Here is a 72,089-nt window from a genome sequence, read left to right as displayed (position 1 = left end):
ATTTTCTGAATAATTACAAAATTATTTTATAAAGCCGGGAATCGTCCAACCTCAACCGTTTTTATGTTTTTACAACCCGAAACTCCTCCGAAAACTCCTTTATAACCTAATCTGGTAATTCCGGACATTTTCCATGTTCTGACTTTTTCGATCTGGATTACGGTTGACCCGTGCGCGTCCCGGCGCATAATTTTCGATACGATAATTATTTCGATATATCAACAAAACCCGTATTCTCGAAAGATGGGATATTATTATATTATTTTCCTATAAAGTATTTTATAAGAAGCCCGGTTTGGATAATTATCCAATACGGGTATTAAATCAGATCGTTTTTGCAGTTACTTAACGGCTAAGTAACTAATTTATCGATCCAAAACGATCCAAAATGATTCAATATTCCATAAATATATATAGCCCTTTTATTATTTCATTTTAATCGTATAATCACAATCTGTCAGTTACAACCAGTAAAATACAGAGCAAAACCCTAAAAACGTTACATTCTTGAGAATCAACCGCACGAATGAAGAAGTTATCGAACTCCGATTCGGGCATGCAATATATCAAATCGATGCTCTCGAAAATACCTTTCTGAATCAACCATCCATTTTTGTGCAGGAATCAAGGTATTCTTCTTATTTCATTATTTTATTTCGTATTAATTATAGATTAAATTATGAAAATTGTTTCTTAATGTTGTTGATATTATTTGATGATTCCATCGTGCAGATATTCTTTTTCTGATCATTTTGGTATATTATATGTCAAAAACCGAGTTCAATAACATATAGAAAAGGGTGTTTGATTCTTGAAAATAAAAATTAGGGTTCTTGATATGAATGTTCTAAATTGAAAATTGGGTATTTTTGTGTTTAGGGTTATTGTTTGAAATTGATTGCACAGAATTATAGATCTTTCAAAGACGAATCAATCGGTATAAACAAATTAAACGGACAATAACATGAAGGCTTTGATCGGAGTTTGGGAAGGTTCGCCGTCGACGGATTTTCCCGTGAATATTCCGTCTAAATGACGAGGCTTTTGGTGATTTGGTTGGCATAATCGAGTTCGTCTTGATGTATTCTTCTGATCTGCACGTCTCCGTCGAGTTCTGGACAGTGGATGGCGGCCGGCGGCGGCGACGCCGTCGTTTAGCCGGAGAAGACGGCGAAGTTGTAGATTGGTCCTCCTGCTTTTGTAGAATTTATGTTTTAGTCCCTGAAATTTTAAAAACCTACAAAAACTGGATTGCTGTTTAGTTTTATTTTAAAAATGATATTTTTATTATTTTAAAAATCAGAAAAACATTTATTTAATTGTTTTAAATTCAGAAAATTATTTTAATTATTTATTTATTCAAAAATAAATCAAAATTATTTTATTAATTTTAATTAGTTTTAATTATTTTAATTAATCGATTAATTTATTATTAATTGATTAATTAATTTAATTAATTAATAATTAATTTTAACTGATTTAATAATTAGATTTAATTATTTATTTTTGATTTAAAAATTCTGAAAAATAGTTTTGAGCTTTAAAATATTATTTTAAATTATTTTTAAGGCTCAATAATTATTATAAAATTATTTTAAAGTCACATTCGGGTGTTCGAACCCTATTATTTAATTATAAAATGATTCAAAGTCCCGTTTAAATTCCGAAAAATGTTTAAAAATTTGTATTAAATACCTGGAAAATCATTTTAACCCCAAACCTTTTTTGAATAATCATTTTAATTGAATATCTTGCGTGCTATGTGTCATATGTGATTTGATTGATGTATAAAATGTCTGTACGTGCATTGTTTGGCTGTTTTATTCACAACTTTCAATCCGTACGTCGGATTTAGGAGAAACGAAGGGTAGTTAGAAGCTTGTAACGAATAGAACGAGATGAGAAGTAGTATTGATAAATACATATGATGTTTAATAGAGGAAGCGAGACGTAGAAAGGGAAAGTAAGTGATTGACGAGTGGGAACCAACTGACAAGTGTTTGTAAAGTAAAAGCGGATCGATAAGGCAAGTGTTCCTATCCTTCTTGATTACATTACAAGTATTTTGAACTCTCTTCATTATGTTGCAACTATTCCAAATAGTTCTTATTCTATATTGCAAGTACTTTGAAGTATTGAACCCAAACCCTGATTCTTATTGATCTTGAGCCATAAGCCTGATTCTTCATAAACCATTGATTGTTAAATTCTCAGATACAAACCACACCTATACGATACTACTCCACAAATACATATCTACCACACACTGATTCTTGATACGAGATTGCTTAACATACCAACCCTTATATCTTGTGTAACAGAAGACCAATTCTTGTAACTCTTGAACCCTTGGATCTTCTACATTCTGATTCTTTCCTTGATTGAAACCCAACCTTTATGATTTCCTTATTATTTTATGGAATTACATATCTTTATATGCTTCAAGATAAATGTTGTTTATGATTCAACTATTGATTTACGTTGCTTATCATATTGTGATTTTGGAATTGGATTATTTTTAAATATGGACCAGATTCGTGGTCGGACCAGATTCGTGGTCATAATAGGCCAATGTGTGCCTTGGATCCAGTATATAGAGCAAAGCTGGGAGCCTTGCTCGGGGTTAGTGCGTGACTGATCAACAACCTAACCTTGATTTTTAAAATAAAAGTGAATATCCAATTCTAATCATTGTTTATCAGTAAACTTGATTCCTTATATCATCTCCACTGATCATTGTTAATCTCAATGACGGTCATTGTGACTTGCTGAGTTAGTTAGCTCACTCTTGAAAATCTGTTTATATTATTTTCTAGTGAAAAAGGAGACTGGTGGTAGCGAGGATCCCTAGACAAGTGTGCAAGCTAGGTATCCAGGTTGAGATGGAATAAGCTAGCAGATGATGTGTGGCTGAGTTTGTGTTGATAGTTTGTAATAAAGTTTACTTCCGTTGTAAGATAAATAAACTGGGATTTGGAACGTGTGTAATATGAATAAGGTGATGGCTTGTGGGCATACTTTAAACTATTTCGATTCGTGGATAATGGTAAGTAGGGTCATTGTTACATATTATTATATTCATAAACAGGTTTAAATATGGTGTGTGTGTGTGTGTTGTGGTCCCCAAACTTCTGACCCGGGTTTGGAGGGCGTTACAAGAATGAAATATGAAAACTAATCTAATAAACTTACAAGCCGTATTTGAAAAACCAAAACCATTAACCTAAGGTTATAAGCCATAACCATCCACCATGCTCAATTAACATAAAAGAACATGTTAAAACACATAATCTGATCTTAACATATCATACCCATCATGATCTAATCATAAAAACCAAATATTGAAAAAATCAGAAAATTCGAAATTAAATCCAATAACATTAAATCGCAGATTTCAGGGCATAAATGACGTCAAATGCCTTACAGATCAGCAAAAATCGAACACCTGACACAGATTTCAGCAAATCCGCTGCATCCGATTCAGAATCGTATCAAATATGATTCTTATAATAAGAACAAACATAAAACATGTATATATCAGTATATATACAGATTATATAAACATCATATGATTATACGACTCTCATGAATATCATATATTCAATATATATATATATATGCATACACATATATAAACATAACAACATGTAAAACATACAAAATCGCATACATAACAGTCATGGAATATTGTATTCATGTTATCATCATAAAACCAGTAAACACTTTTCACAAGTAGCTTTGATGCCATTATTGGGTTTCGAGCACATAAACGCAACGGAAACAGTAATTAAAAATGTGAAAAATTAGAATTTTCGAAACCCACCGCAGGATCCATGCGAAAAATACATATTTAATTCATAGATCAGACTGTTTACCTTAAGAAGCTTTACAAATTGGTTGACTAATAGAGATCCAAAGCTTTTTCAATCACCACGCATCCCGCTTTCGCGATCTACGCTCTATCGGCATCCACACGAATTCTTGAACGCAAGGATTGAATGTGTACTAGCACAAACTCGTTTCTTCTTGCTCTCTTCATCTTCTCCCTTGGTGGCTAGGGTTTTAGTAGAAGTCTTGCTTTCAAAATCAACCACACAAGAGATATTTTATAGAGAGTATAATAAGAATTATAACTCTTAACTAATTAGGAGTTATTATTAATTCGAAATTCGTATATGTATAATAATTAAGTCACACTTAATTATTTAACAAATGAATTTCATAATTTATATTAGTAAATTCAAATATCAATATTTATCTAATCAATTAAGTCATACTTAATTAATATTATAAATAATTTGAATTACTTTAATATAATTTAAATCCAAATTAAATTAAATAATCCTTCGAGCATTCTTTGTGTGTGACCCTATAGGTTATTATTCTGCTGGCAACGAATTTAAATCTAATTTAAAATCATAAAAAATGAGCGGCATCTAGTAATACATCATTGCTATCCAAGTAATAATAATTCAATCAGTGATCGACTTAACCTTTCATGAATAATGTACAATGTAATTTAATCCCTTTAACCAAATATTATAGATTAAACTAGAGGCATGTAATGTGTCATCCTCATCAATGTTTAATCCAGGTTTCCTTTATCAATGAGTAGAATATCATATCAAACCAACATTTGAGTGTGGACACACATTTCATAGTCTAGCTCACACAAGAGGACAATAATATCATTCCTAAAATAGGAGGGTTAAATCCCATCTGGATCATTCATATTTCTCATACGATTCATAATATACCCAATGTCCACTTTTATCATTACCCGGTCAAGGATAACTTTTAATGGAATCAATATATATTAATTCTCGTATAGAATTTAATGACTTCAGGTCTAAGGATCATTATATCATTATCATTGTGAGAATTACTTATGACACAACAGACATGTAGAATCTCACATTGGGTTTGTCCAGCACCATGTACATTTACATATGCCTGTGTTTTTTACTTTAGTATCACTATACCTATGATCAATGAGATGTGATCATCAATCAACAAACACACCAGTCTTAATGCATTATTATTGTCCCTTAATAACAATACTCGACCAGGGACCTTTAGGAATATTGATACGATTCTCATAATCTCATTTCTAAGTCACGTACTTAGACATATAGAATTACCTATCATATTCCAAGGACATTTATTAATATAACATTTATATCACAGTAAATTAAGAATTAATAAATTATAACGGGAATAATCGAAAGAACATAAACATTAATAATCCAAATGTCTTAAACTAAAATATCATAGTATTGTCTCTAGGGCACAAACACTAACAATTTCTTCTCATAGCTGATCATCCCAAGTTCATGTATGAGCTTATCAAATGTTGCTTCTGGTAATGGATTGGTGAAGATATCAGCTACTTGTTGATCAGTGGGAATAAAAAGAAGTTCAATTGTTCCTTCCATTATATATTCTCTGATAAAATGATATATCCGATACTGATGTGTTTTGTGAGAGAGTGTTGAACTGGATTTTCTGTCATAGCTATAGCACTTTGATTATCAAAGTAAATAGGAATTTTTAAATAAGACAATCCATAGTCCAAAAGCTGATTTCTTATCTAAAGAATCTGAGCACAGCAGCTGCCTGCAGCAATATACCCAGCTTCAGCTGTAGAAGTAGAAATAAATTTTTGTCTCTTGTTTTTCCATGTAACAAGCCTTCCACCTAAATACTGACAACCACATGAAGTATTTTTTCTGTCAATTTTGCATCTTGCAAAATCAACATCTGAAAAACCTATCAGATTAAAATGTGATTCTCTTGTATGCCACAAACCAAGAGATTGAGTCCCTTTCAAATATCTCTGAATTCTTTTGACAACAACCAAATGAGGTTCTCTAGGCTTTTCATGAAATATTACACAGAAACAGGTTGCATACATAATATCTGGCCTACTTATAGTTAGATACAGTAATGAACCAATCATACCTCTATAAGCAGTGATGTCAATCTCATTACCTTAATCATGATATAACTTAGTAGCTATGGCCATAAGAGTTATAGTTGTGGTACTTTCTCGCATGTTGAACCTAGTTAGTAGATTCTTTGTATACTTAGACTGATTTAAAAATGACCCTCATCAGTCTGTGTAAATTGTAATCTCAGAAAGTAGCTTAATTCTCCCATCATGCTCATTTGATACATTGACTTCATAGGTCAGAAAATTTCTTGCACAATTTATTGTTAGTAGACCCAAATATTATATCAACATAAATTTGTACCAAAAGCATATCTTTACCTTTATTAATATAAATAATGTTTTATCAATTGTACCTCTCTTGAAACCACTTTCAATCAGAAATTTTCCAAGTGTTTCATACCAGGCTCTTGGTGCTTGTTTGAGTCCATATAATACTTTATCAAGTCTGTAAACATGATTAGAAAATTTTAGATCAATGAATCCAGGTGGTTGCTCAATATATACTTTCTCTTCCAATTCTTCATTCAGAAAAGCACTTTTGACATCCATCTGAAAGACTTTGAATTTCTTATGAGCATCATAAGCTAAGATGTCTGATAGCTTCCAGTCTTGACATATGAGCAAATGTTTCATCATAGCGAATGCCCTCTTATTGTGAATATCCCTTTGTAACAAGTCTAGCTTTGTTCTTGATTATGGTGCCATCTGAATTTGTCTTATTCCTGAAAACCCATTTTGTACCAACTATTGACTTGTTCTTTAGTCTTGCTACAAGCTTCCATACTTCATTTCCCTCAAATTAATTCAACTCTTCTTGCATCAGGATCTCCAATTATAAGATCATGTTATTATCTTTTGTCGTTTTAATTACTTTTGGAAGTTCAGTCCTGCTTCCTGATGTTCCTCCTGAATTGGATGCATTATTGAAATCATTATCATATGAAACTCCCCCTGTGTCGTTGCTCTATTCTTGACTGTGTAGAGATTCTATTTGAGGACTGTTCACCAAATTAATCTTGATGTTCAGTTGAATGATCTACTCCTGATGAACTATCATTTTTTGAATTTGTATGACTTCAAAAATTTTCATTTGATGCAGTATTTCTTGATCCATCATGTTCTCCTGATGTATCATCAGGATCCGATTCACTAGAGATGTGACTTGCTGAGTGTAGATGTTGCTCCCCCTCAACATTTGCATTTTCAATAACTAATTCTAGATCAGGATCATTATTATTAGGATTTGACATTTCATCAGGATTTGACCCATCATCAGGATTTGAAGAACTCAGGATTGGAGTCAATTCCTGATTTGACCTTTTGATTTACAAACACCAGTTCTTCATGTGAGTCTTCTTCAAGGTCAGTAATATCCTTGATAATATTTTGGACAATGTTATGTCAAACAGCGGCCAAAACTATATGGGATGCACACGAAACTCAATGTCAAGGAATCTTAACAATCAAGAAGAATATAAGGGTTGTTCTAGTTCAAGATTATGAACATTTTAAAGCAAAGTCTGATGAAACCATTACTGACACTTATGACAGATTCCTAAAACTGTTGAATGATTTGTCATTAGTTAGAAAAGAATATGACAAGGAAGACTCTATTAATACGTTTCTAAGGGCTCTTCCCGAGGAATGGAAAATACAGACATCTATTATCAGGCACCGGTATGATCTAGATCAATATTCACTGGATGAAATCTATGAGATGCCTGAAAACCCATGACTTGGAAATTCAACAGATGAAGAATATGAAATGACACAGGATGAAGTCTGTTGCACTGAATGCTGAAACTCATAAGTTTAAGGAAAAGACTAGTAAGAACTCAAGGAGAAGGAATACTGTTGAGATGTCAGATACTAATAAGTCATCAGATCCTGACACTGATACCGATGAAGATTCCGAGATAGAGCTGGATGATCCTTAAATAATTTATATGACTGCAATATTGGTGAAATGATTCTAGAGGATGAGATTTAGAAAACTACAGAGAAAATGTGGTTTCAACAAGAAGTATTCTGGAGATGACAAAGAAAAGTTCATGAACAATGAAATTCAGTAATCTAAGGGAAGAAAGCTTGACAAGACCAAAGTGACATGCCACAACTGTAATGAAAAGGGACACCTTGCTACTGAATGTCCAAAGCAATTGTGAAGGCACTTATTACCTTACTCTGATACCACTTGTTAACCAATAAAGATATAATTGTTTAAGAGGGTTGGATATAATTATATCAACAAATCGAAATTAGGATGTAAGATCAATGAAATCAATAACAGTTTATTAATTCTGATATAAACTGTTACAAAATTCCCTCAAGAAATTCTGATGTTCTTGAGAGAGCGGTTACAATGATACTCGTGTAAAACTTATCAACAATGATAATCTATTCTGTGTTTATATAACACACAACCGCTCTATCAATTTCAAGATATGTTAAAAAAGATATTTATCATATTTCTATGCATATCTCAATTAACAGCTATGTTCCTATAAATCAATATCCGACACTAAACTACTTCTCAATTACTGGGACTGTATAAATTAGTAGATCCTGATTTATTCTGTGATCCTGACGCCTAGTCATATCCTGATGACTTTTTCCATCCTGATGCAAATCCCGACGTCATGCAAATCCTGACTGATGACAAATCCTAATTCCCAACAAATCCCGATTCTGACTTAAAGCATTTTTGCCTAAAAATGAGTTACAAACGTGAATTCATAAATATTGACCAAAAATATAATGACGTCGATTTACAAACAATTTACACAATCTCGTACACTAACGTGCAACATAAAAGTTAAATACAAAAAGAATGAATAAATCTAACACGCCCCAAATATTAAGTATCAATATTACTCATTACCTAACTCAAAATACCTCAATTATGTATAATGTTTATCGTTAATAAAGTGACTACATAGCTAAAGTACAATGTTTATAATTTGTGATGGTAGTATTGTACTTTAGCTATGTAGTTACTTTATTATCGATGAAAATCAATTTGGTCTGTGTAACCTCGTTACGTTGTTAATATGCACAACTGAGGGATTAAACAATTTGGGATTATTATAGAGACACTATATGATACATAATATATTACAATATGAATCAATACGTATACAAATTGGATCAACATTACAATATGTTAATAGAAACACAATAAATAAAGTACTAAATATTTCCTTATTCACACGATATGTACACACTTATAATTTGTATGATATAAAACACAAATAAGTGATTTTCAATTGGTAAGAAAATATCTAAATTAGTTTATAATCATTTCAGACTCCCTAAATAATTATAATTTTTTTTAAAGTAAGCACAATGATAATTTGCATGATTTAAAACATATATGATTGTTTGGCCTAGTGGTAAGGAGATGTGCAATCTAGTGTATAAACTCAAGTTCATATCCTTTTATCTACAATTAATTTAAAAAAATCATATGTCGAATGGTAATTTAGACATTTCAAACTGAATAAATTGCCTCAATATTTAGATGAAATAAAATATCTCATGAATTAATAGCCCCGTGTTGGCTATCACGGGTCATTATCTAGTAATATTTCAAGATACAGAGCGTATAATTTTTGAAAATTTAGTTTGTACGAATTTTGTTAGAATTTTGTTACAATTAATCTAAAATACATTTCAGGTTGATAAAGCTCTGACACAATTTGTGAAGAACGGTCAAATTTTGAGTATTTTTTAAAAATTAAGTGACATTCTGATGCTGAGTTCAGAATAAGTTTAAATATATTAGTCCAAATAAAAATTTGAAATAGTTATACTTGTAAGTACCCTTAATAGTTATCCGCTTATCTCATAATTACTGACTCATTTCACCTTTACAGTCAAGTTGACTAAATGACTAAAATAAAATATTTTATTTTCTTAGAATTAAATTTATTATAATTTTCTCTTAAATAAAACAATTTTATTAAATAATTATAAATATGTATTAATATATTAGAATTATCTATATATAACAAACATGTATTATTAATTCCAGTTCACTAATTAGAAAGATTTGAAAATATGTAAATTGACTATATATCATATATTACTAATTTATACTATATAAAAATATAATACAAAGTAGCAAATGTAAAGAAAAACGATTAAAAATTATTCGTTAGTCACAATATATATAATATCAAATATTAACTTTTTCAACACACACAAACATATCTAATATGTGTATGATTAACAATACATATGATTGAGTTCTTTAATGGTATGATATTGTGTAGAGTGTTTGAAAGATCAAGATTCGATTCCTACTAAAAGTATTTTTTTATAAACGGTAATATAAGGGCAATTTAGACATTTCAAGTTGAATAAAATGTTTTATCATTTAAACTGAATAAGGTCTCACCAAATGTCTATGTTGGGCTATTATATATATAACTAGCATAATAATCCGTGTGAGGCATAGGCCATTTTCTAGCGATGTTTTGTAACGTATAATGTATAATTTTTGTTCAGTTTGCGCAGATTTTATTTAAAAATAAAATGTATGGTACTTTATAATATATCTGAAGTGTACGAAAAATATCACTCAAAGTAATTTATACTCAATGACTGTTTTGACCTTTGAGTGATAAATATTGTACAGTGTTACAGTTTTTCTTTTTAGGCTTTGATAATTATGGTGATAAATATTTTGGGTATGTGTGATATTTGAGTTAAAGATAAGTCGATATTAATTGTAATTTGTATAGGTCCGATATTTTATGGGTGTAAGATAATTGAAACTTGTTGTATTTGGAATCGACAATGTCTTCATCCAACTTCAGTGACCTCGTAATAAAGTGTCAGTACAAGGTTGTTGTATTCACGACGGCGAAGTGTAGTTAACAATTATCAAATGATACATATTGGTTATTCAATTGATCTTACAAATAATATCAAATATATTTTATTGATATAAGACATTAACAGCCTTCCGCCATATTGGTAAGATGTCCCCGTTGAACTCGTAATTTAATTGGACTAAACATACACAATGAATCGGTTCACATAACCAAATGACGAATATTTTTTAAAAAATGGGCCATATTTCAAATTCGAATTTAGCTGAAGTATTACCAGTATTTTGAAAAACAATAGGTCAAACTATGATTTCGAATTCAACTAGAGTACACCGACTCCTTGTAGTCATGATATATATATATGATTCAATTTTTAGTAATTTTTAAAAAAATATAGGAATTTGTAGAATTTAAATTATATAAAAAGGTTTAAAACATATTTTTAAACTTTAGAATGATTAATAAATAAGGTAATAATTTGTTAATATATTATGTTTGAACTTATATTTATATTTAATTTATAAAACTTAACTCTACAAATAATTAAATATTTTGTTTAAAATTAAATAAAATGTCTCAGTATTAAACGACACTCACATATTATATGTATGATGAAAAACACAAGTTATAATTTGGCACATATTATATGTATGATGTTAATCATAAGTTATAATTTGATGTAATAGTTTAATGGTATATTGTTGAATGAGTATACTCAGGTTCGATTCTCATTAAAATTATTTTTTTTAATATTAGAGTAAACACACGGACAAATCTATCATTTCACGAGAATAAAATGTTTTCATTAATTTTATAACCATGTCTAATTATATATATAAAAGAGACTTAATTTTTTTGAAATATATAGGTAACTAAATCAACAAAAAAAATATGATTAAAAAATGTTATTTTATAACTCTAACACGACAAATACATATTAAGTGTATGATTATAAACACAAAAGACATATTGTCATAGTGGTATTAAAGTGTGAATGATATTGGCTAGACTCGTGTTCAATTCTCATTAATAATATTTTGTAAAATATATTAAACAAACGGGCAAATCTATCATTTCACTATGAATAAAATATCTCACTAATTATATCTATATTCTCCTGTTATATATAGAAGAGAGATAGATAAAAATAATAATCCTTATTTAAATGAGTTGGATACGGGATCGACTTAAAAAACTGATCCAACTCAACCCGATAAATATATATATATATATATATATATATATATACGCCCGCAAGGGTTGGCTCAGTTGGTTAAAGAGGGGATAACTATCCTCTTGGTCACAGGTTCGAATCCCATGGGAGAAAAATTTATGATTATGCCTCCTGAGTCAGAGTCTGTCGCTTAAATGTGGTTTACCTTGGTTCACGTGGTTTCACTTGGTTTGCAGCTATTACGTGAGCCCGTAGGGTTTACCCAGTGCGCACCTGCAGGGTAGCGGCTGCGGGTTAGCTACGAAAATATATATACACTATTTTACAGAACCCATTTATTTAAGAGTAGTCATCAATCCATTACATTACAGAACCCATTTAGGTCTTAAGTTTTAGGTCTAACTTAGTGTATCCTCGTGATTTAGGAGTCTATATCTTTAACCCTGAATTCTTTTTAATCTACCCTCTATGTCAAAAACTATTTTATGAAAAAAAGAAAAAAAGTCGAATATTGAATTTCTTCAACTTATTCCTAAAAAAAGTTTTAAGGAAAAAAGTAAACAATTTCCATAAAATTGGATGAAAAGTTTTCATATATTTATCTTAAAAATTTTCTTCTAATTTTTGAAAAAATTCTTTTCCTTTCTTTTACTGATTCGAAAACACACTAAGGAGTCGTTTGGTTCAAGATATGGTTTCGGGTTGAAATCAGGAATCAGATTAGAGTGTTTCGAGGATCAGGTATCATATTTGATATCATGTTTGATATCATGTGTTTGGTTGAGTGCTGTAATAAATATTTTTAGTTTAGAATATGTTCAGTCAATAATTTTAATTTAATTAAATATATTAATTTTAGTATTATTTTAATATTTTTTAGGTTCATAACATTCTTTTAGTACTAAATATTTATATTTAATTATTTAAATAAAAATTAAAATAGTGAAATAAAAGTTGATACATATATTCCTCCCTCAAACTCACCTCCCTACTTGGTTATGAAAAACCCATAACTTGGAGGTTTGAGCAATGGTATGAAATTTTATTTTTCTGAACTAAACATCAGGCATGAGGTTATAATGGCTGAAACTCATACCTAATTTCAGAATATGGTGAATCAAACGACCCCTAAGATTATATCACTGGACGTTATTTGTCACTCTATCCAAATGATGGCATCCATGTCATTATTTTCAAATCAAATAGTCAAACTAACAGGCTACCATACTCATTATTAAGTGTCAAAGTTGTGCGAATGATTCCTCGTTAACCGTGATAAAACTATTACCATATTAACCCCATTTTAGTGATTAATTTGATAATTATTCCATATTTTTTAATAGGTTTATCTAGTGTGTGCTCATGGGCATATGCTAAGCACTAAAACTTATAAAGTTTGGAATGTTTTGATTAATGGAGTTGTTGTAAATACAAGGGGCTCCATCATTATTAAGAAGTGTTGGCCAATCAAAATAAGCCAAAATTGTAGAAGTTTGTGCTTTTATGTGCCCGTGAGCATACAACAGAAAAACAGTTTTTTAATTTTCCAGAAAAGTTCAAGTTTCCCTTCAACCACAACCATCACGTGGGGAATAGTGTTCAGTAACTTTTCGCGCTCATAAGATGTTAGTAGATGATATTTTTTTAAAAAAATTGATCATTGTATAAAGGTAACACAATGCTAATACTTTTGTAGAAACAATTGAAATATAAGTTTCGTAAAAGTTACATCAAATTCTAAGAAAGTCTTATAAACTTATGCAAGGCACGGACATAATGAAGGATTCAAGTGGCAAAAACAATATGAAATTTTCACTATAAGATTTAAGTCTTAGCAAAAACTATTAATACCAATACTTAATTAGATTCTGATTTTACTAAGGGACAAGAAAAAGGCCAAGAGAAGGGCTATTATTGGTGATTGATCATCTGCTTCCGGAAGAAATCACAATTAATATAATATGAACTCCTTATGTAACCTAGGGCCTGTTTGTGTACTAATTTATATAAGTTACTTATATCTTATAAGTCCGTAATGACTTATCTCGGAGTGTTTGCTGACCCAACTTATATGTTGAATTTACAATTTATAAGCTGATAAGTTGAATGTTAGTAACAACAAACTTTTTCTCAACTTATTTTGATTTTTTGGTTTTTTATTAACTTTAATTTTAAAAAATTGTTCTAAAATATTTTTCTAATTTAATATTCACAAGTTAAGATAATTGTATTTAAAATTTATTTAATTTTTTTCAAATAAGTAAAAAAAATCTGAATTTTATCCAAACACTTAGGGCCCATTTGTTTACAGCTGAAGACAGCTGAATGGGCTTTATCTGACCGATTCAGATTTATTCATATCGTTTGGGCTCCTTTTCCTCAGCTGACCGAATCTTTTTTCTCCCTGAATCATTCATAACTAAAATCCCATCTGAAGCCATTCATATATATATATATATATATATACGTATTACATACATAAACCCAATTCTAGTTAGGTATTATTCCGCAAAAGCAACGGCCGAGGAAGAAGAACATCTCTGCAACACCGAACAAGGTTAAATCAATATATTAGCTATACAAATATGCTTGATTTTCTAGTTTTTATCATCTGCTTGATTAATTTTCTGGGTTCTTTATCATTATTTAATTGTTGGGTATCTTTCTAGTTTTGAATGCTTTGTTTGTGTGGGTTGTTTAATTACTTGATCATGTATTAATTCTTGTACTTTTCATATTCTCGTTCTTGTGGTTTGGGGAAAAACTATGGTAGTTGGTTCCATAATGGGGATTTTGTTGGTTCCAGAATGGGGATATTATTGAGGTTTCTTTGTTAGGCTGATATTCGAGTTTGTTCGAATAGCTCTTTATCGATTATTTGTGTTTGAATGGAGCTACTGTGAATATGAGGTTAGAGAAAAAGGAATTAGAAAATATGGTTTTTAAACTCATATCACTTGGGGGGGGCAAAGTATTTAACTGAATGTTTGATTATGTATTTTTTGTTGTAGATAGTTTATGTGTATCAAGACTGTTGTTTTAGCTGCATTTTTCATGAGAGAAACGTTAACTTGATACTTTAAATTTAGTAAAGAAAAAAGCCATTGCATTTAAAATTTAGGTAGATTCTTCAGGCTAATTATTATCTCAACAAGCATTTTGTATTGCTAGATGTGGGCTTTTGATACTTTTAAAGGTAGACCTTTATGATTGAAAGGGTTCGGAGGAATAGAAATCTGCCTATTTATGTATATTTCAACCAGATTATGAAGGTGTTTGTAACATTACAGATATGATTAATAGATTTGGGGGAGAGATATCAAATAATATGAATATTTTAGCTAGATGCTGGAGCTGTTTACGATATTCCAGTTTTTGTTATTATATTTAACTGACTTTTGTTCATTTGCTTGTATATGAGTGCTTGCTTGTTAGACAAATACCCTGTCTGTCCTTTGATCTTCCTTATTATATGTAAAATCGATTTGCCTTATCTTCTCCACCTTGCAAAATCAACTTCAATAGCTAAAAACAGCTTTTGGTAGAAACCACACTGAAAGAGATATGTCCTAAGTCCAATCGTGTATGAGGATTTAGGAATAACTTCTATATAATCTGTTTTGATTTCATTGATATTAATAAAAGACTTGTTTTGTTTTTATTGCGGGCTCTATCTATTTAAATGTTTAAATAAGATATACCACAGTTTAGAGTAAAGCTTTTTATGGATTGTGATGAGATCATAATATTGAGGCCTAAAAGATGATAACTCTAAACTTAAATAGTTCCTGGTCGTAGGATTACTAACTGGTAATTAATAATCCGCAAAGATCGGTACATACTATGTTTGCTTCATTATGAAGGATGTCTGTTCTCATAGACATTTATGTGGTGACACTATAGCTAGTATGTAGGTGCTTATTATAGAATAAGTTCACTGAACATGACTCACACAGCTGAACAACTGATGGAGTTTACTTACGTGTCAGCAGTTGTTCATATAGTGATAGTTGTACAAGTATTCTTAGACTTGAAGTCATCATAGTCATCTTGTGTACACTGAACTATGATTTGGTTTAGTTCTTAGTCTCAAGGGACAATTATAAGGGCTCTACTGGGTATAGGAATTTGTACACGAAGATAGTGTATGATCAATAAAGGATCTACCCCTTCCAGTGTAGGAAGAGAATGTTCAATGCTGATCCACTTATGTTAGTTCAGGAATATCTGGCCAGAGTGAATAAAATTAGAAAGGAGTTTCTAATTTACATTAAATAGAACTAAGCATAGTGAATGGGAAAACAAGTGATTAAATAAGATAGGCTTGACACAAGTTCCATGCCTTATATTTAATCGTGACATTGCAGGGTAGAAGGAATTAATTGTACGGTAACTACTCACTGAATAGGTTCTTGGTATTCTAAGTAGTGAATTCGTATTATCCGGATAGTCGCGATATGCTGAGAAGTATCCCTCACGATATTGAATAAATATGATTAATTAATTAACCATATTTAATGAATTAGAGAATTTATATAAATAATGATAAAATAGTTTTATTATTATTTATTTCTACGACCGGCTTAATATTGAAGCTACAGGGTCACACCATAAAAGAGAATGATTTAATGGTGGAGGAATTAATTAATAATGGCTGATAATTATTTATTTATGAAATAAATAATTAATTGGCAAATTTAATAATTGATTAAATGAGATTTAATTGATTATAAATTAATTAAGAAAAGGTTCTTAATATTATTAATTAAGAATTTAATTTTTGGAAATTAAATCAAGTGAGAGAATTATTTCTAAAGAGTTTAGAAAAAGGATTAATAATTAAAAGGTGTTTTAATTATTAGTGAGAATAATAAAGGGTTAATAATAATAATATTTTATGGGAAAATTTTCAGCTGAAAATTTTGCCTATAAATATACTATTATAAACCCTATTTTTGCCTCAACCAAAAAGATTTACAAAACCCTAATTCTCTCCATTTCCTCCTCCTTCATTACATCGTTTTCTTGGTGGATACCGGTGGAGTGCTTCACACTTGAGGAGTAGCTGCTAAGGATCTCCGTTCATCGTTTTTGGATCGCCATTAAAGACCTCCATCTTTCCATTAACGTAAAGCTTCTTAAGGTAAACATACTGAACTACGAATTAAATATTATTTTTCGCATGGATCCTGCGGAGGGTTTCAGTTTTTTGAAGATTTAAATTTACGTTTTCGCTGCGTTTATGTGTTAAAAAACCTTCAATGGCATCAGATCTACTTGCAAAAAGTTTTTAATTCATTTATGTGTTTAACTATTTTTGATATATGAGCATGTACGTGATTCGCCATGATTTGATGTTGATATAATATGCTTATATATGTATGGTTTTGAATTTATGATATTCATGTGAGTTGTATAATCATAAGATGATTATGTAATCTGTATATATACTGATATATACATGATTTATGTTTGTTCTAATTATGAGAATCATATTAGATACGGATTCTGAATTGGCTGCTACAGATTTGCTGAAATCTGGGTCTGGTGTCCGATTTACGCAAACGAATACCCTATAAGCGTCTGAACAAAACTGATAGCTAAAGCTATCAACGACTCGTCTGTAAGGCATTTGACGTCGTTTACTGCCTGTAAACAGTGATTCTTGTTTTTCTGATTTGATTCTAATTTTTTTGATTTTTGACATATTTTCTTTTTATGATTAGATCATGGATAATATGACATGTTAAGATCAGATTATGTGTTTTAACATGCTTTTATGTGTTGTATGAGCATGGTGGATGGTTATGGCCTTTCGAACTTAGTGTAATGGTTTTGGTTTTGGTTTTAAATACGACTTGCATGTCGTCAATCTTTGTAATCATAAATCTCGAATGTAACTCGAGTTATTCTTGTAAGTTCATTAGATTAGTTTTACTTTCAATCATGTAATGTAATTTAATACTCAAGAAGGCTATCCAATGGAGGTGATACAAAGAAGAAGATGAGGCATACAAGAAGTCTAAACAAAGAAGAAGACTTATGTAATAAGTAGTTGTATTTATTTCCATCACCATATTAGATTGACCTTGATCTTTATCATGAGCTTGATAACGATCACATAGGATGGGGCCATAACCAAACATATTTACTTTATTGCACTTTACATTTATTTGTTTATTTAATTTTATATATGAGATATATTCCTATGTTTACCATGCGATGATAGATTTAGGTGAACTTAAATCAATATAAGGCGTGCTCTAGAAAATCTAGAATAAGAATCATTTCTTGCCTTAACAATAAATATTATGAATATGAGCATGAGATTCTTGTGTTTATAAAACACGTAATTGAATATAAATTTTCAATATTGAGAGAAAGGATGATTCTGTCAATAACAGATTTCTATCTGTAAGAAAGGGTTATTAAGTGACGCCTCTTGACAATGCTCCACCCGATCTGGGAATCATCTGATTATCGATTATTGATTTGAAATATTTAATTTAAAAGGAAGAATCTCTTTATAATATGATTATGATTGTAACGTAATATAATCCCTCTAAAATTAAATAATATCAAGTAGTAATTGGCCAATGACACAACGGGCTTGTGTCGGTCAAAGCCTTCCAACATGGTAGAAAGTAGTTCTTATTTTTGAATCATTGTCGTTTCGTGCTACAGCCGAGGGCTTTGATTTCGAAATAAGAAATACTTGTCTATTACATAGAGATGTGTACATTGAATTAGAATCAAAAGGTCGGTACGTGTCACAGCCGTGGGCCGTTGGAGACTGATTCAATTGTACGAAATGTTGGGTTAGACTTGACTTAAAATATTGAGTTTGTCGTGCCACAGCCGTGACTCAATTATTCAAGAGGCTAAAGTTATATTAGGGAATAACATAAGATGTAATTGACAAGAGTTGTCTGCCTATTGAACATCACATGACGTTTCGTGCCACAGCCGAGGTTGTGTGATGGAATGTAGGATCCCTATTCCCACTAGCATTATGAATGCTTAATTTTACTTAGGGGGTTGAATAAATTAGATAAACTAGTGGGAGACACTTATGAATAAAGACCCGATTCATATAGTGTTTTGAAATGAAATTGAATATTTGCTAAGTATTGTTATGTGTTTATCATTTACAGATTTACTATATTCATTATGTCTTCTACACTATCGCTCTGGAGTATACTAGATGCTCACAAGTTGACTGGTCCTAATTTAGCTGTTTGTTTTCACTGTAACAAGTTGGGGCACTGGAAGAGGAACTGCAAGGTTTACCTTGCAGAATTGAAGAAGAAGGGTAGTGAGACTACCACTTCTGATTCAGGCATGTTCATGATCGAAGTTAATATGTCACTAAGTCAAATTTCTACTTGGGTATTAAATACCGCCTGTGGTTCTCATATTTGCAATTCGTTGCAAGGACTAAAGGGAAGTAGGACTATTGAAAAAGATGAGGTGATTCTACGTATGGGCAATGGAGCAAGGGTTGCGACCATATCTGTAGGATCATTTAGTTTACATATGCCTACGGGCAAGACTATTATTTTGAATAATTGTTATTACGTTCCCTCTATTGTGAGGAATATTATTTCTATTCCTATGTTGGATGTGGATAGTTTTTCATTTATTATTAAGAATAATGAATGTTCTATCCTTAGAGATAATGTTCCTTTTGGACGTGGTATTCTAAATAATGGTCTGTATGTATGTGACGTAGAGCATGATTTACTTCAGATTGAACAAACTAATAAAAGAAAACGAGATGATGAAAATCTGACCTATTTATGGCACTGTAGGCTAGGTCATATTAGTGAAAATAGACTACGGATATTGCATAAGGAAGGGTTACTTGACCCCTTTGATTTTGAATCATATCCTACATGCGAGTCTTGTCTATTGGGTAAAATGACCAAATCTCCATTTAGTGGACATGGAGAGAGGGTTGCAAATTTGCTAGATTGGTACACACAGATGTATGTGGACCAATGTCTACGCAAGCCATGGGTGGATTTTCGTACTTCATTAATTTCATAGATGATAGATCTAGATTCAGATATGTGTATTTGATAAAACACAAGTCTGAAGCCTTTGAAAAGTTCAAAGAATATAAACATGAAGTGGAGAAACAAACCAAACACAGTATTATAACTCTTCGATCAGATCGAGGTGGTGAATACTTGAATGGAGAGTTTCTAGATTATCTCAAAGAAAATGGTATAGTCTCCCAGTGGACTCCTCCATATACTCCACAGTTAAATGGGGTATCTGAAAGGAGAAATCGAACTTTGTTAGATATGGTTCGGTCTATGATGAGCTATGCGAATCTTCCAGTATTCCTATGGGGTTATGCATTCAAAACCTCAACATATTTACTGTATAAGGTGCCTTCCAAATCTGTTCCTCAAACACCATATGAGATATGGAAAGAAAGGAAACCGAGTCTTAAACACGTTAAGATTTGGTGATGTCCAGCTTATGTCAAGAAAGTTGACCCAGATAAGCAGGAATCTCGATCCGTAAAATGTAATTTTGTGGGATATCCTAAAGAGACTTTGGGGTATTACTTTTACACCGATCATCGGGTGTTTGTCTCCAGACATGCTACCTTCTTGGAAAAGGAGTTTATCCTTGAAGGAAACAGTGGGAGCAAAATTGAAATTGATGAAGTTCAAGAAGCACAAACTACTGCGGATCAAGTGGAAACACCTGTTCAGACTGAACAACCTTCTGTGGAACAGCCCATTCGTAGGACAGGGAGAGTGTCTCGCCAACCTGAGAGGTATTATGGCCTTGTCATTAAGAATGACAATGAGTTGTCAATCATTGATGATGACGACCCTGTGACCTATAATGAGGCTATGAGTAGTGTTGACTCAGAGAAATGGCATAGTGCCATGAAATCCGAAATGGAATCTATGTATACCAACCAAGTATGGACTCTGGTTGAGGCGCCTGAAGGTGTTAAGCCTATTGGGTGCAAGTGGGTATACAAAAGAAAGATTGGAGCAGATGGCCAGGTGGAGACCTATAAGGCCAGGCTCATGGCAAAATGATTCAAACAAAGGCAAGGGATTGACTTTGATGAAACTTTTTTCGCCTATAGCCCTGTTAAAATCAATTCGGATTTTGCTTGCGATTGTTGCTTACTACGACTATGAGATCTGGCAAATGGATGTGAAAATGGCCTTCCTCAATGGGGAACTTGAGGAGGAAGTGTATATGACACAGCTAGAGGGTTTTCTTTCCAAGGGAAATGAACACCTAGTGTGTAAGCTGCTGCGAACCATATATGGTTTAAGGCAAGCTTCTCGTAGATGGAACATCCGTTTTGATGAGACAATCAAAGAGTTTGGTTTTATCAAAAACATAGATGAACCATGTGTCTACAAGAAGGTTAGTGGGAGCAGCGGTAACATTTCTTGTATTGGATATGGATGATATACTTCTTATAGGAAATGATATACCGATGCTACAATCAGTCAAAGTATGGCTATCAAAGAACTTCACCATGAAGGACTTGGGAGAAACATCCTACATTCTCGGTATGAAGATCTATAGAGATAGATCTAGAAGAATGATAGGTCTTACCCATGGTACATACATCCAGAAAGTGCTTAAAAGGTTTAGCATGGAAAACTCCAAAAGAGGTCTCATACCGATGAGCCATGGAGTGTCCCTTTCCGAAAAAATGTCTCCTAAGACACCTGAGGAAAGAGAGCATATGAGTAAGATTCCTTATGCTTCAGCAATAGGATCTATCATGTACGCGATGTTGTGTACAAAGGCCTGATGTTGCTTATTCAACTAGTGTGACGAGCAGATATCAGTCCAATCCAGGTGAAGACCACTGGAAAGCAGTGAAAAACATCCTTAAGTACTTGCGAAGGACTCAAGACATTTCTCTTGTTTTTGGTGGTGAATCTGAGTTGAAAATAGAGGAGATGTCAACATCGAGAGAGTTGACACACATAACAACGTAGTAGACCCACTCACAAAGCCACTTTCTCAGAGTCATTTTGATCGTTATAAAGACAAGATGGGTATTAGATACCAGAGTGATTGGCTTTAGTACAAGTGGGAGATTGAAAGAGATATGTCCTAAGTCCAATCATGTATGAGGATTTAGGAATAACTTTTATGTAATCTGTTTTGATTTCATTGATATTAATAAAAGACTTGTATTGTTTTTATTGCGGGCTCTATCAATTTAAATGTTTAAATAAGATATACCACAGTTTAGAGTAAAGCTTTTTATGGATTGTGATGAGATCATAATAATGAGACCTAAAAGATGATAACTCTAAACTTAAATAGTTCCTGGTCGTAGGATTACTAACTGGTAATTAATAATCCGCAAAGATCGGTACATACTATGCTTGCTTCATTATGAAGGATGTCTGTTCTTATAGACATTTGTGTGGTGACACTATAGCTAGTATGTAGGTGCTTATTATAGAATAAGTTCATTGAACATGACTCACACAGCTGAACAACTGATGGAGTTCACTCACGTGTCAGCAGTTGTTCACATAGTGATAGTTGTACAAGTATCCTTAGACTTGAGGTCATCATAGTCATCTTGTGTACACTGAACTATGCTTTGGTTTAGTTCTTAGTCTCAAGGGACAATTATAAGGGCTCTACTGGGTATAGGAATTTGTACGTGAAGATAGTGTATGATCAATAAAGGATCTACCCCTTCCAGTGTAGGAAGAGAATGTTCAATGCTGATCCACTTATGTTAGTTCAGGAATCTCTGGCCAGAGTGAATGAAATTAGAAAGGAGTTTCTAATTTACATTAAATAGAACTAAGCATAGTGAATGGGAAAAGCAAGTGATTAAATAAGATAGGCTTGACACAAGTTCCATGCCTTATATTTAATCGTGACATTGTAGGGTAGAAGGAATTAATTGCACGATAACTACTCACCGAATAGGTTCTTGGTATTCTAAGTAGTGAATTCGTATTATCCGGATAGTGGCGATATGCTGAGAAGTATCCCTCACGATATTGAATAAATATGATTAATTAATTAATCATATTTAATGAATTAGAGAATTTATATAAATAATGATAAAATAGTTTTATTATTATTTATTTCTACTACCGGCTTAATATTGAACCTACAGGGTCACACCTTAAAAGAGAATGATTTAATGGTGGAGGAATTAATTAATAATGGCTGATAATTATTTATTTATGAAATAAATAATTAATTGGCAAATTTAATAATTGATTAAATGAGATTTAATTGATTATAAATTAATTAAGAAAAGGTTCTTAATATTATTAATTAAGAATTTAATTTTTGGAAATTAAATCAAGTGAGATAATTATTTGTAAAGAGTTTAGAAAAAGGATTAATAATTAAAAGGTGTTTTAATTATTAGTGAGAATAATAAAGGGTTAATAATAATAATATTTTATGGAAAAAATTTCAGCTGAAAATTTTGCCTATATATATACTATTATAAATCCTATTTTTGCCTCAACCAAAAGATTTACAAAATCCCTAATTCTCTCCATCTCCTCTCCTTCATTACATCGTTTTCTTGGTGGATACCGGTGGAGTGCTTCACACTTGAGGAGCAGCTGCTAAGGATCTCCGTTCATCATTTTTGGATCGCCATTAAAGACCTCCATATTTCCATTAACGTAAAGCTTCTTAAGTTAAACATACTGAACTACGAATCAAATATTATTTTTCGCATGGATCCTGCGGAGGGTTTCGGTTTTTTTAAGATTTAAATTTACGTTTTCGCTGCGTTTATGTGCTAAAAACCCTTCAATACTACATTTCTTGTACCTAGTGAAAACTACAACACAATTTGTTGGTTCTGCAGAAAGCAGTTATCAGGAACCTTCTTTTCAATTTGAATACTTATGTGGCTAAATTGTATTATTGATTTATGCTAAGGGCTATGATAATACCAGAGAAGAGAGCAACGGTAATTAAAAGCAGATATATGCTATGCTAAAACCTATTGAATCATTGCTGAAGACTAATTCCAAGAAGTGAAGACAATAGGATGTCCATGTTAATATGGACTTGAGTTTATAATAAACTATTGTATGTAAAAAAAATATTACAGAACTAAGAATTCTAGAAGATTACAGCTCATTCAAATTCTACATGGTAAGAGTTACTGTAACACCCCATATCCGGGGTCAAGATTTGGTGTCACTAAACAATCTTTACATAAAATAAAGAAATAAATAAAGAACCCCTTGAATCCGGATCGTTTACAGGTTATGGTATGAAACAAGAATCTAACCTTCTACAACTCACTTCAACTATAATACAAGTATAAATACCTTTGAACTATTGCTCTTGTCACATTCTTCTCACACCTTCAACTTCTCGCAACAGAAATTTCTCTAACTTCTGCTGTTTATCGAAGCTATTCACTTTAATCCTTATCTGTTTCTGGCAGAAATAAAAATTTACAAAGCAAGAGTGAGCCAAAAATGCCCAGCAAGTATATACTTTGAGTTTCAAACATTAATATCAAAGAAAACTTTCGGACAGAATCTTAAAACAATTTTAAACAATTCTATTCTTTTGAGTGAGTTGAGCGAATAAACGTTGGCTGTCACTAGCCTTTAACTATAAATTTAAAATTGACAAGCGATTCCCCGATTCATCTCCTGAATCAGGGTTCTGTTCGGTTTTTGGAATCATGAAAACCATACGAGAGAGAATGTTGTTAATGGCGATCAACAACAAATTAGACTGGACACTAGTTCGCATCTATATTCTGCTGATCAGTCAGAATATAATGCAGATCTATATCTCAATATACAGATCTAGTCGGGTCCCCAGGCACTACGGCCCATCTCGAGGCACCAGTCATCCCGGTCCTCAGGATTAAGTAAAACTCAATCCCTAAAATATCATTATCCAGCCCGTAGAGTGTTTTGATGTCAAATCATTTTGAATTCAAAACATCCCAATTCAGGGTTTGCAAATAACCCGGAAGAATGAGTATTTGTTCACGAGAGCAATCGAATTATAGGAACAATAATGAAAGGAACCTGCATAATCAGAGTAATTGCAGCGAAATGTAAAACAATTAACTATTCTGAATTTAGAATAAGAGCCAATAATATTTGCAGTATTTAAAAGAAAATTTAAGAATACTTGCAGTATTTAAAAGAAAAATCCAGAATACTTGCAGTATTTAAAAGAAAATCACGAATACTTGCCTCAATAAGCTTTAACCGCTATTGACTTTGGTTCGACTTTGATCGTTCGGCTTTATCGTCAAACTACTATCCTATTCCGGATACGATCCCAACATTCAGACCCTTTTGTTGGAACTTCGTTGATCTTGACGTCTAATCACTAGATCGTTCCTAGTCCGAGGTCAAATCTCGGGTCTTCCGTCTAAAACCTACATGGTTGAAATACCCTAATTCAGATAACCGCTTAAGCTTAACATCAAATCGTTACTTTATTCTACCCATACGATTTCATAACCGAATTCATATTTATACGTATTATCGAAATACACATAGCAATTATGGTTCACATTTTCGAAAATCGGTTCGGTATTTAATTTCAGAAAATACGTATATTTATCATTTTGAAATATAGGGTAATCGATTATTCACAAAATATCTTGTCACGTCACGCAAATTGGTTTCACAAAGTTCAATTATATCCTTGTTCGACGTTACCGACAATTACAGGTTACGTTCCCGTATTTTCGGAATTTATTTTCCCGAAAATCGGGCAGCGTTTCCTCTATTTATCGGCCTACCCGTCGAAATCAAATCGACGTCAAATCACAACAACAGCCACAACATAATTCAATCCATATCAACAATCCGATCACCACAACCACACCCAACACCATTCGCAATCCCAATCACCGACACAACTCGGTTATTAATTATTTTTATTCGTATTTTTATTCATATTTTTCATTTCGCAATTTATTTTATCACCTAATTTTTATTTGATTATAATTTAGGACTCAGATAAAAATCATCATCGCCCACCGTCGGCTCGCCGAGGCTCATCGCCGACGGCGGTAAAATTCGTCGGTACCCGTTAAATTCGGGTTTCCTTACGAATTCCACCGATTAAATAATTTCAGAATAATCAGAAATTTAATTTCGAAAATCAAGGATGTTTCAGTCGAAATTTTTTTTCCATAAAATCGCGTAATAATTCGAACCATCAAAAGAAAGGATCGAATTAATCACAGAACTCCGGACCACGCGCCCACGCGCGGCCGAAAAAAGGCAGGAACCAGGCAGTCACGGGAAAAACAGCAACCAACGCAAACAATCCACACAACAACACATCCAATCCAACCGATATATACATATATATAAACGTATACACACATATATACTTATACCAGTTAAACAGAACGGACTGAAGCAAGGAACGATGGCCGAAAAATCGAAGCGGCGGCCGGAATAGTCGACTGTAACAGCGAGAAGAACAGGGAAGGAAGAAGAAAGAGGTGGGAGAGATTAGAGATCGATGAGAGAGACAGGGCTGAAAAATAAGACGGGTTGAACCCGATTTTAAACCGTGTGCCCCCCTTTTGTTTTTCTTTTATTAATCCGAATACGACCTTGCCATTAACATTTCAACGAACAATTAACGAGTAAAATAACCCTAAAATTTATTAAAATAGTTTCTAAAATCTTCGAGACAATTTAAAACTACTAAAACAAAGTTTCCGAAATTTTTACAGTATTTTTAAAACGCGTTACGTACCCGCATTTTATAATTTAACAAACAAACGTTGGGTTAAATAAAAGCCAGAAAACCGCCGAAATAATTTTAAAATTCTTAAAATATTTAAAAGTTAATAAAATAAAATTTTCATAATTTTTGAAACATTCTAGAATTAAATACTGATTTTACAATTAAGTGCAATTCAGAAAATCACTTAAAAAAATAATTAATCAATAAAATATTGATTTCTTAATTTTTTAAACTCCTGAAAATAATAGATAAAATTACAAAACAACAAAAATAATTTTAGGAGCAATTTTAGCATTTATGAGAATAAATATTCAATAAAATCATTTTAAGATGAATTAAATTCATACAGCTCGATAATTAATTAGAGAATTAATCTTTGCGTCCAACAAATCACAAACAATTAACAATACAGCCACATGTAGCCGACAGACCCATCACATATTTTATTTATTGAATAATTCGATAATTACATAATATTTCCCGAGCGTTACATTCTTCCCCCCTTAAAAGGATTCTGTCCTCAGAATCATGCTAAGGAACAGACCATGATGCTTCTCAAGTATCTTTCTTATAATTTCTCAGTTCGCATCACATTAATCACAACTCAACGGCCTTTTACCGTCATTAACTCTATCAGTTGCTCATGCAACCCCTATCTCAATCTCTACTTCATACATTTGAAGCTAAATGAATTTTCGTAGTCATATACACATGCATGTCTTATAGATTCATTATACCGGTGACAACAAGACCAACTCATCCACAATCGTTCTATCTATCTCATTGCCTCAAAGGACTAACTTAATTCACACTAATCTTCTTTTCTGTCTAATTCCAATAATTCGTGTTCATGAACTTTCTATTTTCACTGATTGTTCTATTCTACTCTTCATGTTTCCTTCTGTTCGGTTAAATTGACCTATAATCGTTTCCAATTGTATTCAAGAACCTTTAATCGGTCTCTTGCATTTCCTATTCGTCTACACCCGATGTCCAGAGTTCATGATGTCTGATGCTTCGAAATGTTCAATATCTATTCAAATGCTAAAAAGAAAAATCTCGACAATTGCATTTACTCACCACTTGGTAGCATACTTCCATTTCTTTTCAATCACTACCAAGTAGATTCATCAAGCGATAATTTGTTACTATCTGAAAGGAAATATATTAATTTGAAATGATTCATAACTTTATTCAAAACCCGGTCTCTTGGAACTAATAATCATTTTGTTGTCCTATCAATTTAGATATCAATAAGAACTTTGATGCTCACAACGTTTCATACCGAAGTCAACATCAATCATCTGCATTAATACCACCTTTGATATACAATAACAAAGTAAGTATGAGCATAACCCAGAAGACGGATTAAAACTTATTCTTCAATTTCTAACTTTTCCAATTTTTTTTAACCATTTCTCAACAATCTTAATGGTATTTACCCTTTTATTTCTATTTGAAACATCTATTCCTAAATGGACCTTTCCTGTTTGGAGTTAACCACACACTAGAGCTCATAATCCATTATACTCAGAATTTATATCTTTGAAGCTAAGAATGCAGCTGCTGTTTTCTAGCTCTTCGCAAGCATATCTTCAGTCGTTCGACTTACTTTTCCTTAGTCCATGAATTGGCGAGGATGTTATCAATAAATACGATCACTCTATCTCAATACTCCTGGTACATTGCGTTCACTTAAACTTCAAACTTACAATTTTTGATAATCGACGCGTAACCTCATATATCTATTTTCTTTTTCCATAACCACTTTTGTGCTTAGCAAAAAAATACTTTTTATTTCTTTATCCTTACATTTCACATTTCTGAGGTTTTCCTTCACTTATTATTTCATCCCTATTGAGTTAGACGATATGGGGCCTTTGTCACCAGCTTGACTCTGTGCAGTAATCGACGAGAAATCCTCACCTCATTCCTTGAGGTAATCTTGATAAAGCATTCATTCGAACCTCCAGGACTTTACGTTAGTTCTAAAGAATTCCATTTTGAGATTCATTGCAACGCGCTTCTCCAATCGTTTGCCATTAATTCCTTTGTTTAATCATTCCTGTTTACACGCATTCCTTGAATGAAATTCCTATCTCCAACTATCGACGTTTCACCTCATTCTCCTAATAGTTCTGGCACAACCGACGTTCCCAACTTGCATATTTTCTGGATTACTTTATAAAATTCCTTTATCATCCTTTTGATTCCACTTCTTGTCTTGATTAGTTCTTCATTCTCATTATTCATTATCTTCTTCATACATAACGAATTTTTTTTTTTTTTAGTAATATTACTCTGTTTATTATTGGATAGGTCATTTCTGGAGTTCACACTGGAATGAAGGCTTTTATTTGTACTATTTAAATTCTCACTAACAGAGTTATCGAATTTCCTCGGTAGCTATTTCCTTAGCCCTGCTTGACATATCACATATCGCTTGTTTGATTTTCCTTCATTGACCATCATCTCGGACTTCATCAATCTTCGTCTTTCATTGGGTGTTTGAATTTGCGAGCTTTCCATTATTCTACAGCAACTTCCATTTAATTGTCGTTCAAAAGAAATGTACCTTTCAATATTTCATTAATTCGTCATATGATATTGGTATACATCCAAGTTCTTCCTGGAACGCTATTGCAGATGATATAATCCCTTTACTTTATCATGAACCTTCAGTTCCTAAAAATATTCTTCTTACTAACGTGTACCAGTAGCTTCCTGTCCCTCTTACTCATCGAAAAGAGTGTATTCTTCTGAATCAAACCTTGCATCTGATTACAATAACATCACACTAATTAAACTAAGCTCTCAATTTTCGTTAACGCCATTATTTTTTCCAAATTTCTTATTACTTTGATTTCGGAGCTAGAAATCATGTTAGAGCTTGACTCAATCTAATTGGAATCAGTCTCCATTTATCTAACCATTAGTTGGTAAAGTTGATCAATTAACTCCTTTAACTGATCACTTAAACCAAGTACTGACTAGCTAAATGAAATCAAAGACCAATTATATAAAGTCAGTTTGGTCATAACAACTTTCTCAAGAACCGAGATCGCAATTATTTGGAATGCTGACAAGAATGACAATATATTTCTTTGTCCTTAACTATAATTTATGAAAATTTGGGGCAGCACTTCCCCTACACCATTGACTACCAGTCGGACTCACGCCGACACCATCAATCAACCAAATTCATCCATTCAACACAATTCAGGTTATATCGCTTTGATCAGCCTATATACTATCAATTGGCATAATATATATCTAGGAAATTGAGTCTTATACCAACAATGATTAATATAACCATACCCTTCTCAGTCCATTCAGAATATTACGAATTGTTATTAATGAACTTAAGGTTTGATTTCATAATTCTTTTAATTTATTTCTGACCATTATTAATTGATTTATCTTTGAATAACTGCACATGGTCTTCAGTATTACCGTCACAATCTCGTAGATTCTCAATCGTTAGATCATTATTTCTTGAAAAAAAAAAATTCACAATCGAGTCACCATTGCTTCATCTCCACTTATGGCTTCGCATCGAACTTTCGTCACTGACCCGGGTATGATCATTGAATTCACAATCACTTATTTACGCAAGTTAGAGAACTTCACAATTCCTTAAAGAAGACGTCCGAAATTCGATTACATTTAAGATTTCTTCCATCTGGAATCTTTACGACAAATATCTTCCTGCGACGAAGGAATGCTTTACATCGTAATTGCATGTCTGAGTCGTTGTCCAGAATTTCCTTGATCTTTGATCGTCGTCCCGATACTCGTTTGCTCCGTTTGAGCACACAACTTCATTTCCCTATTTCGTAATTAATGTACGATTCACTAACCATTCATTGCGCGTCGAAACCCTATGGTTTGAAATGCATTACGTTAACGCAATCTACCATGCTAATGAGATCCTCGCAACATAAACAACTGTCTGACTTGATATCTTCGCCATGTCCACATTTGTCGGTAAATCCATTTTTCTTTGCTCGCAGATGTCCACCATTTGTCGATTTACAGTCGTATTTATGTTCGTTGTATGGTTCCACGTATCACACTATTTCATTTCTTATGAAATCGTCAGTGATCAGACTTTGTGCAAAAGGAGAGTTTGTGAATATGATTTTGATTGAAAAATGAAATAAGGAATAACAATGCAACATCCGATTGAAAGAATTTGTAAATCAGAAAATTGAAGGAAGAAAAATGAGTGAGGAATGAGACAACCATATTCGTACTTAAGATGGCCAGTCTTTCATACTATATGGCATACAGCACATGATTAGGTGGCGTCCCACCCGACTCTTCGTCATTTCGACAAAGCGTTATACCACAACACTGTTGTCTCAATCAGAAATCAAGAAATTGGAGAAGAGAAACAATTCAAAAGGAATATAGGAAATTTTCTTTCGTTTTTGCCTCATATAATTTATCAACAGAAGAAGCTCATACATATTCAAAACTCGGGAAGAACACATGCTATCGTATTTGTAAAAGAATAACATTGTAGATCACCATGGGTCACCGTCCACGCTCCATTTACGTATGCCTCCAGGGACCATTCGGATGAGATTCACCATCACGTTATAACTTCGGAATATCTTCTGTAAATGCCTCGATGTCCAAAATTGTAATGATTTGACCATAATTGCGTTCTTGCGAAATTTATAACCATTGCTTCAGATTCCATTTATTCCGTATAAAATACCCATCAATCACGCAACGCCTCGGTTTTGTCGATAAAATATGATTCTCCTGCCCATCATCTAGAAGATTCTGCCATTTCCTTCAATCATCCTCTAACCGTTCTAATCACGAATTTCGTTAAATTTTTAATAATTCCACTTCGGTACCTCTTCCACTATCCTTGGATTCCGCTCACACTTATTAGTTAACGAGACTTCATTGGCCGTAGTATATCATTTTATTCACAATTCCACCGCAACGCTGACATTTAGTACTGTCTTTGACATTCTTGTCGTCGTCCTTGACGTTATGCTCACAACCACACATGCGATTTGATGTTCTGTCTGTAGATAGGGTCGTACCTCCTTGCTAGACTTTCCTATACCCAATAAGATAGATACCATTCCTTACGCAGCTCCCGATAAGTGATAAGAATCTTCTCGCAACGGTGGTGCCTTCGAAACGCGCAACGTTATTTCTTTATCAGCTTCCATCAATTGGTTGCCTTTGACGTGGAACTCGTCCTAATACCTAAGTTAAATCGTAGCTTCTCTTACACAAATTCTCACGAAATCAACCGCATTTCCTTCAAAACCACATGAAGAGTAGGGTAACATACCCAGTCTCCGTCGATCCGTCGATTTCTCATTATTGTATGATCCGAGGTTTCAATATACCTATGATGTTGTGATATTCGCCTTACACTTTCTCAACGATCCTATCTTAGAAACTCCATCTCGGATCTACTAACCCCAATTCGCACTCAACTCAATTTATCCTGAATATGCCTAGGGTCTTTCCTATCTTGTACGATCTATCATTCTTATCTTACTCTCACCTATTCTCATTTCAGTGACCAATAACCTGCAGCTCTGATACCAAACTGTAACACCCCATATCCGGGGTCAAGATTTGGTGTCACTAAACAATCTTTACATAAAATAAAGAAATAAATAAAGAACCCCTTGAATCCGGATCGTTTACAGGTTATGGTATGAAACAAGAATCTAACCTTCTACAACTCACTTCAACTATAATACAAGTATAAATACCTTTGAACTATTGCTCTTGTCACATTCTTCTCACACCTTCAACTTCTCGCAACAGAAATTTCTCTAACTTCTGCTGTTTATCGAAGCTATTCACTTTAATCCTTATCTGTTTCTGGCAGAAATAAAAATTTACAAAGCAAGAGTGAGCCAAAAATGCCCAGCAAGTATATACTTTGAGTTTCAAACATTAATATCAAAGAAAACTTTCGGACAAAATCTTAAAACAATTTTAAACAATTCTATTCTTTTGAGTGAGTTGAGCGAATAAACGTTGGCTGTCACTAGCCTTTAACTATAAATTTAAAATTGACAAGCGATTCCCCGATTCATCTCCTGAATCAGGGTTCTGTTCGGTTTTTGGAATCATGAAAACCATACGAGAGAGAATGTTGTTAATGGCGATCAACAACAAATTAGACTGGACACTAGTTCGCATCTATATTCTGCTGATCAGTCAGAATATAATGCAGATCTATATCTCAATATACAGATCTAGTCGGGTCCCCAGGCACTACGGCCCATCTCGAGGCACCAGTCATCCCGGTCCTCAGGATTAAGTAAAACTCAATCCCTAAAATATCATTATCCAGCCCGTAGAGTGTTTTGATGTCAAATCATTTTGAATTCAAAACATCCCAATTCAGGGTTTGCAAATAACCCGGAAGAATGAGTATTTGTTCACGAGAGCAATCGAATTATAGGAACAATAATGAAAGGAACCTGCATAATCAGAGTAATTGCAGCGGAATGTAAAACAATTAACTATTCTGAATTTAGAATAAGAGCCAATAATATTTACAGTATTTAAAAGAAAATTTAAGAATACTTGCAGTATTTAAAAGAAAAATCCAGAATACTTGCAGTATTTAAAAGAAAATCACGAATACTTGCCTCAATAAGCTTTAACCGCTATTGACTTTGGTTCGACTTTGATCGTTCGGCTTTATCGTCAAACTACTATCCTATTCCGGATACGATCCCAACATTCAGACCCTTTTGTTGGAACTTCGTTGATCTTGACGTCTAATCACTAGATCGTTCCTAGTCCGAGGTCAAATCTCGGGTCTTCCGTCTAAAACCTACATGGTTGAAATACCCTAATTCAGATAACCGCTTAAGCTTAACATCAAATCGTTACTTTATTCTACCCATACGATTTCATAACCGAATTCATATTTATACGTATTATCGAAATACACATAGCAATTATGGTTCACATTTTCGAAAATCGGTTCGGTATTTAATTTCAGAAAATACGTATATTTATCATTTTGAAATATAGGGTAATCGATTATTCACAAAATATCTTGTCACGTCACGCAAATTGGTTTCACAAAGTTCAATTATATCCTTGTTCGACGTTACCGACAATTACAGGTTACGTTCCCGTATTTTCGGAATTTATTTTCCCGAAAATCGGGCAGCGTTTCCTCTATTTATCGGCCTACCCGTCGAAATCAAATCGACGTCAAATCACAACAACAGCCACAACATAATTCAATCCATATCAACAATCCGATCACCACAACCACACCCAACACCATTCGCAATCCCAATCACCGACACAACTCGGTTATTAATTATTTTTATTCGTATTTTTATTCATATTTTTCATTTCGCAATTTATTTTATCACCTAATTTTTATTTGATTATAATTTAGGACTCAGATAAAAATCATCATCGCCCACCGTCGGCTCGCCGAGGCTCATCGCCGACGGCGGTAAAATTCGTCGGTACCCGTTAAATTCGGGTTTCCTTACGAATTCCACCGATTAAATAATTTCAGAATAATCAGAAATTTAATTTCGAAAATCAAGGATGTTTCAGTCGAAATTTTTTTTCCATAAAATCGCGTAATAATTCGAACCATCAAAAGAAAGGATCGAATTAATCACAGAACTCCGGACCACGCGCCCACGCGCGGCCGAAAAAAGGCAGGAACCAGGCAGTCACGGGAAAAAACAGCAACCAACGCAAACAATCCACACAACAACACATCCAATCCAACCGATATATACATATATATAAACGTATACACACATATATACTTATACCAGTTAAACAGAACGGACTGAAGCAAGGAACGATGGCCGAAAAATCGAAGCGGCGGCCGGAATAGTCGACTGTAACAGCGAGAAGAACAGGGAAGGAAGAAGAAAGAGGTGGGAGAGATTAGAGATCGATGAGAGAGACAGGGCTGAAAAATAAGACGGGTTGAACCCGATTTTAAACCGTGTGCCCCCCTTTTGTTTTTCTTTTATTAATCCGAATACGACCTTGCCATTAACATTTCAACGAACAATTAACGAGTAAAATAACCCTAAAATTTATTAAAATAGTTTCTAAAATCTTCGAGACAATTTAAAACTACTAAAACAAAGTTTCCGAAATTTTTACAGTATTTTTAAAACGCGTTACGTACCCGCATTTTATAATTTAACAAACAAACGTTGGGTTAAATAAAAGCCAGAAAACCGCCGAAATAATTTTAAAATTCTTAAAATATTTAAAAGTTAATAAAATAAAATTTTCATAATTTTTGAAACATTCTAGAATTAAATACTGATTTTACAATTAAGTGCAATTCAGAAAATCACTTAAAAAAATAATTAATCAATAAAATATTGATTTCTTAATTTTTTAAACTCCTGAAAATAATAGATAAAATTACAAAACAACAAAAATAATTTTAGGAGCAATTTTAGCATTTATGAGAATAAATATTCAATAAAATCATTTTAAGATGAATTAAATTCATACAGCTCGATAATTAATTAGAGAATTAATCTTTGCGTCCAACAAATCACAAACAATTAACAATACAGCCACATGTAGCCGACAGACCCATCACATATTTTATTTATTGAATAATTCGATAATTACATAATATTTCCCGAGCGTTACAGTTACTCAAACTTTGGATCTCTTTTAAATTTAATTACTTTTTTTAAAAATACCCTTTTGTTGATTCTTACTGCTCATTTCATTTTTGGGTGCTGGCAAGTATAGTAGTTATGATGTAGTTTAAGCTTTGCTTTAGAAGAAGTTGTATAGGTGTCGAGGCGTCATTCAATTGGGTGTCCACTCCTGGAGTCCCCTATTTTTGGCTCAGTTTCTGAACATTTCTTTTTCTTTTGAGTTGATAAAATCTCTTTGTTGTTGTTACATTTTAATCAAGACTTGCCAAAACTGTTTTTGATACAATTATGTTCAATCAGTAAGCCAGAATTTGATGACTTGTTCTCGTAAATACTTTAACCACCTTTGTTTTTCTAACAAATGATTCTGATTTTTCTTTAATCCTATGCCCTTTTAAGCAGTCATGTTTCTTCGGTTAACCATTTGTGCAATCTAAGAGCAAGTTTTAGCCGTCTTAAGGTCTAAGAGTATGATTTAGCTTTATTTTATATGTGCCTTTAACATAAAAAATGCCTAGCAAGGTGAAAGGCTTTCTAATGTTCAATAATATTTTTGGAAGAATGAAATTTTATTTTCCCCTGAGAACATGTTTGGTGCTCGAATGAGTTTTGTTATATGTGTGGTTTATAGACAAATTTTCTTTAGTGCGTAGAACTTTTAATCTGCAGCATAGTATGTCAGTATGTTTAAACTATGACTTTGGTTGAAAGATACCTCTGTTAACATCAGATTTAGATTTGTGCTTATGTGTAATACTTTGCTTCACATGTCAAGCTAATTTGACCTGTGGAATTTGAATTTTAGCATCTCTATGATGATAAGGTGAGAGTGAATTTTAATCATCCTTATTCTTGATTATATGAAGTGTGCGTGTACCTTATCTTTATTCTCGTATTACTTCCATGTAGTTATGGATCAACCAAGTGAAAATGCAAGTCAAAAAACCTTAAGAACATATTGGAAGGACGATAACTTAACCAAAACTTTTCTTGAGGCTTACATTCATGAGATTACAACATGTGGTAGGCAAGGTAGTAGTTTGAAACCTTATTCCTGGGATAACGTGGGAGAAGTTCTTAAGAAAATGCACAACTTTAATGTTGATCAAAGACAAATGAGAAATCGATACGATTACTTGAGGAATAGATATGCTGCTTGGTGCGGCTTGAAAGCTAAAACTGGGAATCACTATGATCCCACGGATAACACTTTTAACTTCACTGAGCAAGAATGAATACAACATCTTCAGGGTTTCACTCTTCAATAAAATTATTACTTAGTGTTAGGTCAGTCTCTAAACATTATTCTAAATTGAGTGTGTTTATTGTGGAGGCTAATAAACATGTAGCTACTTTAAGAACCACACCATTGATTTTTCTAGATCTTTGCAGAAGCCTTTTTGATGGCGCTGTTGCTACTGGTATTAGTAGATGGGGGCCTAGCTCTAAAAATAATAGGATTACTGATTTAAATGATGACTTGGAGATTCTTGGTGGCAATGATATCCATAGTCAGTCACAGGCTAATTCACCATTTTCGGGCATACACTTGAACTCTAATTCAACATTTCAAGGTACCACACAGTCAAATGTCTCAGATACACAAGATGAAGGAGAAAGACCAAGGAAAAAAAATAAAAGCTCATCAAAACCATCCAAAAGTTCACAACTTGAAGATAAAATGGCCAGTGCACTAGACCTTATGATTTAAAATAATAGTGGACCGTCTCTTCAGGAGTGCAAAGAAAAATTAAACAAAATTGGCTGGGAATCAACTAATCCATTACGCCAGATGGCCCTTGGTATCTTCTGTGAAAGTGCAACTTATAGGACACAATGGATGCTCCTTGAGGAAGATGAAATAAAATCTTGGGTTAAGATGGTTTCCTCTAAATTAGGATTTAAAGTTTAGTTTTTTGTGGTTATCGAGTAAACTATTTCTAAATTAGGTTTCAAACTCGAATGTTAAAGTTGTTTGGATTTTGTGATTTATTTGATTCTTGCGGTGAACATTGTAGCTAAGACTATGAATTCAGTAATTTTATATTTTAGTTAAATTTCTTAGTAGTGAATATTGATATGGTTCTCAGTACAATGAAATCCAGTTTACATTTTTTAATCATTCACTATTATTTTCTGTAGGTTGAATATGGAGACTATGGATCAACTTTTATGTGTCATGCTTGTGTATTATAATTTGAAAAAAATTCGCTCGAGGAATATACCAAGGTTAAAAGATAATACTTCAACTTTGGGCGGACATGCATATACACGTGAGTTGTTAAATGGTTCAAATACACAATGCCAAGAAATGATGCGACTCTCTCGTGTTGCATAATACAACTTTGTGACCTCTTTAAGCAGCGAAGTTGGGTTAAAGTTAGTCGAAATGCAACTGTTGAAGAGAAAATTGCTATTTTTTTGCATGTTATAAGGCATAATGATCGCTTTATAAAAGTGAAAAACAGATTTCAGCACTCCATAGAAACACTTCACAGGTATTTTCATGAGGTGTTGAATGGAATGATGGAGTTAGCCAAAGAAGTCATAGTCCCTACGCCATATGACCAAAATACCAGTAGATCAAAAAGACAGAAAAAGCTACTAAAAATATTTTCAGTAAGTTATTAAATGTCATTTAACTTATTTTATTACAAAGTAAATATAATGAATCAAGGTAGTAATAAAACATACATATATCCTTATATTACAGGGGGCAATTGGTGCATTAGATGGAACCCTTATTCATGCAATTGTTCCAGCTAGTCAACAAGCTCGCTACAGAGGACAAGGAAGGGGTGAATGCTATCAAAATGTACTAGGAATATGTGATTTCAATATGATATTCACATTTGTTTGGGTCAGATGGGAAGGGGTTGCACATGATTCAAGAATATTAACAGAAGTTGTAGCTGATATTGATTCCGGTTTTCCCCTACCACCCCAAAGTATGTATCTTTTTATATGCTTTGTAATATGTTTTTTAATAAGTATTCCGTATTAATAAAATCAAAATAAATTATTATATCAATTGCAGATAAATATTATCTTTGTGATGCTACATATGCAAATACTCATGGTTTTCTAACTCCATATAAAAACACAAGATATTGGCAAGCTGATTTCCGGGGACGGCGTGCTTTGACTAAGGAGGAAAAATTTAATCATGCTCATGCACAATTGAGAAATGTTATAGAGCGTGCATATGGTGTTTTGAAAGCACGATTTCCTATATTAAAGTAAATGCTTCCTTACACATTTTCGACGCAAAGAGATATTGTAATTGCATGTTTTGCAGTCCATAGTTTTATAAGGTTGCAAAAATTAGAAGATGAATTATTTGATCAATGTGATAACAATGTCTTGAGTGACAGTGATGAAGAAGAAAATGAAGAAATGGTAGAAGAGGCAGAAGATGAATCACAACGAACTTCACAAGGAACACAATTCATCAGTAGATTACGTGATCAAATTGCTTTGAAACTTTCATCGGGCTCATAAACTTTGTACTCCACTTCTGTTTTATTGTGACATGATAACTACTTGTTATAATTTAATATTTTTGTCCGTTAAAATTTGTTCAAATTAGATGTAATGTTTTTTTGAACAAAATGACATCCAGATAAGATAAATATTTTTAACAAACAATATTATTCATTCAGAATTCAGATTTTTGATTCTTTCAGATTATTCAGAAATATTATTCATTCAGAAATAAGATATTCAGAGTTGCCAAATGACCCCTTATATAACTTATAAACATTCATCTACTTATCACCTATAAGTCATTTATTCATTTTAAGTTATAAGCTATTTATTTTAAGATTTCCCAAACATGCACCTAATATTGCTTAGCTAAAAAAGAAAGACCATTGATATATATATATATATTATATCCATTTTTAAAATACAAAATTTGAATTGAAGTGAAGCCTTATAGCTAGAAAAGAATATAGAGGTTAATGATTCAATCAGTGCGGATAAACCCATAATATATTTTCTAAGAAGTCAATTCCTTCAAAGCTTCAACCGGGCTTTTTGAATTGAACTTAAAAAAGTCAGTTTCTGTAAAACAAGTATTAAAGCAAGTAGCAAGAACATTCTACCAAAAAATAGATACAGAGTGATGTAAAATGAATTTCAAGATTACAACATATATAGTCATTAGTGGTGTAACTAAACAGTGGATGTTAAATGGCAACCCTTTAAAATTCTTTATGATAACACCAAAAATTGATATGAAACTTGATAGAGTTTCATGACGGTGTGAGCACTGTATGATTCAAACTACCCAAATCTGATTGCAATAACATAAGATAAATGAACTTATTGAAGCGTCTACGAATGAAATTGTTATTGTGTATATAACGACCTTGTATGAATGATTTTTGATGTCAGGGCAAGAAAATATTGAATATCATCCTCGTCTGGTACAAGTCGAAATACCTTAAAGATGATCTTGTGCATCTATTCTTGGTGAACTGAAATATAAGGGCGAAAACAAAGTATGTAATGGGAAAATAATAAAGTACTTATCCATGATCGTTAAGGTCATTTTCAAACACTAGGCAAATCATGCTACAAGTTGAAGCAGCTTCAAGATCACTACTTATATACGCGGATCGATCTGTATCAAACCTGGATACATAATTGTCTTGAAAATAGTTATATACGTGGATCTATATCAAACCCAGGATACTAATAATTACTGTCTTACAGTAATATTCATAAAGATATGTATAAGGCTGGGTCGATTTTCTATACCAATCTTAGCCGTGGCCTCCAAAATACATTACTGCCCTACTTTAGGCCAACGAGTATACGAGTAAAGTAACAAAATTTTGAAAATATATCAATTCATGGTGTCTGCATTGCATTAGAGGACAACACAAAATACATATAATTCTTTTTTCTCTGTATGCACAACCTACATTTAAATAATGGACAATCATATAAGTAACATACGTACATTTCAGGGAGTGGTACTTACATTTCAAGATTAGTGCTACCACAGCTCAGGATTCTTGCTAGCGACAGAGTGCAAGTAATAAACAGTAAAGACTATTAGATATTGCATATGATAATCAAGATAAAGGAGATAGTGAGAGAAAGTGGTTTGCAATATAATTAGCAGAACAACAATACACACTCTGAGGACTACAGTCAGTCTCTCTGTCCTTATATTGCACTACTACCATGATACTATCCTAACAACCCGAGATAAGACCTGCATACCCTTTGACATGAGGACAAAAGTAGATAATGCTATATTGGAAGAGAACAAACCAATGGTCCCTATATGGTCCCTAACCAGCAAGTACTACCAATGCTAGACACTACCAGTTCAGCATACAAGCGTGACTGAGTTTATTCATAACAGTAAAATAAAAGCAGTACCTTCATTACTCCCCCTCAAGAGGTGCGGAGGTAGAGACCTGAGGCTCCAATCTTGCGAAGAAGTTGATTAGTGTTGTTTGACTGAGAGTGGCTTTATGCGTATATCCGCGAGCTGGGCATGAGATGGCACATGGGTTGTTGTGATTGCTCCTTCAATGATCTTGTCGCGTATGAAATGGCAATCAATTTCAATGTGTTTGGTGCGTTCGTGTAACACTGGATTTGCAACTATGGAAAGGGCAGCTTGGTTGTCACTCTTGATAATAGTAGGTGGCAGGTCCAGGAGTCCCATATCTTTGAGAAGGGAAGATAACCAAGTCACCTCGCAGCAAGTGAGTGCCATAGCACGATATTCGGTCCTCAGCTGTAGACCTGGAAACCATAGTCTGCTTCTTGGTTTTCCAAGATATTGGAGAATTTCCCAGTAAGACACATAATAACCTGTGGTCGACTTTCTTGTTGTTGGACAGCTTGCCCAGTCACTATCGCAATATATAGTGAGCTGGGCAGCAGAACTAGAAGCCAGGAGAATGCCTTGTGCTGGGTTATTCAATAAATATCATAAAATTCTTTTTGCAACCTGCATGTGAACAGATGTGGGCCTTTGCATGTATTGGGCCAAATTGTGAACTAGGAAATGCCAAGTCCCACCTGGTGATAGTCACATAAATTAGCTTTCCCAAGAGTCGCTGGTAAGGACTAGGATCAGGAAGAAGCTCCCCTTTATCCGGGGTCAGAGTAACATGAGGGTCCATTGGGAGTTTAAGTGGGCTTGCTCCCATCATTCCAAACTCCTTTAGCAAGTCCAATACATACTTCTTCTGGGACACAAAAAATCCAGCACTGCTTCTGTCAATTTCAAGGCCTAGGAAGTAATTCACTGGTCCTAGGTCTCTCATATGAAAATGCTTAGAAAGTTCAGCCTTCAAGTCATTGATAAACAATTCACTATTGCCTGAGATAAGCAAATCATCTACATAGATGAGCACTAGAGTAATAGCATCTCCCGTGACTTTTGAATACAAACTATAATCTGCTTTCGAATGGCGAAAACCGAGAGAAATGAGGGTGAGAGACAGTTTGTGATGCCATCGTCGGGATGCTTGGCGAAGTCCATATAACGCTTTCTTTAGACGACAAACAAGATGTTGCAAACTGCTCACTTCAGTGTATGCTACATGTGAAGAAACCCTGCTTCATATCCACTATAGCCTTTGGGCATGGCCATATATACCATTTCTTCTAGGTCTCCATTTAAGAAGGCATTTGAGACGTCTAATTGATGAACATCTCAGTTTTTCATGGCTGCCACAGCAAGCAAAGCCCGTACCGTTGTCATTTTCGCCACAGGTGCGAACGTCTCTACGTAATCAATTCCATATGTTTGCTTAAACCCTTGAATTACCAACCGTGCTTTGTATTTATCTATGCTGCCATCTGCCTTGAACTTGGTCTTAAAAATCCACTTACAACCAATGGATTTTCTATTTGGTGGCAACGATGTAACTTCCCATGTCTCATTTCTTTCAAGTGCATCAAGTTCTGCGTTTATGGCTTCAATCCAATGTGGGAATTTGATTGCTTGACTGGACTGCGTTGGGTCTTCTTCAGGAACAATAGCAGCCAAGAAGCAATGAAATTTTTTACTGATTGGTTGTGATGTTACTGCTGCAGCAGTCATTGTAGTCCCCAAAGTTACATTTGAAGTTGGAGTAACGAAATCCTTCATCCAATTGGGTGGCTTTAGCACTCTCGTGGACTTACATTGCACTTGTTGCTCTGTCTCATCATTTGTAGTTGGGGAAGGTTGCTCTTCCATAATCTCATTCGGAGGCTCTTCATGTTCATCTGAGATGTCATCTGCAAGTTCTTCATCCAATGTGTAGCTACTGATCATAGGCATAGAGACTGGAAGTGGTTTTATGTATGGCTTTTCAGTGTTTTTATTCAGGAAAAACACGTTCTCATGAAACTCCACATGCCTCGAAATGAAGATTTATCTTGTCTCTATGTTCAACAAACGATAGCCTTTTGTACCGTTTGGATAGCCGATGAAAACACATGGTATGCCCCTTAGAGCAAATTTATCAGATCCATGAGCAGTATTATATGCTATTGCCAGACATCCAAAGATCTTGAAGAAGTCATAATCTACCAACTCACCAGTTAGCTTTTCATATGGAACTGCAAATTTTAAAGCGGCATTTGGTAACCTATTTATGATGTATACCGCCGTAATGACACAATCTCCCCAAAATGACAATGAAAGGCCTGACTGGAATCGAAGAGCCCGTGCAGTTTCCAACACATGTCGATGCTTTCGTTCAGCTCTTGCATTCTGCTGGGGCGTATATGGGCACGAAGTTTGGTGCACCATTCCTTTTGTTGCAAAATGATCCTTGCACATTTTATCAGCAAATTCGAGTGTATTGTCCGAGCGAATCACTTGTATTTTGCATTTAAATTGTGTGCCCACATATTCCTCAAACTTTATTAAGGTGCTTGGATACTCAGACTTTCTTTCCAATAGATAAACCCAAGTCATTCTACTGTAATCATCTACTAATGTCAAGAAGAATTTGAATTTTCCTCTAGTTGACACTTTGTATGGACCCCATATATCAGTGTGGACTAACTCAAAAGCATTAACAGCATGTGAATTACTGAGAGGAAAAGTAAGCCTAGTCATTTTAGATGCAGGACATGTGAGACATACCTGTTTCTCCTTTTGTGCAATAAATGACTTTACTCTGTTAATGTGCTGCATTTTGGACACTGATGCGTGCCCAAGTCGTTGGTGCCATAAAGCAAACTGATCTGTGCTTTGACTTTTCCTTGCCTCTCCTTTTTCAGTCTTGTCATCAACAGTATAACCTGATTTCTGTCCTGTCATTGCCTTTCCAGGCCACACTTGTTTTCTCATTCTTCAGATAATACAACCCCTGCTTTAACTCTCCTTTACCAATGATGCCTTTTGTCACAGGATCAGTAATCACACAACTTCCAAGATGGAACGTTACATTGCATTTGATATCTTTTGACAATTTGTGAATGGATAATAAATTGTGTGTGAACTGTGGTACATGTAAGACATTAGTAAGTTTCATACCATTTGGAAACAGTACATCCCCAGTGTGGGTTATCAATGCACTATCTCCTGGTAGGTAAAGTGATTGTAAAAGTTGATGGTGCTCTCCTGACATTCACCATGTGTTTTAATGTTGAAGTCATATGATCTGACGCCTCCGAATCGATTATCCACTCAATTGTATCCATTACCTTGTTCTTGGTGCTGCATACCATCCCAGAAAATCCATAGTCTATCTCCTCGTCTGTGTCTGAATCTTTCACCCTAGAGTGCTCTGTTTGTGGTATTAGCTTTAAAATCTGATCAAGCTGTTGGGAAGTCATTGTTATGGTTTGATTGCTAACTCCTCCTTGAACGTTATTTTCCATCTCGGGACTGCTATTCTTGCTAGATGACCATCTTCCGGAGACCTGTTTTTGTCCTGGTTTGTACTTATAATGCCATCTTGGATATCCAATTGTCTCAAAGCATCTTTCATTAGTATGGCCTTTTCTCCCACAGACAGTGCACATCAAGCTCTTTCCTTCATTTCTTCTACTATACATGGCTAACATATCAGAGTCACCGGCCTCATTTTGTGATAATACTTCTTTCTGCGACTCTTCTTGTTGAATCATCGCACACGCCACTTTAACTGATGGTAATGGGCACATCATTAGTAACTGACTACGTTGTGCTCCATAAGTCTCGTCCAAACCATTTAAAAACTGGAATAACTTTGATTCTTCTTTTATGTCTTCTATTCCTCTTAACAACTTTGTAATTTCTGGTGTGACAACACCAACAGTGGGCAATATGTTCATCGAGTCTATCTCTTCCCACAGACTGCTTAAACTAGTGAAATAGTCACTTAATTTCATGCCATTTTGTTTCAAGCTAAAAATATCTTTATTTAACTTGTACTTCCTAGATCCATTTGTCAAAGAGAACCCAAGTTGTGTCCATATATCAGATGCATTATTAATAAATAACAGCAGAAGACTTGATATTATCAGATATATTATTGTGTATCCAGGATATTACCAAGTTGTTGCATGTGTCCCACTGACTAGCCTCCGTTGTATCTGTGGCGCTCCTTGCAATCGATCCATCAACGAAACCAAGCTTCCTTTTAGCTGATAGTTGTATCTCGAACGTTCTTTTCCACGCTCTATAATCCCCTGCACCTTGCAACTTTGGCACACTTATTGATAGTTGGCCCATCTGAAGGATGCATAAACAAGGGATTTTGTAGATCTGTAAATGTTAGCCTATTTGTAGCCATGAGTAAGCCTAGATAATGATAACAGGTGTGAGAATTTGATAACACACACAGATCTAGACTCAGAAAGACAAACACTCGACTACACACTGTATACTAGGCTTTTAAAATCTCACTATTTCAGAAAACTCTCCCTACTAATCAAGCTATCAAATGCTGCTCTGATACCATAAAGACTATTAGATATTGCATATGATAATCAAGATAATGGAGATAGTGAGAGAAAGTGGTTTGCAATATAATTAGCAGAACATCAATACACACTCTGAGGACTACAGCCAGTCTCTCTGTCCTTATACTGCACTACTACCATGATACTATCCTAACAACCTGAGATAAGACCTGCATACCCTTTGACATGGGGACAAAAGTAGATAATGCTACATTGGAAGAGAACAAACCAATGGTCCCTAACCAGCAAGTACTACCAATGCTAGACACTACCAGTTCAGCATACAAGCGTGACTGAGTTTATTCATAATAGTAAAATAAAAGCAGTAACTTCATTAAACAGCAATTAAACACATATAATTTAAAATGTAACTCTGTATGATGCAATGTCTCGAGAAGATATTATTAAAATTTTAGTTAAATGGCTTTAACGAAGAAATGTTACGAATGCTAGCAACTTGCTGCAGTAATGACCTGCTAAACTGTACAACCACAACCAGCTGAACTGCTGAAGAGTGCCAAACTGTGGAAGATGCTTTAACAAGCAACGTGTAAATGTAATTAACCCCAGTTGAGAAGCTCAAAGAGAGTCAAAGAGGGCCGAATAACAGTAACCGTGTCTCAATATCTTGAAGATGGACATGTTTTTTACTGGGGACTGTCCAGCACATTTCTATAATCGTTAAATTTCCATGTATCTTAGCTGATCAGTTATTCTATTGAAGCAATGATTTGAACAGGTTTATAGCACCCAGTTTCAGCTAATCGACTAAGGTACTCGAGGCCTCAAAGAATTTTTTTAATTTGTACAATATCTTCAGTTAAAACAAAACCATATCCTGTGAAAGGAAAATTATACATATATAAAGCTCATAGTAAAATTAATGAAAGATGCAGATTTGAAAGAATGCTAGATCTATGAGCAACATCCACCAGTTTTTACACGAGGATCTGAATCATGTTGTGGAACAACAATCGTGACTCCCTTGAGAGAACTAGACTTTGCATAGTCACCAGCGTTAGTGGTGAGGGACTTCTTGCTTGCTACTCGATAAATTTCTTCTAGACCAGTCAGGAATGCACTTTCAACATTGGTAGCCTCAAGGGCTGATGTCTCCATAAAATAGAGATTCTCTCGTTCTGCGAACTCCTGGGCGTCTTCGGTAGGTACTGCCCGAAGACTTCCCAAGTCACTTTTGTTGCCAATGAGCATTATCACGATGTTCTTGTCAGCGTGAGACCTTAATTCTTCCAGCCACCTCGCCATGTGGTCAAATGTTTGACGCTTTGTAATGTCATAGACTAACATTGCCCCAACTGCACCTCTGTAATATGCACTCGTTACTGCCCGGTACCTAGGATTAACATATATAAGATGTTCAGCAGCATGTACATTACATTAGAAATGTAAACTGGAATAAAGGACTAAATGTCTATATGAATTTTTGTCCTTTATAAGTGAACTGTTTAGCTAATTATCAACTGTTGGACGTCAAAACAACATAGGGACCGTAAGAACAATTCAAGACCTAATAACAGTGGCCGGTAAAAGAGCTTTACTAAAGATAAGCAACTTCAAATGTTCCATTGAATGAGTACTAGGATCGACTTTCAAGATGAAATAACACATTTTGTTTAATCAACGAGCACAAGCACTATGATTAGACGTTATTATAAATTTCATGTGCGAAGCAAATTGTAAGAAAACAAAGCAAAGGAAAAACAGAGACAAGGAATGAAAACACTATCCCCATATGTTAATTGAGGCTCTCATCACTCTTAATCAACAAAATCGCAGCCACTTCGATCACATCGGACTTCCAATAACTCTGACATTAAAATTTGAAGTTGAAACTAATTTTTCAGCGGGAAAAAAATTCGGATAGAATATCCCAAAATGTATCAGACTATCAGTCATTTAGTAACTGCACCATCGAAAATATACATAGGTTGTTCATCTTGAGACAACTTCTTGTATCAAAATTAAACATGTCATATTCTTACATAGACAAACGAAGTTGACAGAATTAAAATCAAGTCAAAGAAAAATCATTTTGGAAACTCAAATGTAAAAACTAGTATTATGATAATTGTTTGAAAAAATGAAGGAAGAAAAACACATGCATATACCTTTCTTGGCCAGCAGTGTCCCAAATTTGAGCTTTAACGGTTTTGTTATCAACAAGCAAGGTCTTGGTCTGAAATTCAACCCCAATCGTAGCTTTCGAATCTAGGCTAAACTCATTCCTCGCAAACCTTGCCAGGAGTTGAGATTTCCCAACTGCAGAGTCTCCAATCAATACAATCTTGAATACGTAATCGATTTTTGCATTCAAATCTCCGTAGAAATTAGACGACATTTTCTCCAAATTACCCCAACCAATTAAATTACCTCTCAAATCTCAGTAACTTGAAAAATATAATGCAGGATATTTTTTGTAAACAACCGGATAGATTGCCTATGTTATTTTATTTTTCTTCGATATCTACACATATACAAAAATATAATTTAAGCATACAAAACCTTTGTAGGGCTTGGTCGAATTTGTAATGCAGATTGGTTGGGATAACAACCGTGAAAATGTTGAAATTTAGGGTTAGGGTTTCTGATCGAAACCAAGACAATTGGCAATTGGAAATTTTTAGTGCTATATAGATTTGACAGAAAGGGAATGCGGCTGGGCAGAGAAATGTTCGGACAAGATTAACGGTAATTGCGCGGGGCTCTATTAACGGTATTCTCCATTATTTGTACTGTGATTTACAGAGCACTAAAAATCTTAATAAATATAATTGATTTTTATTAATTAATGCTATAAAATAATGATTCTGTTATGGATAATTATTATATGGATGACTTCTTCTATACCTATTAGTTTTTTCATTACCTAAACTCTTTAACTCTACCACCTTTAGACTTACCGACCTTTGGCTTTTTACCTGTGTCAATTGTCCTATATAAAAAGGTGCATGTACATTATTTCATACATGGGAAATAATAAGATAAGTCTCCATATTCTCTCCATTTCTCTTTTCTAGTCTCTTATATTATTTTATTATATAACTCTCCATTTCTCTCTTCAAGTCTCTTATATTATTTTATTATATAACACGTTATCAGTACGATAGTGTAAATAGGTGTTCGAAATCTAAGAAGAAGAAGGATTCTACGAAACTTTTTATTATTTCAGTTTTTCCATCTGGTAAGTACACTATCTTTAGTTTACTTTGCTTCGTTTTGCAATATGATGACTTTTATATGCTTATTATGTGCCTGATTTTTGTATATTTTGTATCTGATTCATTATTCATCGGAATTTATTGAGCTTATACTCGTAGTAAATGTTTTTTTATTATATACAATCTTTCTTCTTTGCATTTTTCGAAAATCGGGTTATAAATATGTCAAAAACTGCATTTTGTGTAATCTGATTGTATGATTCACGATGATATGCAGAAATTTCTAAAATTCATAGTAAATTGAAAATTTGTTCAAATATTATGATCCATACCATTATGAAAATATCTTTTCGAGATCTACCTTTTGTCTTTACATTCCATTACCATATCATGTGATTTCGATGCCTTAAATATCAAAATACTATCACAATCAGGAGTTGATTCTGATTCTACAGTCCACAAATATTTGTTTTCTGAATTCGTTACTTGTTCGTTTTCAACGAGCCTTACTATTCTGTAAAGATCCCGGACTTTTCTACATTTTTTGTGTTTTATACTTTTTCAGATAAAATCATCTTCAGAGAGTAAATTGGTATTATTTGAAACTGATCAGATTTGACTTAATCATAATTAGCCATTTTGTATGATATTTGATTTGGGATATTGGATCAATATGTTTCATCCTTGCTGAAAGGAATATGTCCTAAGTCCAATCGTGTATTAGGATTTAGGAATAACTTTTATGTAATCTGTTTTGATTTCATTGATATTAATAAAGACTTGTTTTGTTTTTATTACGGGCTTTATCTATTTAAGTGTTTAAATAAGATATACCATAGTTTAGAGTAAAGCTTTTTATGGATTATGATGAGATCATAATAGTGAGACCTAAAAAGATGATAACTCTAAACTTAAATAGTTCCTGGTCATAGGATTACTAACTGGTAATTAATAATCCGCAGAGATCGGTACATACTATACTTGCTTCATTATGAAGGATGTCTGTTCTCATAGACATTTGTGTGGTGACACTATAGCTAGTATGTAGGTGCTTATTATGGAATAAGTTCACTGAACATGACTCGCACAGCTGAACAACTGATGGAGTTCACTCACGTGTCAGCAGTTGTTCACATAGTGATAGTTGTACAAGTATCCTTAGACTTGAGGTCATCATAGTCATCTTGTGCACACTGAACTATGCTTTGGTTTAGTTTTTAGTCTCCAGGGATAATTATTAGGGCTCTTCTGGGTATAGGAATTTGTACACGAAGATAGTGTATGATCAATAAAGGATCTACCCCTTCCAGTGACGGAAGCGAATGTTCAAGGCTGATCCATTATGCTAGTTCAGGAATCTCTGGCCAGAGTGAATGAAATTAGAAATGAGTTTCTAATTTGCATAGAACTACGCATAGTAAATGGTAAGCAAGTGATTGAATTAGATAGGCTTGACACGAGATCCATGCCTTGTATTTAATCGGGACATTGTAGGGTAGAAGGAGTTTATTGTACGGTAACTATTCACTGACAGGTTCTTGGTATTCTAAGCAGTGAATTCATATTATCCGGATAGTCGCGATATGTTGAGAAGCAACACTCACGATGTAGAATAAATGTGATTAATTAATTAATCATATTTAATAAATTAGAGAATTTATATAAATAATGATAAAATAGTTTTATTATTATTTATTTCTACTACCGGCTTAATATTGAACCTACAGGGTCACACCATAAAAAGAGAATGATTTAATGGTGGAGGAATTAATTAATAATGGCTAATAATTATTTATTTGTGAAATAAATAATTAATTGGCAAATTTAATAATTGATTAAATGAGATTTAATTGATTATAAATTAATTAAGAAAAGTTCTTAATATTATTAATTAAAGGATTTAATTTTTGGAAATTAAATCAAGAGAGAGAATTATTTCTAAAGTGTTTAGAAAAAGGATTAATGATTAAAAGGTGTTTTAATTATTAATGAGAATAATAAATGGGATAATAATAATAATATTTATGGGAAAAATTTCAGCTGAAAATTTTGCCTATAAATACACTATTATAGACCCTATTTTATTCGAACCTACATCAAACACAAAACCCAAAAAGTTTGGAAAACCCAATTCTCTCCACCTCCTTCCTCCTCCTTAACATCGTTTTCTTGGTGGATACCGGTGGAGTGCTTCACACTTGAGGAGCAACTGCTAAGGATCTCTGATCGTTGTCTCCGAATTATTTTTAAAGGTTAGATTCGATCCCTCGAATTTTTATTCATGATCTGTATGCTTTTATTTGGATTTTATATGTGTAAAAGTGTTTTGCCATGCCCCCGCTGCGTTAAAAATCCAACAATGGTATCAGAGCATAGGTTGTATGCATATAGATCTGTGGTAAAAATTTCAGAATTTTATGTGCTTGTATGAATTAATTATGATTTTTACAAGTTATATCATGGATTAATTTTGTATGATGAGAAATCGTTTCTCAGAATAATTTTTAATGTTGATCTGGGTTCTACAAGTGTTGTAGATCGTCTGGGTATTTTTTTCATAATTTTATGATGTATAGATTTTTTATTATAAATTTTTGAAGATCTTGCAATTAAATTCGTAAATAAATAAATAAATATATGTGTATATAGTATATATATATATGTTTGTATTGCTGCTGTAAAAGAATACATCTGTACTGCTGTGCTTGTCTGCTACATCTGTTGTGCACGGAAAGAGAAGACTGACAGGCTCGTTTTCCGAGAAGAAAAAGACGGCTGCTGAAAGAAAAAAAAAAAAAAAAAAATATAGGGGTGTAACGCATTCCGGGAATGCGTTACACACCTGTGGCGCATTCACGGAATGCGTTACACTCTTTAATGGCTTAAAAGGGGTGTAACGCATCACCGGAATGCGTTACAGGTCCTGTAACGCGTCCCTGTAATGCGTTACAGCCCTTCTGTTGATTTTAAAATTGATTTTGTGGGAATTTCGTAACTCCGTTTTGGGCGTGCAATATACCGTTGGATTCGTTTTTCCGAGACGGATCTAATGGAGTGATCAATTTTAGTTTATATAAAAGTTTTGAACTGTTTATATTTCCATGAAGTGTTTTAAAGCTGTTTTTGACTGTTTTAATTGCTTTTAAATGCTTCATGTGATACATAGAGATGTATAATGCTTAGACTAATGTGCTAGATGATTTAACATGCCTACCTTGATGTTTATTCATGTTTATATATCTGATATATGCTTAGTTTATCATGTGATGATAGATTTAGGTGAACTTAAATGAACATAAGGCGTTTTGTTAGACAACCTAGTATAGTAAAATTGTTTCATAACCTTAAGAACAATATTATGAATACAGTCATGAGATTCTTGTGTTTGTGAAACACGTAATTGAATATGAATTTTCGATATGAGAGAAAGGATGATTCTGTCAACAACAGATTTCTATCTGTAAGAAAGGGTTATTAAGTGACGCCTCTTGACAATGCTCCACCCGATCTGGGAATCGTCTGATTATTGATTATTGATTATTGATTTGAAATATTTAATTTAAAAGGAAGAATCTCTTTATAATATGATTATGATTGTAACGTAATATAATCCCTCTAAAATTAAATAATATCAAGTAGTAATTGGCCAATGACACAACGGGCTTGTGTCGGTCATAGCCTTCCAACATGATAGAAAAGTAGTTCTTATTTTTTAATCATTGTCGGTTCATGCTACAGCCGAGGGCTTTGATTTCGAAATAAGAAATACTTGTCTATTACATAGAGATGTGTACATTGAATAAGAATCTAAAGGTCGGTACGTGCTACAGCCGTGGGCCTTTGGGGACTGATTCAACTGTACGGAATGTTGGGTTAGACTTGACTTAGAATATTGAGTTTATCGTGCTACAGCCGAGACTCAATTATTCAAGAGGCTAAAGTTTGATTAGGGAATAACATGAGATGTAATTGACAAGAGTTGTCTGCCTATTGAACATTACATGGCGGTTCGTGCTACAGCCGGGGTCGTGTAATGGAATGTAGGATCCCTATTCCCACTAGCATTATGAATGCTTAATTTTTCACGTAGGGGGTTGAATAAATTAGTAAAACTAGTGGGAGCCACTTATGAATAAAGACCCGATTCATATAGTGTTTTGAAATGAAATCGAATATTTGCTAAGTGTTGTTATGTGTTTATCATTTACAGATTTACTTTGTACGTTATGTCTTCTGCACTATCACTCAGGAGCATACTAGATGCTCACAAATTGACTGGTCCTAATTATGCTGACTGGCTTCGAAACTTGAGAATTGTTCTCAGGATTGAAAAGCTGGAATACGTGATTGACTCACCCAAGCCTACTGAACCTGCTAGTGATGCACATAATGATGAACATGTTGTGTATCGTAGGTGGATAGATAATGCAAATGTTGCTCAATGCATCATGCTAGCTTCCATGAACATTGAGCTACAGAAGCAACATGAGCATATGAATGCTCACACTATCCTCATGCATCTACAAGAGTGGTATGATGTGGCAGGGAGGACAACTCGATATGAGATATCAAAGGAGTTGTTCGGTTGTAGGATGTCTGAGGGATCATCTGTGAATGACCATGTACTTAAGATGATCAATTTGATTGAACGTCTTGGACAACTTGGTTTTGCAATGGATGGGGAGCTGAGCCAAGACTTGGTCTTGCAATCGCTTCCGAGTTCGTTCTCGCAGTTTGTTATGAACTTTCACATGAATAAGTTGGATGTCAGCCTGCCTGAACTCCACAACATGTTGAAGACTGCGGAATCGAATTTTCCCCCTAAGAAGAGTTCTGTTCTTCTAATTGGTGAAGGTTCCAATCCTAAGAAAAGGAAGAGGAACTCTTCCAAGAAGAAGAAAGTAGGTGAGAAAATGCCGGTTCCACCAAAAGCTGAAGACCCCGAGAGCAAAGTTGTTTGCTTTCACTGTAACAAGGTGGGGCACTGGAAGAGGAACTGCAAGGTTTACCTTGCAGAATTGAAGAAGAAGGGTAGTGAGACTACCGCTTCTGATTCAGGTACGTTCATGATAGAAGTGAATATGTCATTTCTACTTGGGTATTAGATACCGCCTGTGGTTCTCATATCTGCAATTTGTTGCAGGGACCAAGGAGAAGTAGGACTCTTGAGGAAGATGAGGTGATTCTACTGATGGAAATGGAGCAAGAGTTGCTGTTGAAGATGTAGAATCATTTCATTTACATATGCCAACGGGCAAGACTATTGTTTGAAATAATTGTTATTTTGTTCCCTCGATTGTGAGGAATATTATTCCCATGTTAGACTTGGCTGGATTTTCATTTATTATTGAGAATAATAAATGACCTATTCTTAGAGATAATATTCTTTATGGACGTGGTACTTTAAATAATGGTCTGTATATATGTGACATAATTTACTTCAGATTGAACAAACTAATAAAAGAAAAGGGATGATGAAAATCTCACTTTATAGTGGCACTACAGTCTCCATTTAGTGGACATAGAGAGAGGGCTGCAGATTTGCTAGGAATGGTACACACAGTTGTATGTGGACCAATGTCTACGCAAGCCATGGGTGGATTTTCATACTTCATTACTTTCATAGATGATAGATCTAGATTCGGATATGTGTTTGATGAAACACAAGTCTGAAGCCTTTGAAAAGTTCAAAGAGTATAAGTATGAAGTGGAAAAACAACCAAACATAGTATTATAACTCTTCGATCAGATCGAGGTGGTGAATACTTTAATGGAGTGTTTCTAGATTATCTCAAAGTAAATGGTATAGTCTCCCAGTGGACTCCTCCAGATTAGTATCTGAAAGGAGAAATCGAACTTTGTTAGACATAGTTCGGTCCATGATGAGCTATGCAAATCTTCCAGTATTCCTATGGGGTTATGCATTGGAAACCTCAGCATATTTACTGAATAAGGTGCCTTCCAAATCTGTTCCTCAAACTTCATATGAGATATGGAAAGTAAGGAAACCGAGTCTTAAACACGTTAAGATTTGGGGATGTCCAGCTTATGTCAAGTAAGTTGACCCAGATAAGCTGGAATATCGATCCGTAAAATGTAGTTTTGTGGGATATCCTAAAGAGACTTTAGGGTATTACTTTTACACCGATCATCGGGTGTTTGTCTCCAGACATGCTACCTTCTTGGAAAAGGAGTTTATCCTTGAAGGAAACAGGGGGAGCAAAATTGAACTTGATGAAGTTCAAGAAGCACAAACTACTACGGATCAAGTGGAAACACCTGTTCTGACTGAACAAACTTTTGTGGAATAGCCCATTCGTAGGTCAGGGAGAGTGTCTCGCCAACCTGAGAGGTAATATGGCCTTGTCATTGAGAATGACAATGAGTTGTCGATCATTGATGATGACGACCCTGTAACCTATAATGAGGCTATGAGTAGTGTTAACTCAGAGAAATGGCATAGTGCCATGAAATCCAGAATGGGATCTATGTATACGGTATACAAAAGATAGATTATAGCAGATGGCCAGGTGGAGACCTTTAAGGCCAGGCTTGTGGCAAAAGGATTCAAACAAAGGCAATGGATTAACTTTGATGAAACCTTTTACCTGTAGCCCTCTTAAAATCAGTTCGGATTTTGCTTGCGAATGCTGCTTACTGCGACTATGAAATCTGGCAATTAGCCAGATGGTTTTCTTTCCAAGAGAAATGAAAACCTAGTGTGTAAGCTACTGCGAATCATATGTGGTTTAAAGCAGGCTTCTCGAAAGATGGAACATTCGTTTTGATGAGACAATCAAAGAGTTTGATTTTATCAAAAACACAGATGCACCATGCGTCTACAAAAGGGTTAGTGGGAGCGCGGTAACATTTCTTATATTGTATTGAATTAGAGTTGACACACATAACAACATAGCAGACCCACTCACAAAGCTACTTTATGAAAGTCATTTTGATCGTCAAGATGGGTATTAGATACCAGAGTGATTGGCTTTAGTACAAGTGGGAGATTGAAAGGAATATGTCCTAAGTCCAATCGTGTATTAGAATTTAGGAATAACTTTTGTGTAATCTGTTTTGATTTCATTGATATTAATAAAGACTTGTTTTGTTTTTATTACGGGCTTTATCTATTTAAGTGTTTAAATAAGATATACCATAGTTTATAGTAAATCTTTTTATGGATTATGATGAGATCATAATAGTGAGACCTAAAAAGATGATAACTCTAAACTTAAATAGTTCCTGGTCATAGGATTACTAACTGGTAATTAATAATCCGCAGAGATCGGTACATACTATGCTTACTTCATTATGAAGGATGTCTGTTCTCATAGACATTTGTGTGGTGACACTATAGCTAGTATGTAGGTGCTTATTATGGAATAAGTTCACTGAACATGACTCGCACAGCTGAACAACTGATGGAGTTCACTCACGTGTCAGCAGTTGTTCACATAGTGATAGTTGTACAAGTATCCTTAGACTTGAGGTCATCATAGTCATCTTGTGGACACTGAACTATGCTTTGGTTTAGTTCTTAGTCTCCAAGGACAATTATTAGGGCTCTTCTGGGTATAGGAATTTGTACACGAAGATAGTGTATGATCAATAAAGGATCTACCCCTTCCAGTGACGGAAGCGAATGTTCAAGGCTGATCCATTATGCTAGTTCAGGAATCTCTGGCCAGAGTGAATGAAATTAGAAAGGAGTTTCTAATTTGCATAGAACTACGCATAGTAAATGGTAAGCAAGTGATTGAATTAGATAGGCTTGACACGAGATCCATGCCTTGTATTTAATCGGGACATTGTAGGGTAGAAGGAGTTTATTGTACGGTAACTATTCACTGACAGGTTCTTGGTATTCTAAGCAGTGAATTCATATTATCCGGATAGTCGCGATATGTTGAGAAGCAACACTCACGATGTAGAATAAATGTGATTAATTAATTAATCATATTTAATAAATTAGAGAATTTATATAAATAATAATAATATAGTTTTATTATTATTTATTTCTACTACCGGCTTAATATTGAACCTACAGGGTCACACCATAAAAAGAGAATGATTTAATGGTGGAGGAATTAATTAATAATGGCTAATAATTATTTGTTTGTGAAATAAATAATTAATTGGCAAATTTAATAATTGATTAAATGAGATTTAATTGATTATAAATTAATTAAGAAAAGTTCTTAATATTATTAATTAAAGGATTTAATTTTTGGAAATTAAATCAAGAGAGAGAATTATTTCTAAAGTGTTTAGAAAAAGGATTAATGATTAAAATGTGTTTTAATTATTAATGAGAATAATAAATGGGATAATAATAATATTTATGGGAAAATTTCAGCTAAAAATTTTGCCTATAAATACACTATTATAGACCCTATTTTATTCGAGCCTACATCAAATACAAAACCCAAAAAGTTTGGAAAACCCAATTCTCTCCACCTCCTTCCTCCTCCTTAACATCGTTTTCTTGGTGGATACCGGTGGAATGCTTCACACTTGAGGAGCAACTGCTAAGGATCTCTGATCGTTGTCTCCGAATTATTTTTAAAGGTTAGATTCGATCCCTCGAATTTTTATTCATGATCTGTATGCTTTTATTTGGATTTTATATGTGTAAAAGTGTTTTACCATGCCCTCCGCTGCGTTAAAAATCCAACACTTGCTTGGTTTAATAGTTCCCACCTTCCATTATTTATTATACTAGGAACCTATATTTTATTTTTTGGATTAGGGTGAGATAAATTATAAAGGTGAAAATGGGTACAACATACTAGACGCTTCATATACAGCAGATTGCATTCAATGTATCAGTAGGTTGAATTCAATGTACCATAGACATACTCAAGTTCATATAACTAGCACATAAAATGCTAGCATTTTACAAACATCACATAATAATACTTTTTGAGTTCATATTTTCATGCGTGTATGTGATCTCCATGTATTGTGAATAAAAGACTATCAAAGAGGACTATGGTATATGTCCACATAGTACTTACGTAAATTGTTTTGGACTCTTTTGGATCTGAATAAATTTTTTGTATTTCAATAAACTATTTTGGACCCTTTTGGAATTGGTTGAAATATTTTGAATATCGGTTTTCGTCTCTCTTGGAATCCGAATATTTGTGAAAATACTTGTTTTTACTAATGAAAATCATGTTTTATTCTGCCATAATATATTTACAATGATCATGTTTTATATATAATTTTGATGATTACCTTCTGTGGAAAACTATAGATTTATATATTATGTCACTCTCAAATATATGTAGAATTCATTTAATATGTGATGATTCTCACTAGCGTTCTCTTTCTCGCACACTACATTATTTTATTTTGACAGATATGATATAAGACAAATTTATATTGTGTATATGTGATCAGTTTATTCAAAATGAATCCAAAAATCACAAGTTATTAGCGACACTCTAAGCCAAAAATTGTACATGATTAATAGATAGTAAATTGCCCTAATCTTTAAAAGGTCATGAGTCATTTGCCCCTTTCTATTCTAAAAATAGATTTTTCTCAAGTCATTATCTATTTCTTATGAGTTTAAATTGGTAGTAAGCTTAGTTAATGGCTTAGCTAATTTTTCTATGAGAAAAACGAAAGTTTCATATCATTCTAATCTATGTAAATTTATACGACCTTATCACTCGTCTTTCTCTTTGCATCTCATATTAATATCTGCTGCATGGGATGGGTCCTTGCATGCCCACATTTAATCTTTTTATTTCGAGGACACCTCAAATTTTGAGATAGTCAAAACTTTATATATTATGGTTTAAAAGCGAAGGCTTATGCACACACATTATGTCACTTGTATTAAGTTGTCTTGCTCACATATTAGAGTGTATTACATATTATGCATGCTTCAAATAAGTGATATTTCGAAATCTTTATATGATATCTTGGTAAATGATAAAATCACTATATGCCTTTGTGATTTAATCTTAGCATTTGTAAAAGTGAGTTTTTATCCCACTTAAGTTAAATAATGTTTGTATTATCGACAACACCTATTTAACGTTGTTTTTACTAGATTGACTGTATATGATTGCAACCAGAAATTGCATCCAATAACAACCAGAAGTTGTCTCTATATAATAAAATTCTTTTATTTTTAATCACACATTTTTGATATGTTTAAACACTTGTTTACATCCCAAAAGAATGATATATTAGTATAATATTCAATTATGATTTTATCCTAAATGATACAATCTCCCTGGAGGATGGATCTATATAAAAAATAGTGTGATGTTTGGATAGAATAAAATTTAGTTGAATAAATATATATTAAATGGTATCCTGCAGATACAGTGTTATGAAATTGGTTCGTTACAATCATAAGTTAATATTGTGACTAATTGTGATTTATTAAATTTAAATTATTGATAGAAAGATTATGTATTGCAACAAATGACACCCTTCCATTCCTTAGAGTAAATATGACAAAATAAGAAAATCAAAGGATATCATCATGCCTGTAGTAATGGTCATGATATTACAAACACTTTTGATCGTATTCTTACTATGTGTATAAGAAATATTTCTCTTAAATGAGATAAATATGACTAATATCAATACCTAATATCTAATATGAGTCATTCAAAGGGGGAGTATTATATATAATGTCTCATTATCTATTTCTTCTAAATATAAAGCTCCTAAAGAGCATGTATAAGACTCCTGAAAAGCATGTACATTTTATCATATTATTCTTAAATACATTTTACCCAAAAGGGTATGTATATTATTAATGTAATTGTACTCTCCCAAATAATTGTAGAATATTAATTTTTATAAAATTACTAAAATTGATTTTGAAGTAAACCAGAAGTTTACTGATAACTTTATAGCTGGACATTACCAGCCAAGCCATCAATTTAATAAAGATGCGAATAATAATTGAAATTCATATGAAGTTTTGTTGAAGAACCTGCAGATTCTTCTTAGTGATAAATATGTTATTTGCTTGTATGGCATAATTGATCACCAGTAAAGATATAGTTAAGATTTATCATCTTTAAGAATGAATTAATGAAGATATAAAATGAGATAAAAATATCCCACTGTAGTACAATGAGATATTTCATGAAAAATATAATTTATATCAATTTTTATCAAATCGCAACCTGAAGTATGCAAAATTCATTATTTAGAATATGTGATTATATAATGCTGGAGAACCTCACAATGAGTATTATCTTATCCATGAAAATTGTTGAGTATTTTGTATGAATTATATATTGATTCGCGTCACATAAATAAGTTTTCATATTTCCTCCTCGTCATACACAAATAATTTGGTCATCATAGATTTTCCACCATGATAGTAAGATCAATTTATCCATTGGATATATATTACATATGAGTGCATTGGAATCATCAGTGTATTTCTTTATGACTTGATTTCAATCAGGGGGAGAAAATAAATAGTTGGTGAATATTTTTGAATTATCGTTGCCTCATCATGATCCCAAAAAAAATGTTAATATGAACCAGAAGTTCATAAGATAATTCATTAATATATTTGATGACCAGAAATAGTGACTGTGTCACATACACCGGTTACATATGCTCCAATAATATTAATGTCATAGAATGACAACCTCAAAATACTACTATATCTAAAGAATGCCTGCAGCGTGATAGGCAAGTTGGTTCCATATCTTATACAAGAAACCAAGGTAAAAAGGAGCAATAATTGATGATGGCCAGATTGAGAAATCAATAACTTTTGAAGGATCTCAGGAAGATATTATAGACATGACAAATTAGAGAAAGTAAAAATAATGAAAAATATTGAAATCTCGATATATTATATCTTGTCCAGAATAAAGTGGAACCATTAATCGAATCGACATCGATAATATTTATAGAAATTGAGGTTATTGGTAACAATGAGGATCATGAAGCAGAATATGTTAGAAAATAATGACAAAATTGGCCAAAGAATAAAGGGTATAATTGAGGCAATTATAAAATAAAATTATTTGGACTGGCAGTCCTTCCACACCTGAAGTTGTGCAAATAGTGTGCCCTATAAAACATTTTCTCTTAAAAAGAGAGAAATTTTCTTTTTAAAACTGCAGTTCACACACCTAAAGGTGTCAAGTCAGTGGAATATAGATGGTTATTTGTGTGAAACAAAATGAAATTTCAAAATTTATGAATGTAAATCTCAGATAATCGTAGATGACCTTGTATAGGTTATGAAGAGAAATAGTATCTTGTGGTGGATACAATTATTTGATTGTTAAATAATCTTACCATATGTGAGTGATTTGATTTAAGTTCTATACATGACCCACCTGTCAATGATTATCCCGGAAGGATCTTAACTGTCGGAAGCAGTACAACAAATTCTCGAGAACGTACCCTCCTTAAATGAAAAGAGGATTTGGACCAGCAGTCCGATATAAAATTATTTCACAGAATACATGTTATAAATATATATTGAATTATAAGGACAACTCTTAAAGTCTCTGGCCAGAGCAGATGGAAACTAGAATGTGTTTCTAGTTGACATTGAATTGAGGTGCACCTCATAATCAAAATACTCCATGCTATATTAAGTGTTAAAGCATTTCTTGGTGTATATATTGAAAGAAGAATTACTCTTGGAAGAATGATATATTGTTATATGTGGATCCTGAAGTACCGTATCTAAGTAAACTAAATATGTTTTATTATACATGTTTTGACATAATTATAAATTTATTATTTAAAGCAAGACTCTGCTTTCGGTTAGTGTTCATTGTTAAGGGATCACTCACTCTAAGGGTGTGTTAATCTTGAAGTTACAAAATGATAATTTTATTCAATCTCCACTAACCTATTCTATAAAGTTCTAAGCTAATTTTGCAGGCGGAAAGAAATAGGGGATCAAAAGTTGGAAAACAAATATAGTGAATATTTTCTTTTGCTATGAATTTAATTATTGCAGGCAATTATTTTTAACGAGGCAGCACACGTGCAAGGAATGATGATTAAAGGAATCCAGCAGATTTCTTCATAAAGGCATTTCCTACCACTCCTTTCGAGAAATCAGTACACATGATCGAGATGTGTAGACTTCGAGATATTTACAATCATACTGTGATGAGGGGGAGATATAATTGATATATTTTTTTACAACTCATGTACTCTTTTTCCTTCACTAGGGTTTTTTCCCGATGGGTTTTTCCTAGTAAGGTTTTAATGAGACATGATGTTGATACAAGTCATCCAAGGGGGAGTGTTATGGATAATTATTATATGGATGACTTCTTGTATACCTATTAACCTTTTGACTACCTAAACTCTTTATCTCTCACACCTTTAGACTTACCAACCTTTGGCTTTTCACTGCACCTGTAACCTATGTCAATTGTCCTATATAAAGAGGTGCATGTACATTGTTTGATACATGAGAAATAATAAGACAAGTCTCCATATTCTCTCAATTTCTCTCTTCTAGTCCTTATATTATTTTATTATATAACTCTCCATTTCTCTCTTCCAGTCTCTTATATTATTTTATTATATAACATTCTGTTTTTTAGCTAATTAAAATGATAATTACGTTATAAGCAAGATATGGAGAGTTTTTTTTATATACCAAAGATGGAGAGTTTTTTTTATACTTGCCCTGAATTAAGTTGTCTCGCAACAATATTACATATAATAAAATTTGGAGCAGTAAGAAACTGACATAGAATACATAATTTTGTTTGTACTAACAAATGTACTACCGTATTCGCAGGCCTAAGATCATACACAACTAACACTTTCATGAAATATTAAAGAATATCCTTACAGCCATCAATAATCGCATCAAAATAAGATTAACCGCCCACTGCATTGACAACATCTACCAGTCCTTTTGCATCACACTCAAATATACATTTATTTGTCCTTAATTCCTTAGTCCACGACAAAGTGTCTCGAAGACCTTTGACTTCAACTTCCCTAGGTTGCACTCGACCTTGAATCACCGTGCTACTGAGCTCGAATAAAACACCCATGATCATCTTGAATAATGCAACCCACCTTCACCTAACTCGTCCTCACTTGGCACACCTATCAGTATTTATCTTTACCTACTCATCCAGAGGTTTGCATTATTGGCTATTAAAAATTTTGTTCTTCCCCGACTTATTAACGCATTAATCCCCCGTTCTCTTCCATTCCACAGCCATACTAAACTACCTGGACTGAACACCAAAACTAGAGGTATTAATTTAGTTCCAAACCTAGTTATTCCATCTATGCCATATATGCTAACATATCAGGCCTATCTTGGCATTTTGCTCCCGACTACCGCACTGAAACACTCTCGTGAGTAATGACATAACTGTATCATTTGGATATATGTGAACTATATCATTTAATCCCACTCTAGATTGTTAAAGAGTATAAGATGTTCAGGTATTATTCTACCACCTTAATATTTTAGCACGATGGGTTACTTAACATGGTATCAGGGCTCGGTTTAGGGAGGTACACATGTTCGAGTCCTCCCACCCCCATTTATTTAATTTAATATTCGTTGTTGGTATATTGATATTTGTATGGTTAGATTTGTTATTGTCAATCATAGGGAAATATATCGTATGATTGAGGGTGAGTGTTAAAGAGTATAAGTCTGTTAGATATATTTGATAAAGTCATGACTAATATGATTTATGTTTAGTTTTCAAATCTTACTTAAATAGGACAAATCAGTACTTAACTGAAATCAGCACTTATACTGAAGTCAGAACTTAAGTCATCAGTACTTAAGGTTCAGGAGATATTTATCAGAAGATAATATCAGGACTTAAAGGAAACGTTCAGATAAGGAAGGCGGCTGATTGAAGAAAGAGAAGATCGAGACAAATGTAAGAAGAGATATGCATGAAGAAGGAATTCTATGAAGAATAGAATACTTGGAAGAAAAGATATCTGATTGAAATATTTTAGGAAGCAAAATTATATTCCATATCAATTAGCGATTATCTTGTAACTGTGTAGTATATAAACACAGACATAGGGTTTACACTATAAGTGTTATCATTATCGAGAATATTATTCATTGTAACCCTAACAGCTCTCGTGATATTTGTTCATCACTGAGAGTGGACAGTTCCATATTGTAACAGAGTTTATTGCTTTGAATGAAGTCTGTTTTATGTTACTTGTGTTATTAGAATTCGATTTGATTGTGCTATACACTGTATTCAACCCCCTTCTACAGTGTGTGTGACCTAACAAATAATTATTTTTTTTGGTGACTTTTCACACTCTATGATTACTGGAGAAATACTCTGATAATAGCATAAATTCTGATAAGCAGTCGTGACTCACTTACACTGAGAAGCCACTATAAAATGGAATTTCAAAAGATGCATAAAATAAGCATAAAACAGTTGAGGTGGACTCATGCATGAACTCATTCAATAGTAGGCTTCAGAATAATGATAGATTTGAAGTAAAGTTCTTAGTTATGCCTTATTTCTAAGATGTACTGAAGTGAATCAGACTTTACTCTTTGTCTGATATTTAGCTTAATGCACACACTTACACTCCATATGAATGATGAAAATTACTGTGGTGATCAATGTTGTTTTAGATGAACAGTTTATGTGTCAGATTGCATAAATTCCGAGGACAAGTTATGATGGAAGTTCTGATGATTAAGTTCTGAAGAACCGAAATTAGAATTTGTGCGAAGAATTAAAGAAATAGGCATTCATTTTTTGAGTTAAGGAATCATGTTCTGATGACTGTTAAGTTCTGATATAAGTCTAAGTTCTGATATTAAATTCTGATTCTTTACTTGACTTATTTATGGTTAAAATCTGAAACAGTCATATTTTACATCAGAATATGTTCGGGTGAGATATTAACAGTCACTATAATTAGGGTTAGTGGTACACGTCCATGCCCAGTAATGTTTACTTGTTTCTTGTGCGCATTAAACCCTGTTTTACACTTCTAATGACTGTTTTTATTTTCCTCAGTCTAGGGAGACGAGGTAGAATTATTTCTACCTGTAAGCATTAAATTTTCCTTGCATCTCCTCGCATTCTATTGCCTATATAAACCAACACTTCATTCCAGCCAGTACATCTCTCATTTACACTCAAACTCTCAAACTCATTTCTTTTTCACTCATCACAATCATGGTTAATTACAACTTAGCTCTGAACCATGATACTTTCTCTCTCACTATGAGCTGTCCAGAATGGCAGCAGGAATGACATGTTATTGCCATTCCTGATGAGGTTTGGGACTCAGTTCCCCAAGAGGTTCTGACAGACCTCTTGTTCTTCTATATGGATTACCATCGCCATGTTGAGCAACTGGTAGAAGAACGGTTGGAAGCTCTTCGACAGCAGGAGCGAATCATTCAGTCTCGCTGTTCTTTTTGTTGAAAGTAGGAAGAAGAAATATGATTTGTAGCTTAGGACAATCTTGTAATTTTGTGCTGTAATTTAAATTTCATGAATGTATTTTCTCAATATATTAATGAAATTTTATATTTTTGCAAGATTTTGTCTCTGAGTTGTTTGAAATTCTGATGCATTTTTAAATCCTGATTTACCCATATTCCGATGACCGTTTTTATATCGGATACAAATCAAGTTCTGATTCTGACGTGGCAGGACCTGTTTACTTGATTTATTTTTTTGGTCATTCTCTCACTTAGTGTATTTATACAGAATATTGGTCTCGCAGTAAAAATAATTTTTTAAGTGGGAACAGTTTAAATTTTAAACTAAAACTGAGCTACCTTAATTAATGGGATTACTTGGTAAGTGGAACGGTTTTTCCTTGAAAAACTGCATGTGATAAGTAATGATTACTGTTTTCCCGTGCCCATTAATTATTTTTTTTACTGCTGCATGTCTGACAGGTGTCCAACGGTTACTTTTTCTACCGTGTATAAGTAAAAGAGAGAGACGATTGTAAAATCTTTTACTTACTTTCACACTTTATCTCTCTTTCTTTACTTCTATTCTCTCTCATCTCCTGACGTTCTTTTTACAGACATTTTATCAAACACCTTACATGCAATCTTATTTCTCACTTTTTCTCATGGCACCTAATGATTTGATTATAGATGGTGCCAAGTTTGTACCCAACAACTATGCTGCAATCTTAAACCATGATGAAGCTCCATCTGATTTGCACTTTGTGCAAGATCTTCTAGCACACAATGAGATTGGGTATGCATTAACCCAGCCTCTAGTCATTTCTAGCCAACAAGTCCTGACGTTCTGGCGGACTGGGCATTTTGATAATGGTGGTGCTACTGGTACTCCAAGCATTATTTTCGAAGTAAATGATGTTGAGCATGTGGTAACTCCTGGAGCAGTTCGTAAAGCTCTACACTTACCAGAAGACTGCATTTTTTCAACACCGGAGGAACCCGTTCTACAGCAGCTCATAGCCAATTTGGGGTATGAGAAGAGTTTGGCCAAGCTTGGAAAGTTGAAAAGAGCACATATCAGAAAGGAATGGAGCTTTTTCTTCGACTGCATCACTAAAACATTCGGCAATAAGTGTTCCAACTTTGATGCCATTCCTATTATGAGTCAGCACATCGGGTATGCTATTATTCACCAAACTCATTTTGATTTTGCAAGTGCTGTGCTAGGCTTTATAGGGGATAGGATGACAGAGGATAGGAATGTAGTATACTTTTCTAGATTCTGTCAGCTTATATATACTTTTTGCTGTACTAATGAACCTCACACAACCAGTTCTTTATTTCCACCCTTTAAACTTGCAAAACGGGCGTTTAATGACTTGGTAAATGCTGACCTTAAGAAAAAGGTGGTTAGATCCTTACAGATACCTCAGTCTATAAAACAGATCCTGGTAAATGCTGATCCTCACACTTACAGATCTGTTTACCCTGATATTCAACCCACCAGCACATCCCAAACACCGCAACAACCATCAGAACATACCACACATACACCTCAACCTACTCAACCCTCTATCAGAACACATCTCAAACCTTCACAGATAACTCAACCTTCATCATCAGCACATACTGTGAAGCCTTCATCTTCCAAGCCCAAGAGGACAAAGACTGTACCTCAGACACTACAGAAGAGAAGGAGGATTGTTCTGAGAGATGAGTCAGACAGTGAGGAACATGTTCCTGCATCAGAACCTGTTGTTACAGAAGCTGAGAAGGTCACTTCTCAGAAGGATACTGGAATTGGGGGATCTAAGCTTCTCAAAAGGCTTAGAAGAATGTCTTATGCTGAAACTCCCAAGGAATCTCCATCTTCAAAGAAAAGAAAGATACAGAGAGCTTACAGGCCAGTTTCAGATGATGAGGAAGCAGCAGCTAAGGAAGGAGATCAGTATTCTCTGATCTCACAAGAGCCAAAATTTGCTGAAGCTACTGCTACAGATAAAGCATCTACACCACCTATGTCTCCTGTATATGAACCAGTGTCTACTGCAGACCCAGGCACAAGTACTGAAATTGATATTCACAACCTGGGTGTGCCTGAGGTTCTCTACTTAGAAGCTCCAACAGCTCTAATTAATCCATCAACAACATCAATTACTGATGCTAATGAAACTCCAAAATTGTCTACAAAACCTTATTTGCATCTAGATGTTGATGATCAGAATATAGGTGAGCATCAGAATATGGCTGTTGATCAGAACTTGGAAGCAGATCAGCACTGAGAGGATGATGTTGAAGCCTCAATTGCTTCTCATACTGTTCTTTTATCAGAAGATGCTGACTCTGTAAGTTCTGGTGCTGCAAATGCTGATACTACTGGTGATGCTGTTATAAATGAAGATGCTACTGCAGCTGGTCCATCAGGAGATGCACCTCAACAAACTATTCACAAAAGTGAGATAGTCAAGAAGTTTGTTACAGGGGAAGCACCAGTACCTTGGAGTGAAATTCCTAGAGGACAGGAGTGGACTAAGGAGTGGAACACAACTACTTTTATTCCTTCTCAATCGATTCTTGCTGAGCACTTGGCAAAAGCTGATGAGATGCTAATTAATGATGATTTCAAGACACAGCTTCGAGTCACTGTATTGAGTACTAGACATCTTCAAGGTCTACATTCAACAACTCATGTAGAGGTGCATAAAATTCAGGAAGAATTGCTCAAGCAAGAAATGACTAAGAAAATTGACGAGAAAACTTTTTTCCAACCTACCTTTGACAGAGTTGCTTACATTGAGAAGATCCAAGAGAAGCAACAGTCTCAGATTGATGAAATTTTGAAAGATCAAGCTTCTCAGCAATCTCAACTCGATGAGATCCAATCCTCAGTGGAATTGCTTGTCTCTCTTCTTTTACCTGCTGATGCCAAAAAGGGGGAGAAAGTACTTAAGTCCAAATGCAAAACTGTTAGACACTGAAGGGGAAGGATGATGAAAAAGATGACCAGAGAAACTCTGGAATGGGTGGAGGTCATAGTCAAGGTAGAGGTCTCTCATCAAGAAGAGCTGAAGCTACAAGTCATAGAACAAGTTCTGATACTGGAAAAAGAATTACTTCTGATACTAGTAAAAGGATAAGTTTTGAAGAACTTTTGGATCTTAATGAAGAAATTTCAAGACAGTTATTTCTGAAAGAAAATCCAGGAATGGACTTTGAGAGTCTATTGGAAGCAGAAGCTAGACTTAAGTCAGAAAAAGTTAACTCTAAATCTGAAGCTTCTGTTGGTAAAAAGAAACTTCCAAAGGTTAAAGGCATTGTGATAAAAGAAAGGACAAATATTGAGGCAACCAAGGCCAAATCATAATTGCAGATAGATCCAAGGTCTAAGGGCAAAGAAAAAGTTGGTGAACCTATAAAGGTGCCTCCTGTGGATGAAGAAATTTCTGTTGAAGATGCTGATCTTACTCTGACTTTAAGAAAGATTTCTAAGACAACCTCTGACATGGCTCAAGTTGTTCAGAGTCAAGATTTAGTTAGTTTTGATATTACAAAGAAGCAAGTAACCTCTGACATAGCTCAAGTTGACTTGATATCAGAAGATAAATCAAAGAAAACCTCTGACATTGCTCATGTTAAATCCTCAAAGTTACTCCTACCAGGATTCACCAAAACCAAACAGACTCAACCTTTGAAGACTGCAGCAAGTGGTTTTGAAGCGAGAGTGGTTACTGGAAAGGAAGCAAGAGATAAATCTGGATTGGGTAGTGCTGATGAAAGAAGAGTATATAACACAACCAATGATCCAACTTCCTTAAGTGAACCAGGTGTTGGAGCAACTCCTGAAAGATTGAACCATAGAATCTGTACATATGGTTTACCATACCTACTTGAAAGAACACATCTTGTTATACTTCATGACAGATGGTAGGGTTTACCACATAAGGGAAAATGCTATTCCACTGAAGTATTTTGAAGAACTGGAACATGTTTTATTTTTACTTCAAGTGAATGACAGAATAACAGAAAGTGCTGCAAACTATTTGAAGACTCAAATTCAGAGACATAAAAGGCTTTATTCTGTAAAGTTTGACAGCATATATCTTCCAAAGTACAAAGATCACACGGGTGATATTGTTGAGATGAAGCCTAACTCTGCTAAGATTATAACTACCTTTCTGGGTTATAAGGCTGTAGAATTCAATCTTGAGTCTGACAAGGCATATTTGATCAGACTGGATCAGGACATAAGGAAAGCTAGAATTAATGATCTCAGGGCTGCTATCTTCCAAACTGGTGAAGATTCTGCAGAGCTTAAAGATGCTAAAAGGAGGATGATTGATGAACTCAGATATGCTGGGAGATGTTTGTTAAAGAACTATCTCAGAACAACTCCTGACATCAGAGAGATCAGAAATTGAAGCCAAGTCAAGATCTACAACTGCTCAAATTTTGTATGAATACATACTGAAGTTAAAAATGGTAAAGCTTTAAGGACTGTAAGTTGTAGTTATCTAATCAAATTCTCATGCATTTGTACTTAATGTTTTTGACATCATTAAATATTTGTTAAACTTGTATATTATGCTAATTTACAAGTTGGGGGAGATTGTTAGATATATTTGATAATGTCATGACTAATATGATTTATGTTTAGTTTTCAGATCTTACTTAAACAGGACAAATCAGTACTTAACTGAAATCAGCACTAATACTGAAGTCAGAACTTAAGTCATCAGTACTTAAGGTTCAGGAGATATTTATCAGAAGATAATATCAGGACTTAAAGGAAACGTTCAGATAAGGAAGGCGGCTAATTGAAGAAAGAGAAGATCGAGACAAATGTAAGAAGAGATATGCATGAAAAAGGATTTCTATGAAGAATAGAATACTTGGAAGAAAAGATATCTGATTGATATATTTTAGGAAGCAGAATTATATTCCATATAAATTAGTGATTATCTTGTATTTGTGTAGTATATAAACACAGATATAGGGTTTACACTATAAGTGTTATCATTATCGAGAATATTATTCATTGTAACCCTAGCAGCTCTCGTGATATTTGTTCATCACTAAGAGATGACAGTTTCATATTATAACAGAATTTATTGCTTTGAATAAAGTCTGTTTTCTGTTACTTGTGTTATTAGAATTCGATTTGATTGTGCTATACACTGTATTCAACCCCCTTCTACAGTGTATGTGACCTAACAAAGTCATGTTCAGACCTTACTCTACCACCTTAAACTTTTAGTGCGACTGGTTATATAACATAGCCCGCACATTCTTAACAAAACTGTAGCCAAATAAAAAATGTTATGATTATCTACATCTAACTGACACCAAGAATATATCAAGTTTATATTGACACATTTCTACCTTAGAGAATCAGCTATAGCAAGAACTTGATGACAGGATCTCCAGAGAAAATTGACAACTTTACCTGGTAATCGAAGTCCCCGGATCATCTTTCAAAACAATTTATATGCGCACTCAAACTCCCATCGCAAAAATCATTCATCGTAAACTGTCCCTTATCATCAAAAAACCAAAACCATGAGTCTTCTTTATTACTCATTGGTATTTAGATTTGATTTATCAATGCACAGTCACGATCATTACATATATCTTTCAGCACATCATCATCCCATATTTTTTTACTCTCATCCAACAGACATTCAACCATCGCTTCATTTAATTCTTCATGTATGTCAGTAATAAGATAGCCATTTAGTGGCCAGGGAAGCTAAGATACCTGCTAAATTTTTGTACTTTAGCCATTTTCGATCCTATGCCTACATCACGGACGTAACACCTCCTGTATTTTCATTAAACTCCCATATACATAACTATAATTATTCCCAAGCTTGGCATCTAATATACTTGAATTGGGGAGGTAACGAGCTCGCATAATGTTTGTTACCAGCGGGTTCAGGCCATTTATAATATGCCAAGCATGTTTAAGCAACAGTGCGATATTAAACTTCCTTGAACTTTTGAAACCCAAACCCCTGTCCTCCTTTACCGGGAAAAGCTTCTCCCAAGATAATCATTTAATCATTTTACTCGAATCACTCCTTCCCTACCATAATGCATTAACACTTTTCTCTATCATGTCACAGATCTCCGCTAGAATTAACAACATAAATATTCAAAAATTTGGCACCACTTGAGCAACCAGTTTTTAACAAAATCATTTTCCCGGCCTTAGACAAAACTTGCTTTTACAAATCCTGCAACTTCTAATCGACTTTCTCTTTGAGGAATAAAAATGTTGCCACTTTTCTACACCCTATAAACATTGGTATCCCAAGAATTTACCTGGGTTTCTGACTTTCTCGACTCCCAAATATTCACACACATCTTCTTTATTGCTAGTACTGGTATTTGTATAGAAGGTAATTGATGACTTAGTAATTTATCATTTGCCCTGGTATATTCTCAAACATGTCCAGAATTCTTCTCATAGTGCTGGCATCTGTCTTATTTGCTCAGAAGAAAAAATAGCAGTCATCCGCAAATAAAATATGAGATATTTTAGGGTCTCCACGAGCAATAGTACATCCATGTATCAGACCCACCTCCGCATTTCCCCAAATAATAGAGCTAAGCCCCTCCGCCCATATAATGTAAATGTAAGAAGATTGGGAATCGCTTTGGCGAACTCCCCTATTTGAAATGACATCTCTAAAAGCATTAACATTTTGAAAAAAATTATAGGAAATCATAGAGATTAACCATATAATTCTTGTAATCCATAAGTCATAAAACTCAAACTTAAGCTTTATATTTTGAATAAAGTCCCACTCTAGACGGTCATACACTTTTGAGATGTCTGTTTTGAAATCTGCCATGCCATTTGAATCTTGTGACAGCCTTTTCATATAATGATTCACCTTAAAAGAAATCAATGCATTATTATTAAGCAACCTTCCCTTAATAAACACGCTTTGCTTGTTTGAAATCAAGCATTTCAATAACGATTTTACTATATTCACCAATACTTTTGACAATACTCGAACAAGCACATTACATAAAGAAATATGACATAATTAATCTTTTCATTTGGCATCTTCACATTCGGAATTAAACAAAAAAGCGTCTAATTTATTCCGTTCAGAAGTTCCCCAGTACGCATATTGTCGTGACGGAAGTTGACCACATCTCTACTAACTATACCT

The 72,089-nt window shown here is 33.8% G+C and overlaps 2 protein-coding genes across 2 annotated transcripts; one reads left to right on the top strand and one right to left on the bottom strand.

The window, feature by feature from the left end:
- Positions 1-37,683: 37,683 nt before the first annotated feature.
- Positions 37,684-38,883, top strand: LOC141714415 (uncharacterized). Its single transcript, XM_074517935.1, has 4 exons — positions 37,684-38,001; positions 38,096-38,330; positions 38,420-38,590; positions 38,681-38,883. The coding sequence occupies exons 1-4, from the start codon at positions 37,684-37,686 to the stop codon at positions 38,881-38,883; spliced, it is 927 nt and encodes a 308-aa protein (XP_074374036.1).
- A 7,194-nt stretch (positions 38,884-46,077) lies between these two features.
- LOC141712558 (ras-related protein RABA4d-like) lies at positions 46,078-48,007 on the bottom strand. The gene is made up of 2 exons (XM_074515544.1): positions 47,430-48,007; positions 46,078-46,654 (listed from the first exon to the last, which is right to left on the bottom strand). Exons 1-2 carry the CDS (start codon positions 47,657-47,659, stop codon positions 46,216-46,218), a joined length of 669 nt encoding a protein of 222 aa, XP_074371645.1. The 5' UTR covers positions 47,660-48,007; the 3' UTR covers positions 46,078-46,215.
- Between the last annotated feature and the right edge of the window lie 24,082 nt (positions 48,008-72,089).

This window comes from Apium graveolens, chromosome 3 (genome assembly GCF_009905375.1).
Source record: "Apium graveolens cultivar Ventura chromosome 3, ASM990537v1, whole genome shotgun sequence".
Classification (NCBI taxonomy): domain Eukaryota; kingdom Viridiplantae; phylum Streptophyta; class Magnoliopsida; order Apiales; family Apiaceae; genus Apium; species Apium graveolens.
The sequence above is the reverse complement of the archived record's forward strand: the minus strand, read 5'-3'. Positions and strand labels throughout refer to the sequence as shown.

Bases quoted from the DNA above. Each gene is read 5' to 3' on its own strand.
- LOC141714415 (XM_074517935.1), top strand. From the start codon at position 37,684: ATGCCAAGAAATGATGCGACTCTCTCGTGTTGCATAATACAACTTTGT. The intron at 38,331-38,419 runs GTATGTATCTTT...TATCAATTGCAG, and splicing joins TTTTCCCCTACCACCCCAAA to ATAAATATTATCTTTGTGAT. The intron at 38,591-38,680 runs GTGTTTTGAAAG...CATGTTTTGCAG, and splicing joins TGTTATAGAGCGTGCATATG to TCCATAGTTTTATAAGGTTG.
- LOC141712558 (XM_074515544.1), bottom strand. From the start codon at position 47,659: ATGTCGTCTAATTTCTACGGAGATTTGAATGCAAAAATCGATTACGTA. The intron at 46,655-47,429 runs GTATATGCATGT...TGTTAATCCTAG, and splicing joins GACACTGCTGGCCAAGAAAG to GTACCGGGCAGTAACGAGTG.